At 46.0% G+C, this 51,116-nt stretch overlaps 5 protein-coding genes and 4 non-coding genes across 36 annotated transcripts in view; all 9 read right to left on the bottom strand.

Annotated features, from left to right (window-relative positions):
* Positions 1–3,174: 3,174 nt before the first annotated feature.
* Positions 3,175–21,941, bottom strand: baz2a (bromodomain adjacent to zinc finger domain, 2A). 3 transcript variants are annotated; one of them, XM_030359428.1, is made up of 31 exons: positions 21,757–21,941; positions 20,017–20,146; positions 18,568–19,449; positions 15,881–17,740; positions 15,317–15,571; positions 14,691–15,092; positions 14,516–14,576; positions 14,187–14,295; positions 13,985–14,086; positions 13,642–13,864; positions 13,457–13,518; positions 13,304–13,369; positions 12,806–13,204; positions 12,435–12,689; positions 11,635–11,849; positions 11,266–11,340; positions 11,011–11,179; positions 10,847–10,909; positions 10,591–10,735; positions 9,891–10,495; positions 9,441–9,783; positions 8,687–8,842; positions 8,438–8,598; positions 8,109–8,183; positions 7,635–7,918; positions 6,921–7,056; positions 6,677–6,823; positions 6,197–6,462; positions 5,634–5,777; positions 4,868–5,089; positions 3,175–4,728 (listed from the first exon to the last, which is right to left on the bottom strand). In XM_030359428.1, the coding sequence occupies exons 2-30, from the start codon at positions 20,144–20,146 to the stop codon at positions 4,930–4,932; spliced, it is 7,950 nt and encodes a 2,649-aa protein (XP_030215288.1). In that variant the 5' UTR covers positions 21,757–21,941; the 3' UTR covers positions 3,175–4,728; positions 4,868–4,929. The 3 variants fall into 3 exon arrangements, with proteins under 3 accessions (XP_030215288.1, XP_030215307.1, XP_030215298.1); XM_030359447.1 differs by having other exon boundaries at positions 21,864–21,928; XM_030359438.1 differs by lacking the exon at positions 21,757–21,941 and adding an exon at positions 21,571–21,706.
* A 1,153-nt stretch (positions 21,942–23,094) lies between these two features.
* LOC115546434 (prostaglandin E synthase 3) lies at positions 23,095–27,648 on the bottom strand. Of its 2 annotated transcripts, none has more exons than XM_030359918.1 (8): positions 27,409–27,648; positions 26,182–26,295; positions 26,021–26,090; positions 25,514–25,612; positions 25,338–25,427; positions 24,501–24,560; positions 24,318–24,345; positions 23,095–24,208 (listed from the first exon to the last, which is right to left on the bottom strand). In XM_030359918.1, coding segments are annotated over exons 1-8 (483 nt in total). In that variant the 5' UTR covers positions 27,411–27,648; the 3' UTR covers positions 23,095–24,188. The 2 variants fall into 2 exon arrangements, with proteins under 2 accessions (XP_030215778.1, XP_030215786.1); XM_030359926.1 differs by having other exon boundaries at positions 24,501–24,557.
* LOC115553788 (small nucleolar RNA SNORD59) lies at positions 24,732–24,803 on the bottom strand. The gene has a single exon (XR_003978511.1). It is a non-coding gene; the product is annotated as a small nucleolar RNA SNORD59 (small nucleolar RNA).
* On the bottom strand, positions 25,756–25,827 carry LOC115553784 (small nucleolar RNA SNORD59). Its single transcript, XR_003978510.1, has one exon. It is a non-coding gene; the product is annotated as a small nucleolar RNA SNORD59 (small nucleolar RNA).
* Positions 27,649–28,039: 391 nt separating the features above from the next.
* On the bottom strand, positions 28,040–35,216 carry naca (nascent polypeptide associated complex subunit alpha). Of its 25 annotated transcripts, none has more exons than XM_030359597.1 (10): positions 35,128–35,216; positions 34,505–34,579; positions 30,202–31,817; positions 29,967–30,159; positions 29,361–29,446; positions 29,080–29,157; positions 28,825–28,971; positions 28,550–28,678; positions 28,345–28,467; positions 28,040–28,163 (listed from the first exon to the last, which is right to left on the bottom strand). In XM_030359597.1, the coding sequence occupies exons 2-10, from the start codon at positions 34,572–34,574 to the stop codon at positions 28,149–28,151; spliced, it is 2,457 nt and encodes an 818-aa protein (XP_030215457.1). In that variant the 5' UTR covers positions 34,575–34,579; positions 35,128–35,216; the 3' UTR covers positions 28,040–28,148. The 25 variants fall into 25 exon arrangements, with proteins under 25 accessions (XP_030215457.1, XP_030215508.1, XP_030215519.1 ...); XM_030359648.1 differs by having other exon boundaries at positions 29,967–30,195; positions 30,280–31,817; XM_030359659.1 differs by having other exon boundaries at positions 29,967–30,201; positions 30,286–31,817.
* Positions 28,232–28,303, bottom strand: LOC115553799 (small nucleolar RNA SNORD59). Its single transcript, XR_003978513.1, has one exon. It is a non-coding gene; the product is annotated as a small nucleolar RNA SNORD59 (small nucleolar RNA).
* LOC115553794 (small nucleolar RNA SNORD59) lies at positions 29,234–29,305 on the bottom strand. The gene has a single exon (XR_003978512.1). It is a non-coding gene; the product is annotated as a small nucleolar RNA SNORD59 (small nucleolar RNA).
* Positions 35,217–36,564: 1,348 nt separating the features above from the next.
* prim1 (DNA primase subunit 1) lies at positions 36,565–40,326 on the bottom strand. The gene is made up of 13 exons (XM_030359909.1): positions 40,077–40,326; positions 39,810–39,967; positions 39,579–39,685; positions 39,237–39,310; positions 38,998–39,134; positions 38,552–38,610; positions 38,256–38,365; positions 37,939–38,030; positions 37,712–37,844; positions 37,546–37,615; positions 36,990–37,096; positions 36,803–36,901; positions 36,565–36,705 (listed from the first exon to the last, which is right to left on the bottom strand). Exons 1-13 carry the CDS (start codon positions 40,207–40,209, stop codon positions 36,686–36,688), a joined length of 1,299 nt encoding a protein of 432 aa, XP_030215769.1. The 5' UTR covers positions 40,210–40,326; the 3' UTR covers positions 36,565–36,685.
* A 6,277-nt stretch (positions 40,327–46,603) lies between these two features.
* The window catches only part of LOC115546370 (RNA-binding protein 38), a 14,083-nt gene continuing 9,570 nt past the window's right edge, over positions 46,604–51,116 (bottom strand). Inside the window, exon 5 of the mRNA XM_030359915.1 lies at positions 46,604–48,125. Coding sequence (XP_030215775.1) covers positions 47,759–48,125 — 367 coding nt within the window. The 3' untranslated portion in view covers positions 46,604–47,758. The remainder of the gene's footprint in view (positions 48,126–51,116) is intronic.

Genomic DNA, 51,116 nt, shown 5'->3' with positions numbered 1-51,116 from the left:
CCCCGCCGCCCCTCAGCCCGCCAAGCCCTCTCCCAGAGGGGGCATGTCCTGAGCATCTGGTCGCCATCACAGCGATCAACGGCTGATTTCCATATCAATGACCAGGAGCGGGGAGCCGTCGGCGAGGGGAGAGACACCGGAGTGGGCGACACATCGCCATCAAACACAAACGAAAACACACATTTTTACAGGCACATTCTTTGATTTAGGTGCCTCACAAAGTGCATATGATGACGGCTGTACGCAGGATGGCAGAAAAGGCGGTATATGGCGTTTAATTGGATTATCTACTGAGCAAATAGACATAATTGGTTTGCTTCAGAGACTGAGAGAATAATTAATGATGGAAAGGTGGAGAAGGAGTGGGGAAGGAGTACAAAGGAGGGGAGCGAGGTTCACCTAAAGCATGATCACGAGATCATCTCAAACCTGTTGACAAATCGGGTTAATGTTAACAATCACAACAGACAAACTCTTCTTTTGTTCCACTTCTTCGTGCTTGCCCAATGGATGAGCTCCTTGATGGGAGACTGCTCCTATCCCCATGGGGACAGCCACTCTCATTATTCTGTTGTCATGGCAGTCTATTGTGCTGCTGCATCTGTACATGCGTCTCTCGTTCCCCTTTGATATAAAACAACGGCACACCTTGTGGTGGCGCTCTGCACAGAGATGCCGATAAGAGTTTGAAATCACAACAGTGAGTCGTGGACCTCTGGAAATGAATGAGTGCTGGAAAGATGTTGCAGACTCACCCGTTATCAACAACAGTGTCTGTTAATTGGAAAGCTTCTGGCTGTGTGTATTTCGGTTGAATACTGTAATAGAGACTGGTTTCATAATGCCACTGGGGATTCTACTTGAGGGTCCACCTCTAACCCTGATAAAACCGAGGGCGTCTGGGACTGTCTTAATATGGGACTGATTGCATTGCTGTAGGGGCCCTTGCCTAACCCTATCCAACCATGCTGTCCAAAGAGCTCACTGTTACATTCCCTCTTAATGTTACCTCTACATCTAGCTCTTTAGCCTTCATTAGGGATGGATAACTCATTGGCCGCCACGTAGGAAAAACGTTATCCAGTTAGTAGAATCCCTGGCCCCCCATCTCTGAAGAACCATGTATGTCGATGAGACAACCTTTGTTGTGCAGTGTGGTTTGTGTACGTGTATAATTGTGCGTGTTCATGTTTTGTTTTGTGAGCACAAGGAGTGGTTTTCCACTAAATTGCGGTTTATCCCCTCACAATTACATCATTGTTGGTTAATTGTCTAAATAAAGTGTATTTGAACTTTACCTGGAACATGCCTTGCTCTGGGAGCCTTTATGGATCTCCTTCGGCTTTGACCCAAGATGGCTTGGTCCAACATATTAAATAATTGAAAGGTAGGGCCACACTCTGTCACACTCCCAATACTACAATTATATTGTGTGCTGTAACTCCATTAGCCAAAACTGCATCACATCACAAAGTGTGTTCAATTTCTGATGTCCTTCAGGAACATCATACGACTCCCTGTTGACCAGTGCAGCAGGCCAATGCTGTTTGTAGCCAACAAGATGGAGGATGTTCATTTCCATATGGGATAGAGGGGAGGTGCCTGAGTAACAGGTGGACACGTGTTTGTGTGTGTGTGTGTGTGTGTGTGTGTGTGTGTGTGTGTGTTGTGTGTGTGTGTGTGTGTGTGTTGTGTGGTGTGTGTGTTTTCGGAGTCTCATTCTGTCCCACCAGGTCCAGAACAGACTGGCTGCAGGAGGGGGGGGGGGGACTGTGCTCCATTATGCCCTGGATTACCAACCGCTATCGCCCCTTTTGTGGATGTAAGCACAACTGTTTGGGATGAGGGGTGTGTGTGTGTGTGTGTGTGTGTGTGTGTGTGTGTGTGTGTGTGTGTGTGTGTGTGTGTGTGTGTGTGTGTTGTCAGTCGCGGAGTAACCCGCTGGCGTGGGGAGTTTTCAGTCACCCCCTCCCCACATCCTACTCTCAGAGTGCTGACAACGACACTATATCTCCCACACACACACACACACACACACACACACAATGTGCCAACTATAGGCATGGAGAAGCAAAGAGAAAGAAAAATAGAGCGAAAGGCGAGGAGCGGGGTAAGGGTGCTCAGAAGGGGGTCATCCCCATGTTCCCCGGGTGCAAAGGGTTAGGGTCAGGTTTAGGGTTAGGGTTAACCCTAAACCTGACCCTAACCATAACCAATTGGAGGAGAGCCATTCTAACCAATCAGAGGCGAAAAAGGCGGTACTTGTCCCTACGAAAAAAAGATTTGCTCACAGGGTCCAATGTTCCCCGGTCACATACAAAGCAGGGAACGTAGGACCCGGGGAACATAGGTACGCTCCCCTCAGAAGGACACACACCTTCTGTCGGGTCGATGTGTCCACGGCTCAGAAGTGTGAGCCTCCCCCAGTGTGTCTACACCCTAGTGGGGGGGCTTTTAGCTTGTGATGCTAGGGCCTTACCCTGCAATATGCAGCTTGGACACGACCTCCAACCTGCTGCAACATCCCACCACACCTAACCCTACTTATATGGATACATAATGAATTAATAAATGTTTCCATTATATAATGTTGACTGTAATGTACGTTTGGGGCTTTTTAAATAGGTGCTGCAAATATAACTTGGTACGTTTTTCAGCTAAAATAAAAATGTGCTACTATATACAGGATAAGTCTGGATTTAATTTGTAACAGGGTTAGCTCCTTGTCATGGATATTTTTGTCCTTATATTTTGCTATTAATTCACATACTGAATAAAGTGCAGCACACAACTCTTCAATGACTGAAGTAGGTCAATATGGTTTCTCTAAACTAATGGCTAAAAATGTCTTTGCAGCATCCCACACCCTCAATGAAAATGCAGACATTTGTAATAATCAAATTACAGTCTTCTTGACTTGTGTTCTGTAATTTGAATATTAGATAATTATTTGTTATTATAAATTCTTCTCATATTTAGCTCGCACATGCAACCCCGAATCAGATTCTAATCCCAGAAGATAATTAAGAACGTTAAAATTGTGTTCACATGCTTATAATAAAATCGAACTCCTATTTAAAATAATCAAACAATTATAGAAATAAGCAATATTTAGCAGTGGCGGTTCTGATTCATGGCCTGATTTGTGTTTCATGAAGAAGTTTTTTTACTCTCTACTAGTCGTGGTTTTTATTCAACTCACAGTACATTCTACAGATGCACACTCGTTACATCACCTTGATACAACATAGTCTTATAATACCTCCTCTTAAAAATGATAAATTGGTCCTAAAAATATAGAAAGGAACAAATTTAAAGTCACCAAAACTGTACATTATTAAAAATTCACTTAACACCACGTTTGGTTTTTATTTAATTTTTTTTCTGCGTATTTTTATGAAAAACAGGCGTCCTTTAAGTGTAATAAGGAACAACAAGTGTACTTCCTATTAACCTATTTGAGTTCAGTGTAAGAAACTAGCTTAAATATAACCCGGGTTGAGGAGACGTGTCCTGTCGCCTTCAGAACAAACACCATGCCGTGCAACATGTACATTGGCCCTTCGGAAGCGTCAAAGAAGACAAAAAGGTACAAACAAAACTATAGTGGATTAAAAACCAGAACTCGGAATGTAAATTAAAACAGCACAGGCTTTGAACTTGTGGGACTTCAGTGTGCTCAGCCCACGTTGCTATGTTATGGAAGGTGCACTCAAACACACCGTGCTCCTACCCTTCGGCCATGGTGAATTCGGTCCGGAGGAACGAACCTTGGTGAATTGGGAAGGAGGGAGGGCTGGAAATTTGTTTTCAGTGTTGGTCCGGTATGATCTGAGCAAAGCCTGGTTCGCTCTCGTGTCTCGACTGAAGATGCTTACGGCAAACTTGCGTCGAGGCCTATGGGCCCCCTCATTTCTATGTACATTCTACACATCGCATATGGAGACAGGTTCAACTCTTTGCAGTCCCATTCAGGTTGGCCTGTGAGGGCGAATCTATCCTGCTAACACCAAACTCACAGCAATTATGTGCTCCTCAGGAGGGACACATCCAAACACAAGATTAGACGCCTAACCAATATCGACACACACTAAATACTCCAGTTGTTAGAAACCAGTGTCCTACACACAGCAGCAGGGTGTGGTGTGTGTGTGTGTGTGGTGTGTGTGTGTGTGTGTGTGTGTGTGTGTGTGTGTGTGTGTGTGTGTGTCTCTCGAGCTGGAGGTTATTTGCCTAACTACGATGTGACGCTTTAGAAACAACGTTCCTTGTTTCCCCGTTTGTTTAACTGGCCTTCTGTCAACCATCTAGACATCTCTATAATGTAGTCAGTACACATCCACTACACACTATTGCTATTAAATAATCCCAGCTATTGATATTTTTATATATATATAGAATATATAATAAAAAATATATTGAGCAAACAAAAAGGTACTTCTAGGCATGAGACCACATTACATTACCATTAAGAAACAGGTATGGGGGGGGGGGGGGGGGTAACACCAGGTCAGAAAGGTCATTTTTTTTGTTTTCTTGATTTTGTCCAAGCTGTGTTCAGGTCGAGGGGTGCAGCACAGCAGGTCCGCTGCGCAGCGCACGAGGCTGCAGCAGTGTGGTCCACCCCTGACCGAGTCCTGAGAGCCGGGCCGGGGCCCACTGGCGGGGCCAGACCCCTGGCCGTGAGAGGAAGGGACGCGGGGCCGAGGTACAGGCGGCCGTCGCCGTCTGTGTGACCGGGAATGGGTTTCATAGGAGGGGGGGGGGGGGGGGGGGGCCTCGGAGAGACCGACAGTAGGAATCAATGTGACGAGGAACAAAACCTATACATAAAAGTTATATATATATATTTATATATATAATATACCTATGGACACGGGGATACAGGTGTGCGCTGGGCGGGCCTCCAGACAGTCTCTCTCAGGGCTCTCATTTGTCCTTGTTGTCGTAGAACTCGGCCCAGCGGTTCTCGAAGAAGATGCGCATGGCGTGCCCGGCCACGCCCACCTCCGACGTGTCCTCGTTGAACAGCTGGCAGTTGTTGAACACCAGCTGGGCGTCCGCCGCAAACTCCTCGCAGTTACAGTACCTGAGGATCATAGCATTGGGGGGATAGGGTCAGTGACGGAACGGAGAGCACGCAGAGAATTCAACCTTCACGCGGCTATAGTATGGCGGCGATGGAGGTCCCAATGAAGTATCCCAACGTGTGTTCGTGACGCATTGAGAATGCTCTCAGTATTTTCTCCTTATCCGTATTCAAAACAAGTTGTAAAAGTCGTCATGTCAGAGGTCTCCTGATTATCCTAGCGCTGTCTATCCCTACACAACGGGGGTCGACCTGGCTCAGCCGGTACAAAGGGTGGACTTGTAACCGGAAGGTTGCTGGTTCCCCGGCTCTCCTGGTTTAGCGTCGAGGTGTCCCCGAGCAAGACACCAAAACACCCGAGTCTAACGGTGCCCGTTGAACCGGCTGGCCCCTTGTATGGACGACCCTGCCGTCGACGTGTGAATGTGTATGAATGTAAGTCGCTTTAGATAAAAGCGTCTGCTGAGTGTAACGAACTCTGCCCAACCCCCTCCACTGTGTGGGGCCAGAAGGACCGGAGCACCCCCCCCCCCGCTGAGCTCACCCTCCCTGCAGCAGCCTCTCCCGCATGGTGAGGAAGTCCATGGGGGTCTTGACGATGCGGCGGTAGCCCGGCACCAGGCGGGGGTTGACGGGCTCCAGGAAGGGCCAGGCGCTGGCGTGGGCCTCCATCTCCATCAGGATGATCCTTCACGACACACACAGCGGTCAGAATGGTACTACCAGCACAGGAGATGGAGCAGGTACGACTTGCTCCGGGTCTTTTTTTAAATATGCATTGTTTTACAGTAGGGCTGCGCGATTAATGGCAGATTAATCAGATGTGTAATTTTGGCCTTTGCAATAAGGTGAATTAAGACAGATTTTGAACGCCTGTTAAATTAAAATCAAATTACCATCCGCAATTCAGTTATTGTTATAGCATTTTAAAAAAGCAACTAAAGCAAAGCCCCACAGAATGTTGGAATCAACAAGCTGACAATCACAATGATCGGTCTAAATGATCACAACTATAATCTTTGTCCTCGTCGTTGGGCCCCAGTAGGGGCCGTCCTCTGATTGGCTGCGGGGGACGGGGACGGGGGGGTCGGGGTAGCGACCACTCACTCGCAGTAAGTCAGGTCCGGCTGATTACGGGTGGTCATTCGGCGACGCTTGGCTGGCGAGATCCCAGCTGTGGCGGCGGCGGTGTCGCCGCAGTAACGGGAGGAGGAGGAGGGCGCAGACGGCGGCGTGTCCTTGTGCCTGGTCGCCATGCCGACGAGGCGGCGTGGCGCCGTCTCCTCGTCCGAGCTGTCGTCCTCGTACCGCCTCTTCTTCAGCCGGGTGCGCTTCTTGGCCGAGCGCTGGCTCCCCGGTGACTCACCGTCCTCCTGACGGACAAATGACACGTTAGAGACGGCCAGGCGCACCCATTGGACCAATCAGAGGCAATCTCAGCGGCCCGCGGTACCTTCAAGAAATTACGGAAGAATGACTCTTGATTTCCCTCCCCCGCCGCCCCCCACTTAGTGCATAACCAACCACCCATCTGTGTTCTATTCTGCCCTGGCTCGTCGTTGCCACGGCGACAGAAGTGAGCCTGACCTTGGCAGTGCAGGTGGGACAGAACCAGTCTCCTTCGGGCACCTGCGTGACCTTGGGCCGGAGGCAGTACATGTGGCAGCCGCGGTCACAGCCGTCGCACAGAAGCAGGTACTCATCGTTGTCCCCCTTCCTGCACACCTGGCAGTTCTGGTGATGGGGACCCACACAATGAACGCTCGTTAGGGGGGGGGAGGGGGGCGTCGTGGTCCACCATCCACGACACCAGAGGAGGAGAACAACTCACCAGTTTGACCACCGATCTCTCCCAGGCGATGGCCTTCTCCAGCTGCAGTATGCAGAGGCACAGCTGGGGGGCGCTGCGGCAGCGGTCCAGAGCCTGCCTCCAGGTCCGCAGGCGGGGGGTGATCTCACTCTCCAGGCTGGAGGGAGGGAGGGAGGGAGGGGGAGGACCAGAGGAAGAGGATGACGGAGAGGGTTTGTGGAAGCGGGTAAACAAGAACCAGTCCAGGGTGGGCCGTGTTGCGGTGGTTCTCGTGAGGGCCGAGGCCCCCTGCAGGGCGGGAGCAGGAGGTACGACGGAGCCGGGAGATAATTAATAACGGAATTAAGAGAGGGAGGCGCATGGAACCGCTGCCTGGGGGGGTCCGATCAACAAAGAGATAATTGTACCTGGGGGGTGGGGGAATTATTGGTGCGCCCCTTGGGGGATACACAAATAAAAGTGTGCGTTGCTAAACAACCGACAGCACGATCATAAATTAATAAAATGTGTAAACGACATAAAAACAAACCTTTCGTACGTTGTCTTCATCTGATACACTTTATATCATCATCAATCACCTTAAATGTGATGATATGAATGCTATTTAAGACAGGGCTGCTACAGAATAACTACAATTAAACAACCGTTTGTACGTGCATCATGTGTGTAGCGCGCGTGCGTGCGTGCGTGCGTGTGTGTGTGTGTGTGTGCGTAGCGCGTATAGCTCGGCCTCACCTCATGACGTCCATGGGCGGGGCCTCCCCGGGCGTGGTGGTGACGGGGGCAAGCCGCATCACCTCGGCCGTGTTCCACAGCGGCTCCTTGAGGTAGCGCCGCTCGATGTTGCGCTCCAGGTTGGCCAGCCGCAGCACGGCCAGGTCCAGGGCGTGCGTGGCCACGCGCGGCAGGTCCGACCACTCCTTCTTGGTGCGCACCGTCCAGTCGTCGCGCGGGTCCACCTCGTGCTCGTAGTACTGCAGGTCGTCCCGCGTCGAGTCCGGCTCGGGCGCCGTGTAGGCCTGTGGGGGAGAGGGGGAAGACAGAGTCAGGACATGAGAGATTAGAGAATGGATGACATGGATAGGGTAGGATTTGAATGATATATCATTGCCAAATCCTTTGCGATGTTTCATCTCAAAGGTTTATTTACGTTTCATGCAGTGTGTACATAGGAGTGCATAAGATCGGCTTTGGTTTAAATCGCTCTACCTGGAATTCTGCCACTGGTGCGTCCGGGTCCACGACCTCTGAAGACTCTGTTTTCAGGACGCTCTGAGGAGCCACCTTGAGGAGAAACAAAAAGGTTTCTCAATGGGGTTCTCATGCAGCGCTTTGACCTTTGGCTTCTAAACCTACAGACCGTCAAAGAGCCTCTGGCACCCCCACCTGGACATTGGCTGTCACTGCAGAACTAGCATCGTTACCATTTCTCAGATGATGTTTCTGTCATTGGAATTCTGCCTACAAATGTCCTTGATTCAAACTAAATCTAACAAGCAGTTTGCGTTGCTGGAAACGAAACATAAAACAAAAGTCACCTTGAGATGTAGGTCTGCGGTGATCACTCTCTGCTCCAGCTCCTCCACCCACTGGAGGGCGTTGACGTCCACCTCCAGCATCCTCTCCTGCACCTGCCACGGCTTCTGTAGAGCCTCCATCAGGGACCCGCCTTCCTCCGTCTTCACCTGGAATATGGGGTCTGGGCAGAGAAAAACACACACCTTCAACCACGTGCTTTCTCACCAAAAGTTAACGGTCCTCGTCCTTCCCCACCCCTCCCCACTCACCAGCGACAGCCTTGGTGCACATCAGGCTCAGGTTCTCCATGTGCTTGGCCAGGTGCTTGTGGAGCACCTTCTCCCGGATGCCCCTGGGGTTGAGAGCACGCAGGGTGGCCTGCAGCTCCTCTGCGTCCCGGATCACCCACCAGCCACGCACCATCACTGTCATGGGGAACCAGAGTCAAAGCGTGAGGGTCCAACCCAAACCATTCCCAACGTTGGCCGACACATTCCTCAAGGGTTATTTATTACAATGTTCAGTAATGTTCAGTCAGTTTGTGCGGTGTGGGAGAATGATGTCGGTGTGGCGAGAGTCTTTAAAATTAATGTTAATTTTCTTTAATTATTGTGTAAGTGTATGTTGAGGGAGGATGGGGCGAGTGAGGCTTACTCGTAGGGATGGGGAGAAAGGAATTAAAATGGATACATTTTTAGACTTGGGATTCTCCGCCTCTGCCTAATTATCCTAAAGTCACCAACGTCAGCATTATCTTACTGGAGGCAGAATACTGGTGCCGTCCTACAGACGTGACTCTAGGGTATTCACCAATAGTCGACTTACATAAACTGTGTTCTGTTCCGTCAACTTCATTAAAAAAAAATGACCTCAACTGCAGAACTCAACGTCAATCCCCATAAAATAAAAAAAGATATCGCACCAAAAAAATTATAATAATATGAACAGGATCGCAACGCATAATAGTATAAAAGCCCTGGTTGTATGGTATGGTGAGATCCCGCCCATAGGGTGCCTCCTTACCCTTGGGGATGGGCTTGACCACCATCTGGGTGAAGTACTGCTGCTCCAGCTCCTGGAACACCGTGTTGGGCGGGCGGCCGCGGCGCTTGGCGGCCGCGTTGCGCGCCCCTCTCCGGGCGGGGCTGCTCCCTCGGCTGCCCCTCCGGCGCCGGCGGACGGGCCGGGAGGGCGTGGTGGGGGTCGCGGGGGTGGGGTCTAGAGCGGGAGAGGAGAGAAGGGGAGGAGCAGGGGCGGGAGGAGTGGTAGCGGGATCGGCGGCAGAAGGGACGAGGGGATCGGTGAGGCCGCCCTGTGGGGTGGTCACCGCCTCGGTGGGACTTTGACCCGGGAGGGCCGATTCCGACTGCAAGGAAAACACTGATTATCACGGAGTCCACAGCCCCGTCAAATCATGAAGAACTAACTAATAGACACACGGCTTCCAGGGCCAGCCCTCCTCGCTCCTCTCACCTGCAGCAGGGATGCGGCGAGCTCGGCCGGCAGCGTGCAGACGGGGACCCGGGGCGTGCTGGGCGAGGCGGGCCCCTGGGGCTCCGTCAGAGAGCTGGCGTCGCACGGCTCTTTGGGCAGCAGGTTGAACCACTGGCCCCGCCTCTCGGCCGTCTCCTTCACGCTGTCCTCGGGCAGCTGGCCGCCAGGCGCGTCCCCCGTCGCCGTGCCGTTGGCGTACGGCTCCTGCGTGAGCGAGCTCTTGAAGGCCGTGTGCGCGAGGTCCCTGCCGGCGCTGGCCGGCGAGCCGGGCCCGTCCTCGCCGCCCGAGCGGGCGCTGCTCCGCCGGCGCCGGCGGATCTTGGCGGTGCGCAGGTGCAGCTCCACCTCCGGCTTGATCTTGCGGGGCCGGCCGCGGCCCCGGGGCTGGCTCATGAGGGACGCCGTGCCCGGGAGCCCGTCGTCGTCCAGGGTCTCGTCCGGCGAGGAGGTGGGCGGCTTGACGCTGGGAGGGGCCGTAGGGGAGGCGGCGGCGGGGGGAGAGGTAGGCGTGGGGGTCTCCTCCACCTTGGGCTCCCTCTTCAGCAGAGTGACGGGCACCTCGGCCACGAGGACCTCCTCGGATGCTGTCGAGACGAGAGAGGGGGAAAGAAACGTTTACAGATCCAGAAACACAAAGCGCACGAGATGAGGATCACGGGTGGTCTCCCACGAGACTCACACAGGAGCTCCTCGGGCCCCTCCACCAGGATGGCCCCGAGGTGCGGCAGCGCCAGGTACCGGCGGCGGAAGCGGTCCTGTCCCAGAGAGACGGCCCGCATGGAATGGGACGACTGCAACAGCTTCTTCCGGAAGAGCTGCTGGCGCTGTGAGGACATTGTGAGATGTACATTCATAATTAGTAGTAATAAACCAATAATGAGCACAAGCTTATCTTATTGAGAGGGCACCGTGTTCCTTTCTCTCCCCGGCTTTACCTTGGTGAGCTTATCGATCTGCCTTTCGAGCTCTGGAATGCTGGCGTTTGTCGGGCTCTCGCTCTGCCGGGGAGGAACAAAAAAAAAAAAAAGCTGTTAATAATCACCACCACCTCCCCCCAAATCAACGACCCAGCCAAGGAGCAGGGGGGACAGACACGCACGTCGCTCAGCTTGGGCTCCTCCTTGCGTGCGCGGCGGCTGGCCCGGTCCTGCAGCAGGCCGCCGTCCTCCGTGGCCTCGTCCTCCGCCACCCGGGTGCTGCGCCGCCTCTCCTCCTGGCCCAGGTCCTCCTCCGAGCGGCCCGTGCGCCGGGCCAGGGCCGACTTCAGCCTGGGAGGACGGGTCAGAACAGGAACCGTTAAGGCGGGGAACGCTTAGAGATTTTTCTGGTTAGGAGGGATCGGCGCGGGTCTTACTTTCGCAACTTCCCCTCGATGATCCACTTGTTCTTCCTGTAGGTGGCCATGTTCTCCAGGGTGTTGTCGATGTCACTGAAACGGATCGAGACACCGCCGGTCATACAACAGGCCTCTGAGGGTGACCGACACGACGTCAATATACATACACACACTAAGGCTGCAGAATGACATTGCTGTTGTTTCCCAGATATTGTCATTGCGATTAATTATATCAATATCCTGTAGCGCAAACATCATATAAATATAAGCGGATTAATATGTTTTTAACCATTGAAAAAAATAAAGTAATTGGAATAAGTAAATAAATAAATCGCAACGCCCACAAAGAGTTAATAGCAAAGGCCCCGCCAAGTCCCCCGCCCTAACCTGATAACGATGTTGCTGCCGTTCAGCTCCTCCACCAGGAAGCCCAGGATGGAGGCCTTGGTGTCGGGCGCCAGGGCGTGGAACGTCTTGGTCCTCAGCGTGTCACACACCTCCAGGTCGTAGCCGTGGGACTCCAGGAAGAGCCGCAGGGGCTCCGACACGGTGCTGCGGGTCAGCTCCAGGTCCGCCAGCTTGTCCCCGAGGATCTTCACCGACTGGCGGCCGGGAGGAAGAGGAGAGGGTCAGGAAACAATCGTGTCAATGAGGACTTCAAGATGACACACATCGACTGATGTGTGCTTAGCGCCGCGTTCACAATGCACACGTCCGTCGACGGATGTTTGCATGTCTGATGTATAGGGGAGTAGTCTTTGAAGACGCAGACTGCAAATCAAAATCACTTCCCACTAACAAAGCCGATGTGTTGATATAAATATAAACGATTAGGTGACTAAAAAAACAATCCTAATCGATTCCACATTTCTTTCAAAAGAAAAAATATTTTATATTAAAAATAATAATAATAATTGTATCTAACAAAGAAGGCTTTTAACCTGCTTGTTATTGCATAGCATTTTTTAATTTCCCGCTGCCGGCCGTCTTTTTGACATATCCATGTGTTTTCCCGGGTTGAATCACAAAGGCGATTTCCTTGGGAGTCCAAGTACGGACGGACCCACAATGCATAACGAAAGCGCCCCATGGAAACTCAATGAGATACGTCGACGGACGAATGCAGTGTGAACGCGGCGTAACTGACCGACTGACTGACTCACTGACTTCCTTTCAGTCCCACATACCTGGTAATAGGAGGACAGGCCGGGGTCGTGCAAGGCCGCCTCCAGCAGCTTCAGCACCAGATCCTGTACCTCGGCTTGCCCCTCGCCCAGCCCCAGCAGGCCTTCCTGGAGGGTGGCCAGGCTGGGAATGTCCTTGGGAATGTTGAGGCCTATCACCTTGCCGTAGCCATGCAGGAACTCCACCACCGTCAGGCAGTGAGCGAAGGCGGCGCCCGAGAGCACCACCCCGGGGATGCGAGAGAGCTCAGGGAGAGGCTGGGGAGAGGAGAGAGTTTGAAGATCACGGTCAAACAGGCTTTTTCCTTGCGGGTCAAGGCCGGAGACGGTAAATGTGCTAAATCTGTGTTTTTGAACTAAAAGACGAAGGTCACCTTGTGGTCGGTGAGGCACATGTCCTCTGTGGGCTTCTTCAGCTCGTCAGAGATGGTCTGCTGCCTCTTCCTCTCCTCCAGTCGTCTCTGGGCCGCCGCCCGCCTCTCTGCGGCCCGCTTGGCCGTCAGGGCGGCCTGGGCTGCGGCCTCCGCCTCCGCCTGGGCCTTGGCCAGGGCCTTGGCCTTGCTGCGGGCCCCCAGCACCCTCTTGCCCTGGGCGATCCTCTCCTCGTCCGTCTGCTGCACGGGAGCCGGGGCCACGGCCTTGGTCCTCTTCTTTCTGGTCTTCTTGGGCTCCTGCTGAGACTCGTTGGCTTTCGTCGAGTCGGCTGGCGGGGCGACGCCGTTGGTTGGTTCAGAGGTGGCTGCTTGGTCACTCACCACCTGCTCCTTCTCCAGCTACGACGAACAGGAAAGGGGGTCGGTGGGATTGGTTTTGCTGACGTGAAGGTCGAAGACATCATCGCTCTCGGTGTTTTAACAAATTATGATTCATACCTTTGCTTTCTTCTTCTCGTCTCGGATCTTCTTATTCTTGTTATCCTCCTTTCTTTTCATTCTCGCCTTGAAGGGTCAACAAAAGTATGGGTTGAGTGGCAGCAGCATCATTTAAAAAGACATGTTTTGAGACAAGTTTTGAGTTCCACAGACCTTTCTCTTCATTTTCTTCTTGATTTTTGCGATTTTCTCTTTATCCTCCTCCGTAATTGCTTCTGAAAATGGATATATTAAAAAATACGAGTGACGAATCAAATAAAAGCCTCATCGGGCCAAGAAAGCTGGTGAATTATAATAAAAGATACTGCAATGAAAACAAACTCCCTCCGTCCTCTCACCTTTGGCCTCCAGGCGTTTCAACAGCTTGGCGTCCACTTTGCTGAGCAGGTCCACCATCTTGGGTTTGGGGGGTCTGCCAGGGCGCCGCACTTGCCCCCCCTTCGGGGCTCGGACCCTGCGGGGCTTCTCCTTGTCCGGGTTGGGCGGTCGGCCGCGGCGGCCGGTGATCGCCATGATGATGGAAGGAACTTCCTCGTTCGCCAGCAGCACCCACGTCTTGCCCTGTGAGAACACACTGTGGAGGTCAATGCATGTGTGGGTGTAGCAAACAGCGCTGGAGCCCACACTGTTTAAGTAGAAACTGACACTAGGGCGACAGGCAAAGGTTGTGGGGATGCAGACCTCGGGTGTTTCCCTCTCTTCGTAGAAGTCTCCTATGGGCATGCGGGGGCTGAAGCTGAAGTGTTCCCTGGAGACCACGCTATCCTGGTGCCTTTTCAAGTACTGGCGGAAGGAAGGAAAGAAGGAAGGGGGAGGATCAGTGTTAATTTATGCCATTGCCGTTGGGAGGTCGTTCCTTGGTAATGTCATGCAACAAGCATACTTTGATGATTTCCGGGAACTGCTTCATCCTTCGGCCACAGGGAGTGTAGTACCAGGTTTCCCCTTTCATCCGGCTCTCCGTCTTCTTCACACGGATCTCCCTCCTCCATCTACAGGTCAGGAGTAACAGGGAGCAGGTTTAAAACATATTGCTAGGACCGCATCAGCCATCCCTTCACCTTCTACAACAGATCAATGATGATGAAGTATCGGGACAGATCATTTGACAAATTAAGAGTTTTTGGGGTAGGCCACAGGTAGACAAAGCGACATCACACATTATCAATAATAGTAATAAAAAAAGTAACAAAAATCATCAAAGCATTTTACCCGTGCAACAGAGGGAACTGCACCTGCTCCTCAGTTGCGACCCTCCGTCTATTGGACTCTCCTGTGTGAGGAAGGACATGACAGTGAATCTTAAAGTCACTATATTGACAGCCATATTACAACCATTTTACCTTATTGCTGCACTTTCAACCATCTACAATCACACTTGAATCACCTGCAGTGGAGCTGTCATCTGCATCGTTTTCCACTTCCTCCTCTGCGGCGTCGGCCTGGAGTTTGGGCACCTTGGCCGCACTTCCTTCCTGACCTTGTTTCTTCGCCTTCTTCGGCTTCTTCAGGGTCTCGTCGGCAGAGCTGGCTTCTGAAGCCCTAGCGAGCACGGCCTCGATGATGGCCGAAATGGGGTCCAACTCTCCTGTGGGAGGCCCCGCCGTTTGGGAGACGTCCGACGCGTCCTTCGCCTCCTCCTTGAGGGGCTTCTTCCTCTTCCGGCCCGCGCCCTTCACCTTGGCTCCCTCGTCTGCTTTGGCCTCTGCCGCCTTGGGTTTCTTGATCTTCTCCACCTTCGGCGTTCTGGCCCGGGGCTTACGCGGGGCCTTCTCCGCTGGGGCGGCCGCTGGAAATAAAACCGTTTTATATCATAAGACATTCCGACACAAAAGTAAAAGATGGTATCAATCTATATGCAGACTTTTGTGTGTCATAGCCTATTTTTGTATTCCTTATTTTGTTAACAAATTTGCTATAACATATACAAAGGATGTCCTCGAAAGACGAATACACAAAAGAGCAGCCAAACACACAGGTCTGAATGCAGACCGTGTCTAGCTGGTGGGCTACCTGGAGTGGAGGCCTTGGGAGTCCGGGGTTTCCGGGGTTTCCCTGGTGTTTTAACCGGCCTCCCGGAGGCAGGGGATGTTTTGATGGTGAGGGGCGGGACCCGAGGTGGGTCAGGGGCCTCCATCAGGGCCGTGATCTCCTCTTCCATTATCTTTGAAGCAGGGCCAGGCGTGGCCTCAGCAACAGCGGCTTTATCACCAATAGGTCCAGCAGAGTCAGGTAGGTCACATGCATTGGCCGCCTCATCTTCAGATTCTGCTTAAACAACCCAAGAAGATATATATAAAAAGAAAGAAAGAAAGAAAGAAAGAAAGAGAGAGAGATATATATATATATATATATATACATATATACATATATACATATATACACACACATACATACACACACACATTTACCGGCACTATACATCATATAAACAAGGAATGTTGTCTTGATTCATAGAAAGCACAAAAGCAATTTCAAGGGAGAATAATATGCCTTTTAAAGAAACATTGGCCTTATCCAATATTCAAAAGCATTTTTGAAATGATAACCACTAAGTTAAAGTATTGGCTAGTGTACCTTGAGTTGATGTGTGAAGTGGTCCGGTTGAGTCTGCGACAGAGGTATTGATCTGCGACGAGTCCACGTTGGACAGCTCCATCTGCAGCGAGTCAACGTTGGATTCCTCGAGCTGAGAGGTGCTGTTCAGGGAGGAGTCCACCGTAGCATCCCTGGTGCTCACACCGCTGGCCTTGGTCTCGTCTGCTTGAGAGCTCTCTTCTGCCCGGCTATCCCCAAACTCCTCCTCCTCCGAGAAGGAGGAAGCGTGGCTATCCAGGGTCGAGTCGGCCACCCCAGAGGGCTCCTCCTCCGAGTGAGAGGTGCGGTCGAACTGAGACGCTTCTTCCGCCACGAATGAGCTGTCGTCCATGCGAGTGGACTCGTTCACGTGTGAGCCGTCGCCGTCCATCTGAGACGTGTCCTCCATCTCTGAGCTGGAGAGGTCCACTCTGGAGGTGCTGTGGAGCATCGACTCGTCCTCAGATTGAGAGGCGTCGTCACAAGACCCTTCGTCGGCCGCGCTGCGGTCGTTGGCCGCAGCGGTGTCGCGCTGCGGGGGCCTTGCTCCGATCCCATCCCTACCGTCACCATCCTCTTCCTCCGTTTTTGGAGGCGGCGGTTTGGGAGCTTGTGGAGAAGGGATGTTGTTGGATGAGGCTTTCGTCACAGCACTGGCTTGGGCCAAGGGAGAGGCAGCGGCTCCTGAAGTAGTCGAAGACACCAAGGGGGGGGGAGCAGACACAAAGGTTCTGGAGGCTTGAGTGGTTGAAGGAGGTAGGGAATACAAGGGCTGGGATGCAGGACCTTGGACTGAGGGTGCCAGCCGTTCTGCGTCCACTTGTGCTGGAGATAATGTGGTTGCTGGAGCAGTAGTATGAGCAGATTCGGTCGTAGGAGACAGTGACGTCTGAAGCTGGAGTGTGGGCACCGACTTGTCGTCAGCAGAGGGAAAAGCGGGCACTAATCTTGGAGGTGTAGATACCAAAGAGCGATGTTTAGGTGGTGCAGGAGATGAGGCATTTTTTGTCAAAGGTCCTGACACTTCCGGTGGCGCTTTTGATGGATCTGGGAAGCGCGATGTCACTGGATGGGACCTTGACCCATCGACCATCTGCTGGAGCGCAGAAATGGGCGCCGAACCCGAGTAGGAAGGGGCAAGTGCTGTTGTGGTTGCGTGACTTGTGGTGTACGGGGAAGAGGTCATGCGGGGAAACAACATCTTCCTCCCCTCAGAATTAGACACCAAGGCCGGAGCAGGGACTAACGGAGCTGAGGGAACTACTGGCAACCTGGGGGCAGTATCCAGCAATGGTGGCAGTGCAGGTAAATTGGAAGGTAGAGCAGGCACGCGGGAAGGAGATCCCAATGTCCTGTGGGGAGATCCAGCCGAATCAATCAGGGAACCACAACCAGAGGGAGGCCTTGGGCCCTGCACCATTAGAGGAGGGGAAGAAAGTTTCGGAGACCCGGCTACAGAGTGTAGAGATGCCAAACTCGGGGGCGTTGCGACTCGAGGCGGAGTCGACACCACAGCGTGGGATGGCTCGGTGGTTGGTCCCGGGGCTGACACGGAAGAGACCACAGGAACCATAGAGAGCCGAGGAGGTGTTGACGCTTTTCCCAAAGGAGACGTCGAAACGGCCGCCGGGGATCCAGAGGGATGAGACGACATGGAGCGAGGGGAGGCATTCACTGCTGGGTCCCTCTTTAAAATGTCCGGGCACTGGGCTGCAGACTGCTCAGCATGCCGATTGTACTCGTGAGGTAAGGGCGGTTTGGGTTGGAAACCATCACTTCTAGGCAACCTTTGGCCACCTCTGGCCTCGTCCATCAATTTGTACCCTTCATCCGCCTCCTGATAGGTTTCACTCATATTACCTGAAGAATAACAGACAAGAGAATCTGAATAATAAACCACTTAATATTTCACAATAGCATCAACAAGATAAGTAAATGTGATGAAAATTTTTAAAAAAAAATAAAAATTGATTGACAACGGCCAAAATCTCAACGAGTAAGTAAAAAGAAAGTCAGTTTAGGCAGAATTGTATGCAATTGATGTGCATTACATCAATACCTGAGCTGACCATGTTTCTTTAACTGCTGATTACTGTAGTAGAGTTAGCAGGATCCACTTTTAAAAAGAAATGTCTATGTCATATCCATTAGGGACATTTTGAAACATGAGAAGTATCCAGTTTAATTGCCTTTTAGTTAGGCTATGGTTGAGGTTATCATTAAGGGCAGGGTACTTTGTAATTCACCTGTTATTATCGCCTGAAATATTGACTGAATGATTGCTCTATAAAGAGGAATGCTGCTGACCAATTACTTGCTTGGAAGCCCCCCGTCTTCTAGAAACATACCTCGCTTGTCTAATATGGGGTCTGCTAGATACGATGACTTTACAGAGGAGCACCCTATGGGAACACCGTTGAAAAGAATGTGTCACAGGTTTCCTTTGCACCGATTGGTTATAGGTCTTTGTGTCCAAAGGCAAATTGGTCTTCACCGGTTCCCCTTGCAAATCGAAAAAGAACCAAGAGGTCCTGACTACATTTAGATTAACAAACAGACTAATACGCCTTTGAAAATTGGTCTTGCGATGTCAGTCAAATGACAACCTATTATCAGTCAGGCAGTTTGTTTCAACCAAGAATAAATAAATGCAAGGTTAACCAAAGTAAAATAAATACATGTATTACCTTGCATGACAGCAGGCCTTCCTGCATTGGCTGGATGAGGGCTTCTCTCCCTGCTTGGACCCTGGGGGGAACTACCATCCTGTGCGCTTGAGGGTGACAGCATAGACACAGAGGATACCGGCAGGGGGCTACTGGTCCCCCCTCTGCCTATATTATGGTGCTGCGGGCTGCCACGGGGTGGAGTGAAGTTCTGTGGCGCTGGAGGAATCATTGGAGACTGGCTTTGGGGCTGAGACGGTGTGGTCGGCTGTGGCTGGGGAGCGGGTAGGGCAGGGTGATGGGGCTGGTAATAGGGCATCCCGTTGGGCATCATGCCGTAATGCTGAGACTGCTGCTGCTGGTGGTGATGCTGTGGGTGATGCTGAGAGTGGAGATGTTGTTGAGATGGCTGATGCGCGGGTGACTGTAAAGACTGCTGCTGCTGCTGCTGCTGGTGATGCAGTGGCGAGGAAAGCCCAGGGTGCACATGGCTCTGGTAGCTCCCATACACACTGGGGGAGTTGAAGCCCATCTGCTGTGGGCCTGGGTTACCCCTATTCCAGTACTGACCGCCAGGTGAGGACATGTTCGGTGAGCCTGCCACTGGAGGCTGGTGGGAGCTTCCCATGCCCCCATTGAGCTGGTACTGTCCATGTCCCTGGTAGTGGTGCTGTGACTGAGGCTGCATTATGCCGGAGGGTGGCTGCTTCTGGTGCATCCCATGGCCAGGGGATGGACCCATGGCTGAGCTGTATTGAGCCTGGCCACCCCATAGGTAGTCGTAGCCCACGCTGCTCTGGTGGTTGCTCATGTGGGGGTACGGTGTTGTTGGTGGATGGGAGCCAGGCACACTGGACCCGAGTACAGTAGTCACGCCGTTCACATTCATTTCGCCATTCATATCTGTCAAATAGAAAACATATGTTGTGGACTATAATGATAGGAAACACGGATAACCTGGTAAATATCAGTAAATGAATATGACTGCTCTAGAGATGAGATGACTCTAGAGCAAGCACATCAGACTTTCAACACAAGTTGACTATTGTACTATGCATAAGTCCTGCTTGAGACACCAAGGCTTGTCCTTATCTTACTGTATGTGAGCAAGTTTTCCTCACTGGGCTGGTGGCATGTAATAGCGCAAGAATAACATGAGAATAACTCATTTTATACAAAAACGTGAGTTTTCGTATAAGATGAGTTTTTTTGAGTCAACGTTTTTGTGTCGTGCGTTTATTTCTTTACCTCGTTCGATGAGTGTTTCATTTTATGCGGTGGTCTTTTTGTATTAAAATTGACAAGTCTATAGTAATATCTCAAGTCTATAGTAATATCTCAAGTCTTTGTAATATCTCAAGTCTCTGAACCTATTTCACGGGAGCCCATAATCTTGGCGTTTCTCTGCAATATCAATTTGAATTGCATGGGGTTGACGCAAAATGTTATGTGAAATTGGAGAATACTCACTCTTTCCCTGCTGGGGGAAGCTCATGGAGGACCCGTTAGTATAGAGAGAGTCCCCTGAGGATCGTTTCAATCCTGAGTTGGTTGATGCTGCGGGTTGTGTTCCATAGTTGAAATGGTTATTTGCCTCCATCTAGATTCAAACAACAAAAGAGGAAACTAGTTAGTAGAGAAAACTTGTGAATTCAACATGCTTCCTACACCTATGTTTTCTCTGACAATAACTGTATGCAATATAGCAGGGCTAAAAGATAGTGGTGGTTAGTCGTAATTTCTGGGAGTCATATCTGAGTCACATGGCTATGCAACAAAATGCTGTGCACAGCATAAATCCCATGATTCAATACTTTAGCAGCAACAGCTTGTATAGCTACGACATTGTCCGTGAACAGAGTGAAACGAGCTGGAACATATGCCAGACAGACATTGCACAAAAGTTATCAATTGGTGAACACATTTTATTGTGACCTTTGGAATGAGCAGCCATATTTTGGCAAGTGCCATTTAAAAAACGGTTGCAAGACACCCACTTAAATATTGTAGCACTTCCAAAAGGAAATGATCAAAGAATACCACATGATAATTAAAGCCCATAATATTTGATTTCCTGTATGTAAAGAGCTAAAGTTCAAAAGGTTTTGCCCAGAACTAAATCTGATGTGGCGAGCTCTGTAATAAACCGTGTATTAATCCGGGGCTAATATGCCTTTTTGGGTAGACCAAGGGTAGACTTAACGACGGTAGACCTGATCTAATGTGCCTTTGGTTATATTGTGGCCGTTTTGTTCTCGGAACACATGGGACACCGCATTTCATGGGTCACACTTTTCGGAGAAAAACAAAACTCCGGCAAACATTAATCTCTAAGGCGGCTGGTGTGGTACAGGTTGGTCACCATTTCTGACGAGGCGCAGCAAACAAGAACAGTCGCTCGCTTCCATCTTTCATGATAAATGGACGGGCTATACAAATACCCAAAGCCTCCTAACTTGACATGGATGTTACTAAATCACTCATAGGAACTTGAACGGGCGATGGAGGAATACAAACGTGCTACGTAAAGTCTATTTATCCATTTGCTAGTCACAATGTGCCTCTACATTAAGAACGTGTCCCTTGGCGTGCACGTATAATCGTTTTTCATCATTCAATAAGGCCTCATAAGTGGCGCAGGCACATCGTAGCGCCGCGATAGTTAGCCCTGTAGCTTAACGTTAGCTCTCCCACGACCAATTCATTTCTAGCCGTGCTGGTAAGCCACGATAGGAGTCCAAATGTGTTCCTACATCTAGCTTGTTGAAAGGTCGATTGTAGTAGACATTTCTTCCTCAAACAACTGGGTCCACCAATTTTAGGTTTGGGCTCCAAGGTTATTAGGCGACAATTAACACAGTTACACTTAGTTAGCATACAGCTAGCAAACTGATTGGCATCGAGATCCCGGAGCACAGCGCTTCTGCTATCCGGGAAGTTAGCTAAGTAGCAGATACTATGAGCACCACGCTCATACCCATTGATAGATCGCGCAGTAGAGAACATGTATAGCCGAAAACAAACCCGTTGTTGGTGAGTGTTATGCACTCATCCCCACTGGTTTCCATCCGTATGATCCTTTTGTTCGCCAGCTAGCAGCCAGATGAAGTTGCATTGTTTACGCTGCAACGCATAGAGAAATTCAACCTCCACCTCCCACTAGTGCTACACTCAAAAGTTTCACTCGTATTTCAATAAAGCAGTCCTAACCTTTACTTCCTCGGATGTGTACAGGCTCTGATGCCTCGCGGCTTCACACAGCAGGATGAATGTGGGAAGATGGCACAACGATAAATAATAAACAACTATTATCTAACCTTTGGGTTTTAAATTAGCAAACATGGCTGGTGTGGTCGGCTGCAGCCATGATCACAGAACACAAGCCAGTGGGAAAGTCTCAGCAATAACGAAATATACATCCGGTCAGAGGCATTTGCCTCACAACACTGACTAAATAATTACATTAAAATCATATTAATAAATGCGATCGTATCATTTTAATTCATGTTTCAAGTTAATGTGACCCAGTAAATACGTTTAACCCAAAGTCATGAGATTTTAAGGATATAAAAGCAAGGTCTTACAGCAAGGATTTAACTAAATGTGTACATTTAGTTAAATGCACATTATTCCCCAACACTACAGGGACATTAACAAGAGGACATATCCCCAACTTCAGAAGTCTGATGCCTGACTGCTTGGCTGATACATTAATTCGCTTTTTACAAACTTCCTTGAGATGAGTAAGGATTTGAAAATATACCAATTTGATATCGTTTTTTGCGGATTAAACAAATAAGTAATAGCAATAAAAAAACGAATGTAGGGGTGGAAGAGAACATGTACTGTGCTTTAGTAAACGTTTGCGCTCTTAATATTTTACTGTAAAATATATATTAATAAATATAAAAATGCAATATAAGGAGATATGTTGCATTTATTCCATAACGTCCCAGGGCTTTTCATTTGCTATCCAGTATCACCTGGACGTATCGTTTCTTAGAAAATATATATATTTTAAAAAAAACGATCACCTGATGTTTAGCCTTTGTGAATAAATAACGAGTATCCATGGAAGATAAGGTTATTATCACCTGTATCATTTAACCTATGATCGCCCTTTATATATTATTTTGATAGCTACTATTCCCCAAAATGCAAAATATCAGGATTACTTAAAAGTAAAAATACAACCAACCAATTAAAACAATGTACAAATAAAACATTGACAGCCTTTTTCGCACAGTAGTGGTTAGATTCGAGCCAGGCTTTTACTTTGATACGCCCCTATAGATAAACAGGAACTTGAAGACACAAATGACAGCGGATGATCAGGCCTAAGTATGAAGTATGCTAATACGCACATCAAGCAGTTCGGAGGGATGATCCTCCAGTCATTTGGTTTACTAAATAAACGATAAAATACGATTATTTACTTTCCCAAAAGTATTTAATAGGTGATGACACCATCAGGGTATTATTATTTATTTTTTTAAAGTTGACTGGAAATTGAATATGCCACACTGAAAGAAAATATAAGAGCACACCTTTAACATAATGATTTAGACAGTTTATTAGAAAGATGTAGACAAATAAAAAAACGGTTCCACTGTAATTTAACAATAACCGAAGTTGGTGATTAACCAGCCTGTGATAACTAGGTTGAAATACCCAACCACCAGTTGAAATACACAACTACCGGCATGTCTCCCCCATCATTTTGACAGTGCAAATATAATTTGGTCATTACACAGAGCCATTTCATTTCAACACAAACATGACCACCAAGGGAGGATCTATTCTAGTTTAACTTGGAAAATAAACTTGAGGGTAGAAGAAAACTGGATGTCTTCCATGCCTGCCTCGGTCTGAAAACAGCATGTTACCTTTCTTATGAAGACTTAAGTGAGAATGTTAGGCGGAGGTGGAGTCTGCTGCTAAAGATAACAAAATGTACGGGATGGTTAAAAGTATATTCCAGTAACTGTTACGTTATGATTAAGAATATGCAGTTTTTCGTTTGTTTAAGTGGAGTTACAGACAGAATGTTCCAATTTTACAAAAGACCACAAGCAGATAAGACACGGGAGAAAATATGTAGGCTGGAGCACTAAGCTACAGACACTTGATAGGTCCCTTGATATTGAATACATGCCACATGAAGAACTTTAAATAACCGAATCAGAAATTACATTTATTCCAACTAAGGTCTGGGGTTGTGCCTTCCAAAGTAATTTGAGAAGATTTACTAGACTGAAACTCAAAACCTTGTATTGTTAGTAAGCCTTTTTCCACATCACAAACCAATTTGTAAATATCCTGACATGTATTGCTCAGTTGAGGACAACTATGGTCTTTTTTTTTTTTTACGAAAACATGTGCTTAGCTGTAATTAACGGCAAAACAGGATACCCCAAAAACGCAGTACTATAAATGGAAGTGGAGATATCTGCTCTGTACAATACAATGCATAACAACCTTCAGTGGACTGATGGTAATGTATTGGAGTTGAGGCTATGGATTTAAATATGGCTACCAACTCATGTGTACAGCTTTGTCACTGCCTTCATATTTCAAGATATACAGTTTAATGAATCCCCCTGCTTTCTCTCCTTGCCTCTCCATTCAGGGTTTCAAGTCTTCTATTCCAAGTCTGGCATTTCTAGAAGAAGAAATAAAGTAATTAGCACATTAGAACAGTTCGATATAAAAAATAACCATCCATGTGAATCCAAGGGATTCTGCACTGGTTTAATAGAAATGGAACTCACTTTCATCATCACTATCCGCAGAGTCCTCCTGTTATAGAACAAAAGTGAGGCGTTAAACAATGTTAAGGCAGCTTGTGTACCATACTATTTAAAACGATAGCTTATATCCACTGTCCACTATCCAATCTTTTACAGTCTATACTTTAACAGATAAGGTCCATATAAAAGAGGAAAACATCTTACATCTTCTGCTGCTCCATCTAGATCAGGTAGGTCATCCTCACCTCCCATGTTGTTCATCATCTGAAAGAAAGAAAATAAAGTAACAAATCGACGGTTCTGGATAATGTAGACGACTTGAGCAGTTGTGTAGTTAGTTTAACAGTTGTTTTTTGAAAAAAATGGTTTTATTTGAAAAGTAGCCAACCAACTAATTTCATGCTTTTTAAACAAAAAATGACATTCATTTGTTGCTCTTCTCAGAACAGAGGTTGGCTTCAGTAAACTCAGAAGAACGAAAGTCACTGTGTCAATCATCACAGAAGAGTCAACAATTTTATATATATATATATATTCAGAAATTTGAAGGACATGGCTAGGATTCGGCATGCGTTGAATATGAATAGAAAGTGTAATTGACTGGGTTTAATGTTTTTTTTTGGCAGAAAAAGAATTGTTTAAGAAAAGCTGGTGCACAAGATGTTAACAGCCGCAAATAAAACCAAAATATTAATGAATGACTGGCCAATGGGGAAACATTGCCGTGGCCCCCTCCAGCAACCAAGGTTTTAGAATCATTACTGAATCCATTAGGGCTCTGCTGCAGACTTATTTAATTACACGGCATCATACAATGGCATAACATAACGAATAGCATGCAAGCATACCCATTTTCTTTCCTGCAATAATGTTAAGGCAAAAAGTTTTGTCTGTAATTTGTAGCCATCTCCCTATCTGGGTTTCCTAGTTCTAAAAGACTGTCCCCTAGAACCTTAAGGAAGTACGCTTTCATTGGATATCATATTAGATATCATATACTTGTACTACATGATATCTTTGAAATTAGATTTCTTAGCTTACATCTGAGAATTGGTCAAAGTTGCCCATCTCCTCATCGGAGTCATCCTCCCAGTCTTTCCAGTTGTTGAAATCAACGCTGAGCCAAGTGAGCTGTTGAAAAAAACATTGAGGTTTATTTTAGCATGTTACCAGTAGAATTGGGAGGGGAAGTCAAGTACGAATGATGTAGTGCTGACCTTAGCTTTCTCTTTTGTTAGCCTGGGCCATGCCTTCCCTGGCTCCGCTTTCCGTAAACAGCACAACACTGAGCGGTCTGTGCGTTTCTGTTTGGATTCCTGTTACAGGCAGAAGAAATATATAATAATATTTGAAATGTACAATGATCTACTTTTACAAAATGACACCAAATGACGGCAACAGCCCGAGCCCACCAGCTCATTTCATGCAAAGAAAAAAAATAAAAAAAATTATATGTTGCTCTTCTCAGAACAGAGGTTGGCTTCAGTAAACTCAGAAGAACGAAAGTCACTGTGTCAATCATCACAGAAGAGTCAACCACAATTATGAATGGCAGATTTTTTTTATACATGTTCGGAAATTGGATAGGGATAGGTTTCTGTATGTGTTCAATATGAATAGAAAGTGTAATGGACTGGGTTAAATGGTTTGTTAAGCAGAAAAAAATATTATTGGACAGTATTCATTCTCCTAGTCTCAAGAGTGAACCGAACGTAATAACTTACACTTTGATCAATGGCTTCGAAGAGGTCAACTTCATTTTCATGTTTGACATTGTCAGTTCCTCCGATACAACTGAAAATAAGAAAAGAAAAAAGGCATACATTATGTCCGTTCAAACAAATAAAATGTAGAAAGCTCAATTTTTCATTGTATTAGAACTCACGTAAATCCAAACTTTGTTTTATCAAAGTTGACCTTGACATCCTTGCTGTCTGCCACGCAGAACTCTATGTAAACAGCATCCCGTCTGTCGTACCACTTTGCGGATGCTGGAATCCTTTAAAAAGAGAATCACTCAAATCAGCCTTCAAAAGAGGTAACTTGGATATACAATGCTGTATACATAATATCTATACATTTATACCAGTTACAAGCTTTGATGAGGGAATAATACTGGAATAATCAGCATATAGGAAAAGGTCAAATTTAGAAGTAACTAAAAGATGAATGATACAAACCCAACTGCAACAGGCATTAGGGCTAGTCTCCATATAACTGATTAGCATCAAAAGGCATATGTATCAGGTTGCCATTGAGCATCTAGTTACCTGAGTGATCGAATGTCATGACTCGATGTAAAAGAGTCAAAATATAACCAAATTAATTACCCTTACAAATTAGTTAATATTTTCTAATATTTCATGAGATAAATTGAATTGCAAGACCTCACATCATTGTGCCAATTGTTCAGCCTTGTGGCATGATCACAGACCGCACACAGGCCTAGTGCACATAGAATAGCTTAAGATCTAGTCACGAAACACACTTGTCAAATAATGACCACCAAAAAGAGCAATTACATGACGTTCAAATCTAAGGAAGGAACAGTAAAGCAGTACAGCGAAACGTAGACCAATACTGACCAACTAATCTAATTTATACTGAATCATTACATCGTGGACCGTGTAAGCCAATGAATCCACTTGATCGTATTATCTGCAAACGCAAATTATTTGAGCACACAAATAGCAGTGAGCATTTTAAAAAAAAAAGGAATCTTAAAATATTGCAATATCATTTCGAATGAAAGAAGCTTAACCCAAAGCTATCCAAGGCTAACGACGCTAGCAGCACTACGTTAGCGCCACTTAGCTAGCGTTAAGCCATGCGGTGCACATGACTCGTGCCATTTGGACAAGACGTCTCGAATAGCACATAAAGCCATACATTATTTCTATAAAAGTTAGCGATGAAGCCCTTGTGTGCACTGTAGCGACGGCTAAAGCCAAAACTCGAGTCTAGCGCTTGTTACAACTCGGAGTAAGGCCAAACATCCCGCCTTCGACAGAGCATGTTGTTGAATGGATGTTAGCTGCATCCTACTTCTACTACATGGCCGCCGCAAACGGCCAGTCTGTGGGCATATACTGGTTACATGTGCAAAACTTACATGTTGTCCTAGCGTCGATAGTCTTCACGGAGTAGCTGGTATTATTTTGACAGCAATGCTATAAAAGCAAAATTAACAATGTGTTCACACGGCAACGGCTCCAATGACTGGACTCCGAAATCTGTTGCCTATCGCCTGACGAGAATGACGATACTGACGCAGCTTCCGGGTACCAGAGGTTTCTAGAATAACCTATCCTCAAGTACGACTCTCGACTAGAGCCTTCACAGACAGCTGCTGGTCAAATGTAGGAAGCACATGGTTTTATTTCCAAGCTGCCTTTTAAGCGTAGTTACCACTTCAGGCGTGAAACCGGTATATTTATATCTAAGTAAATTGATTTGCCTGTATGTTTATCCTAGTGAACTACCAGACTCAATATCAGCTTTGAGATTTCTGTCTAATCTTAATACACATGGCTACATTTTATATCTGGTTTCAAATACTGTATTCATATTTGTTATTTAGAAATTGGATCTCATCCCAAATATCCCTCTGTATGCCATTAGTTAGTTATTCAATTCATTTATTGTGTAAATAATGTAATATCAGCAAAATTATTAAGATCCTTCTTAATCACAAGCATTTCAAATGTTCCCCGTTTTTTTTTTATCAAGACCAGAGACAGCAGTTTCATTTTATCAAGCCACAACTTTATTTCCATCTTGGGTATAAATTGTACAAACAAGTGTAGAGTAAATCAGCAACCTTTATTGACCACTTTGCCCCGAGCGTTCCGATTACATTGTCAACTCCTGCAAAGACAAAAAGATGTTAGGATAAGTGCAAAAATATTTAATAGCCAAGCAAAGAGAATTGTTCCATTTTTCAGAACAGAATATGGCTTCAGTAAACTCAGAAGAACGAAAGTCACTGTATCAATCATCATACAAAGGGAACTCTGAATACAACATTTGAAGTGTTTGGATATCATACCATAATAGCATTGACAATGTCGTTGTTGTTGTTTTTCAGGGCCCGTACAGCCTTAGCCCGAGAGACGTTGGCTTGCGACATGACAAGTTCAATGTCCTTGACCTCCACGCCAGTCTCGTCAACCTTAACAAAATACATAGTTTAGTAAACAGGTAATATGCCATACTCTAGCATCCAAATCATTGTCGTTTGACAATATTTTTACCTCTTCCTCTTCACTCTCCTCCTGTACTGTTGGCGTCTGTGTGTTCTCCTGGATGTTTGAAACAGCTTCTCCCTGTACCTTGAACTTTTCAGCAGCGGCCAGCTGAGCTTGTTGAGAGAGATCCTCAATCTATTGAAGAGGAACACGAATATCAATATCTCATCCTTCGGCAATAAAATATTGGCTTCACGTTTATCCACACTGATTCATAGGGCACTATAATATTGTTTACAAAAGGAATGGTTACACAAGAATAGAGAATGATGGTTAAATACCTTAGCTTCACCGAAGACGATGTAGGTGTCTGATGCAGGACTCTTGTAAACGTCTGGTTTGGTAATGACAAACAAGATGTTCTTGGACTTGCGAATGGTCACTCTGGTGACACCAGTTACCTGCCTCAGACCAAGCTTTGACATTGCCTGCAGAAACAACATTTGTTATAAATTCACTCAAACATACAGGATAGATAAGTGTCATAGAAACAGTCTTAAAATAATAACTGAGGAGCCACACAAAAGTTAGCCTACCTTTCGTGCTTTCTTTTCACTGCGGCTCTGTTTGGCTTTGCTGACTGGTTCTTCGTCAATTTCGGCAGCAGCTGCAAGCTGTTGGAAGACATTCAATCAGTCTATGAAGGACCTTTTTTCAATTGAATGAACAAATTACATTAATATACGCTTCTCTTCTAAGAACAGAGGTTGGCTTCAGTAAACTCAGAAGAACGAAAGTCACTGTGTCATTCATCACAGAAGAGTCAATCACAAACTCATTTATTCGGTAATTGTGATGAATTGAACACGGCTTTTACCTGGGCCTGCTGCGTCTGTGTCTGTGCAGAGTCCTGTTCCTCCAAGTCAGGTACCGACTCATCACTGTCGGACTCTGTGCCAGATCCTATAACACCACATATACATCAATTAATAAACTTGCTTTAATAAAGAAAAAGGATTCACATTATCCCAATTGCATGATTGTCCTAACAATTACAATCCTGGAAAAGTAATTAACATAGTTAAAATGGGATTAAGAGATGTGATATGTAATCACATTTTCCTATTTTTTGTTTAAATGTAGGCACTTTTACATGAGTGGTCATGTTATATCCCAACCACCCTGACATCACCTTTTTCTGGCACGAAATAGGACAAACAAGGACCCTTAAAACAGAACCATACCTGCCCATACAGGAGCGACCTTCACTGCGGAACAGTGAATGTTCCTTTTATATATAATTATAAAATTGCAAAAGGTGTTTAGTCCTAACAAGGTTATCTTTGAAACAGGCCAGTGGTAAATGCAAGAGCAAATATTTTAGTTTTTAAGATACATTTGTATATATCCACCACTAATCAAGATTGTACCATTACAAAAGGCAACCACAAATAAATTGGACGACAGGATGAAGCAGAAATACCCTTGTCGTTCTTCATCACAGGCACCGCCTTGGCTGAGGTTTTAGCAGTTGAAGGGGCAGATTTTGGGGTTGATTCAGATTCACAAGGGGGTTGACTGATAATCTCAACTTCAGGTTTAACAACAGGTTTTGCAACAGCCTCAGCAAACGTAAGTTTACGGGGCATGGGACTCTTCTCCTTGGGTGCCTCCACCTTGGGAGCCTCTACCTTGGGCGCTGGCTTGTTATCCTCCACCTTGGGAGCCTCTACCTTGGGCGCTGGCTTGGCATCCTCCACCTTGGGAGCCTCTACCTTGGGCGCTGGCTTGGCATCCTCCACCTTGGGAGCCTCTACCTTGGGCGCTGGCTTGGCATCCTCCACCTTGGCAGCCTCTACCTTGGGCGCTGGCTTGGCATCCTCCACCTTGGCAGCCTCTACCTTTGGAACTGGCTTGGCATCCTCCACCTTGGGTGCCTCTACCTTTGGAGCTGGCTTGACATCCGCCACCTTGGCAGCCACTACCTCAGGTACCTCCACCTTTCTAGCCTCTACCTTGGGGGACGGAATGGCAGCCTCTACCTTGGGGGCCGGAATGGCAGCCTCTACCTTGTGTGCCTCCACCTTGGCAGCCTCCACCTTGGCAGCCTCCACCTTGGCAGCCTCTACCTTGTGTGCCTCCACCTTGGCAGCCTCCACCTTGGCAGCCTCTACCTTGGCAGCCTCTACCTTGGCAGCCTCTACCTTGGCAGCCTCTACCTTGGCAGCCTCCACCTTGGCAGCCTCCACCTTGGCAGCCTCCACCTTGGCAGCCTCCACCTTGGCAGCCTCCACCTTGGCAGCCTCCACCTTGGCAGCCTCCACCTTGGCAGCCTCTACCTTGGCAGCCTCCACCTTGGCTGCCTCTACCTTGGCAGCCTCTACCTTGGCAGCCTCTACCTTGGCAGCCTCCGCCTTGGCAGCCTCCACCTTGGCAGCCTCTACCTTGAGTGCCGGAATGGCAGCCTCTACCTTGAGTGCCGGAATGGCAGCCTCTACCTTGAGTGCCGGAATGGCAGCCTCTACCTTGAGTGCCGGAATGGCAGCCTCTACCTTGGGGGCCTCCACCATGGTAGCCTCCACCTTGGCTGCCTCCAACTTGGGTGCTGGCTTGGCAGCTTCTGCCTTGGGTAAAGGAGTCACAGCCTCCGCCTTGGGTGTTGGTTTCACGGCTTCTAGAGGAGCAGCTGGCATACTGACTGGCTTTTCTGGTGGGATGAGGGGTGGGAGATCCTCATCAGTTACTGGAGTAACCGGGGCTGCTTGAGGTAGGGCGGTTTTATTTTCAACTAGTGCTTTGGAGGTGCCGGACTCAAGAGTATCTGAAAATGAAACTGGGGCTGATGCTGCAGGCTTTGAGGTCACCTTAAAGGCAACAGGGGCGGAAGCAGGCTTGGTGAGGCTTGGTGAGGCCGTTTGAGGATGAGCAAAAGTAGGTTTAGCCTTCACTTCAACCAAGTCTGGCTTAGGGTCTACTGGCTTAATCTCTGCAGGAGCTGCCTTAGATTCCACAGGTGCAGGGACTGAAGGCGACCCAAAGGCTTCCCCTTTTTTAGGTTTTCCTTGTTTACCAGCCTTAACAACCTTTGGGGTTTTAGATGAATCAATAGAAGAGGCTAGAGGAGATGCTACAGGGGAGCGTGGGGTTGAGGAAGGAGTATTCTTTGGGGAAGTAGGAGATGCAGAAGAGGCAGACATTGAGGATCGTTTTCTTCTGCCAGGGACAGCCTTTGGGGCAGTGGCACTCGACCCACTCTTGGCATCTTTGCCTTTGGCCTTAACATTGCCACCAGCAGCCTTGGGTTTCTGGGTGGCAGCTTGGGCAGGAGGTGTTGCTAGATAGAACAAATTGATTCTTGAAAAGTGATTTGGGTGGTAAATGCTATCATGCGGGTTATATAATCAAAGGGCAAGGCATAATCCCTTCACACGGTCACACTCAATCAAAATGCACACCCTGTTCACGCAATGCTCCAGTACACACTCAAGATGAAGATGCACTGATCAACCAACAAACCAAGCCCTACTGTGTGTATACACTTTAATGTCACTGCATAGCAAACTACAGGACATGGCTAAACGGACATGCAATTAGAGTTTCTTAAAATCATATTTCTTTTAGAACTTTAGTTCAGAGCAACTGCTGATGTCATTTATTTTAGTCTAAGTGGCTTCATTCAAGTTCAATTTTTTATTATTTTGTTGGACTGGCCTGCTTCAATTAATATTTCACCAAGAGGCTTTTATCTGCAACCAAATGACAACCAACCTTTTACAACCCTTTTAAAATCTCAACCAGATTTGAACCCAAGCATATTGCCTTTTCCATAGGATTTTAAGGGTTAAGGTGTGTGGATAAGAATATTATGCATGTTAACCCACCTGACAGTTGTCGGGTGGAATGGGATGCGCCTGCATTATTAGACTGCTTCGACTGGATGCCCTTATTGTTGACTGCAAAGGGTTCTCTCTCAACTGGGTTCTCCTTTTGAGAGGCTAGATCTACATTCTTAGCACCGAACACTACTCCGGGGTCCTGTGTAGCAGTTTTCCGGCTGTCAACTTCCACATCGGTAGATTTGATAGCAACACTAGACTTCCCAGCTTCACTGTCTACAACTGGGTCTTTGGAAGGTGACAGTTTAGCATCCACTGGAACCACTTCAGCTGCACACTTCACTTCAGCCAGAATTTCATCAGTAAACTCTAGAGCTTCACTCTCAGTTGTGACAGCTACAGCTGTCTCCTGACTTGCTACAGCTGTCTCCTCACTGTCTACCACTGTAGCGGTCGCCTCACTGCCTACCACTGTAGCGGTCTCCTCACTGCCTACCACTGTAGCGGTCTCCTCACTGCCTACCACTGTAGCGGTCTCCTCACTGCCTACCACTGTAGCGGTCTCCTGAGTGTCAACTATCTCATCAGTAATGGCTCCTTTTTCTTCTTCTCCTGAAGCAGAAGGGGAAGCTTCAGCCAGGGGGACAGGGTCATCAGTCGGTGGCAGTTCAGCAGCAGCCTCTGAAGGGTTGGCAGGCGTCTCTTGCTGTACAACAGGGGCTACCTCAACAGCAGGCACTACAACCTGATCTTTGGCCACTTCGACTGCAGCAGCACCGTTAAACTGATCAAAGGCCTCAGAAACATCCTCAGACATCTTTTTAGGAACAACAGAAGCTTCTAAAGGCACAGAACTCTGCAGCTGGGGTGCCTCGTTTCCTACAGGAACGGCCTTCTCAGGGAGAGCAGAGGTATTGAACTCCACTGCCGCTGATATAGAGGAGGGAGGAACAGGAGGATGCCCGGGACAGGGCGGTCACAGTAGTGTGAGGAGCCATTTTGCTTGCACATTCAAACATGTTATTTACAAACACATTGGGATTGTGCTCAACTTATCGTGGATGTGAGGATGCTGAAGAATGCATAACCAGTTTCTCACCGTGTATTAAAAGTGGGGTGTAGACGCAAGTGTGGTCCCAAAACCCATGCAGTGTACAAATGAAGTGGATTCAAGATGTCTTTGTGGCCCGGTTTCAAGTTGTTAACACACGCATTGGAACTAATCAAAAAGCAAAAAAGAATTCCCCTAGAAATGTCAAAACATTGACATCCGTTGAAAAAGGCAATGTATTGAATTAGGAGGTATAATTATAGCAATGAATTTAAACTTTAAACTGTTTTACTGACAATTTATCATTAGAAAAAAGTTTGAGAACTATTTTTAATGCTAGAACCATTTGATTATGACTTATAAAAATAACATAATTTCTGCCATTACCAGCTAAATATATCCCACCCATAATTAAAATTCTTCATTGACTGGACATGTAGCAACCTCCAATTACCATTCAGTGCCTCAATGACTTAAATTCTTTTTTTTATTTTAATTGAAAGTTATGTTGACAAGCTCACATAAAACACTGTTAATATAAGAGTATTAATATCGTGACAAATACAATAGTTAAACGCCCATAATATAGGTTATAAACCAGTTAAATACAAACCATGCCATATTAGTCCCTAAAATCCAAAAACGTGCATGCATTATGTAGCAAACCTAGCTGTCAGAACAAAACCACCACACATCACCAAGTGTGTAAACAAAGATGGGATCCTGGTTAACTCTTGTGTTTATGATTTCCAAGTGATATGCATGTAACCATAGGTAGTTAGATGTACAAAATTAACATCCAAAAACTTTAAATCTTAAACAAATAGTTGTAGAATGGTCTAGTCCAGACCTGACCTGGGTGGTCTTTGAGTTAAGAATATCCATCCAAGCAACATATGATGGTAGATACAGCCATGCGTTACTGAGGGAGGTCTAGTGACATTCTAAAGACTGATCACCTGTTAAACCAGCCCCCCCGCCTGCTTGGCCAAGTCACTTAAATCTTTACACTATTCCGATTGTGAACATGATTAAACAAATGTAGAGCGTAAGGCCAATTTAATCGAAGTATACCAGGATCCCAGTGAAAACTGTTGTAATTGAATCATGCGTATTGTAAAATTGTATACGAACCAGTCTCAACTTGAGGCTGCTGCATCTCCTGCTCGGTGACTGGGACCGTTTCTGTTGCTTCGCCTGGCATGGTAGCTGATAGGGCAGAGTTACACTCAATGAAATACACGATGTCACTTGCTTGAAAATAGGCAGAACAATTCACTAGTAGGATTGATATTTAGTTTTGCGTAAAAGGTTGGCCAGGCCAAAAATGTAAGTTAATGCACATGCTTCAGCTCATTGTAGTTCCCTACCGAACGCTAGCTTCTCCGGAGATGTTATCTAGAGGCGAGATTCGCTTGCATTGAGATCCTCCTTTACCCTCTGATTTTAAAGCGAGAATACATAATTATACATACTGACTTCTAAACACTACAGTCGTGTATTAAACGTAAGTAGTGGTCAAGCTTAACGCTTGTCATGAACAAGGCTCCATGCCTAGGAAACTCAAGTCATGTTCCCCCATTTTGGGCCAATGGTCGGCGATACAACAAGCCTATCTGACTATGGGTGACTTGGAAAACAGAAATAACTACATGGGAAGGTAGCCTTTATTTATTAGAGAGATGTTACGCATATCAGAAAACATAAACATGTATTAAACAACCAGATTAGATTAGATTGTTGTCAGAGACACTTACCGACTCAGATGGTATATCCAAGATGGCTGTGAGAGAGAACTGTTGACCCCTCGCTCGCCGTAATATCCGGTTTAGCAGTTCAATCTTTTTCCGGGTGAATTTCTTGTGCACATTGAAAGCTTGTATTTAAAGGTACGCCATTTGTTGTGATTATGTTTAGAAGATAACCTCGAATTAACTTTGATTTCAATTCAATTTCATTACATTTAGAAATATGTTTTTGTGATTACTTCCAGAGTTATTTTCAATTTATTCGGTATTCTACTTAAATCTATCATCGCCAAGCGATACCCTTCAAGGGCGGCAATGTCCTGTCTTTAATGTGACTTTTTTTGGTTAACCTATTTTTTTTTTAAATAATTTTAAGTTAATACGACTCAGCTACACATACTGAATCCAACAAATACACATGACAAGGACATTAGAGAAATGTATAATAAAGTTGTTTGATAACTAAAATACAAATAAACATAATCTTGAAACGAAATAAAATCCAACTACATCCATACAGGCCCCCAGCTTCCTGATGGAAAATATAAATGTTTTATTTTGAATGTTGCAAAGAGCGATAGCTTAATTATTTCAGAATGAGTTCATAATGCACCAGATGTTTGTTGGATGGTTGGATGATAGTAGTTAGAGTTGTGTACTTAAAATTTATTTTAGGACACTTGACAGCTAAATAATTGGATTTTACAGCATGATCAAGGGAAAATACAGGCAGCAATTGACCAAGCATTTATTCAATGAGACAATGGATGTGCATGATTCATTGTGGGCAGTAACAAATCATCGTGGGCAGTAACAAAACAAAGGTGAGGGGGAGAGAGTGACCATCGTGAAGAGTTTAGGATTGGTGATGGCTGAATTCAGCCGTGGCAGGCGAGATTAAAAGTTAATTTGTAATACACTATGGGGGAAGTGGACAGTCATGTCAGCAAGACAGTTAAAAGAATCTTAACAAAATAAGTCAGTAGATTGGCATGCCCCAGTATTAGACGTTGTGGCTACAGTGGCAATGCTAATGCAAACCACCTGAATACCTTTCAATTAGAGGAAGGGAGGTATCTCTAGGTTCAGGGAGAATGCATACAAATGCCTTATCAATTGACTAGTAATTATAAAAACAAGGTTTCTGTAATTTATATATCATTTGATATTATAGCTACGATTAATATTTCCAAGACAGACCATTAACATGCTTTGAGGATACTAGGTTGAGTTGTTGTAGTCGTCCAATACCGCACGATAAAGAGCTGTTTAAACAAGGTTTCAACTAAGAGATCTTGTCAATACAATGATATTTTTTTGGTTTACTGTATGTAGGATTTCATTTAAGTGTTCCAGTACCACATTTAAAAAAAATGCAATGTTAGAATGCTGTGTATAAACACATGTCCGTAAAACCATCCACAAGTAAAACAAGAACAACAATGATACAGGACGTGTATTCAGTATTTATGTGGTAGAAAAAAGCAACAAAACAATTTATAACAAATATGATCTATACAACAAGATGCATGGAATTGTATTGGTGACGCGAATGGGTGAGGGTCAATCAGAAATCCTTTTGAAGATCTGCAGAATAAAAAACAACAATGAAAAACAAGAAAATCGCCATCATGCAAAATAACTCTTGCTTCAGGTGCCGACACCATCTTGGTCTCAAACCCACCACTCTTCTTCAGCAGTTCTCCTCTGTTGGACAGGGCCACTCCGTCCAGGAACTGATCCAAAACCTTCACGTATTTTGCTAGGCTCGTCCGTTTGTAATCTGTTTAGAATTATTCAGTGATAATAGCAAATCAATTTGTGTGTTCATGAATCATTCCAAAGAAAATGTAGAACATGCTGTATTGTACCTCTAATCCTTCGTCTCTCCGCTGCATCTATATCACTGTCCTTCTCCTTAGGCACCTGCTCTTCCTCCTCCCCCACCCTGGGTCGATCCAGTTCCGCGCAAATAAGACTAGCGTGACGTTTAAAAATAAAGACGTAGTATCAATAGATCAGCTTTCAGCAATGTCAGAAATACATTTGAGGAATGTGAATCTGTGTTAATGAGTTAAAATTAAAACAATGAAAATGCCAATGTTTAAATGCATTTGTGCTGCAATGATAAGTGGATTCCGCAGTTAATGTAGTTGGTATTCAAGTAATTGTTTAATTAGTGTATTAAGTACCAATACCAAAAAATTGCTTCTTAATGGCTCAGAAATGTAATATTTGGTTCATACATGAATCGTAATAAAATGAAGACGGATTAAGTAAACAAAAAAAGACAAATTGCCTTGGTTTGGTTGAATAATCCGAAAGAAATGTCTACAGTCTGCAGATATTAATACTGTACATATGTAAACTCTACCAAGAAAAGTCGGAAGAATTGTCATTTTGAAGACAAAGGTGAAGAATGCCTACCTGATTGTGGGTACATCAAACGGATCAAACTTATCCAATTGCCTAAGGTCAATGGGAACGGAGATGCGCCCTAGTCACAGTAGAGAGACCACACGTTATTATTGGTCAAAGCAACTTCATTGCACAACTCTATCGTGTCGGGCCACTCTACAACATCTTTCCTTACCCGTTTTGGGATGAACACTGAAGGGGCTCTTCAACAAATGGTTAACCCCTTTGCTGACATTCACATCGAGCCGAGGGTAGCAGTACTGCAGCATGATCTCTTTCTCAAAGTGCTGGCCCTTCTTCAGGGTGCCCTGGGAAAGCAAATAGGACAATGGCATATTAAACTGCGACTGTTTGTGTACAGTTTTATAATGGAGATCTTTTGATGTGATCCTGACTACTGACCTGTTTGGTTGTTGCGCAGCCCCTCAGCAGGCCCCAGCGCTTCTCTGGGTTCTTCTCAGACTCAAAGTATGTGTGTAAATCCTTTCTAACATGTTAGCGCAGAGTTAAAGAAAGGTTTGGCTAGACTCTGATGCTTCAAGAGAACTTTCCTGGTATATGTGCAAACTAAAAAAAGAGGATGAGTGTTCATTCAACTCGTCAGCATTACCACCCAAAACAAAGCAAAAACCCAATACTGAAATAAACAATTGATAAAACTCCTGGTTTTACGCTATACAATAAGGGCTCCCTGCTATCTGTTCCACCATAAAGGATATCTTCAGGGACCAGGGCCAACACTTTGTCAACAGATTCCTTGAGTCCCAAGACCGCCTGGTCATGTAATGCATACTGTGGGAAGTAGCGCTCTACCACTTTCAGAGCATCTCTGTTGGCGAAAATAGAAAATACGAAAAAGAAAATAGAGCATACTTTATAATATATTGCCTACACATGAAAACAACGGCCTAAAATATCTATTAGAATGAATCTAGCAGAGGTGCATTACATTTAAATAAAATGGTAACTACATTATAGAATTTGTGAGGGCTTAGAAGAGAAAGTTATATCTCACCGGATGGAGGGGTGAATTGGATCTGACAAGACTACTTTCCGAACAGTTTCATCTCCTCCCTGTACAGACAAGACAAATGCCCCAAATGATCAATGCATGGTTAGTACCACTACCTACAGTATGTAAGGTATGTGCATCAGTATTTTTCACAAATACTTTAACAATTTGTTGAAACAATTAGCCCTAAGAAATTTAAAAAAATGGATAGGCTCATAGATTATCTGCTCCTGTAAGGTTAGTGACAGGTCATCCACATAATGTTATGCCTGAAATGAAGTGCTTTCCACTTGTTCTCCGGTATCTCCTGACGTACTAAAAACAGACTCAATGCTCATGAATGGAATTATCAACTTAAATCAATTTAAAAACATGGACCCAGTGGTCAGAATAAAAGATTTGGATTAGGATTTGTTCAAGATTAAAAGTTTGGTAAATTGTTATAGTACCTTCACCAGGCTGAGGTATTCGGCAATAGCCGAGCGGGCCGCTACAGACAGCTTCCTTGCTGCCTCGTCACACACCCAACAATGCACTCCTCTCCTTCCAGAGTACACCCACAGAAGGTGTCGGAATCCAAAGTCCTCTTAAAGGTTAATGAAGAGAAACACAAATTTCCCATCTTGCCCCATAAGTGCAAAGAATTGTTTTGATAAAGTGAATAAGTGAAGCTCCTTTAAAAACTCACCCCGAAGAGCTCGGTCCAAGATACGGATGGCAATTGTCATCAGGGTCCAGCACTTGGGGCAAATGTCAGCCGCACTAGAACCACAACATTGTCATTGTGTTTTGTTCAACTTAAATTCTACCTATTGTTCCAAGACCCTACGTTATTGTGCAAACTCAAAGTCCTGCTTTTGTTTTGAACCATATCAGCTCTAGATTTCACTGAACTGGTAGTAAGAGGCACTGGTGTGCTGCATCAATATTCACATTTAGATCAATTCGACCTCTATAAATTCATTTAGATTAATTCTATAAATTCTACCTGCCTCATAGCAGTTGAACTTGTCAATGCAGAATAGTTTACCTGCAGCAACTCCGCACGTCATCATAGTCAGTCATATCAATATCAAACACCAACTCCTTCTCCAGAGCTTGGAAGGTCCCAGACTTCACCGTGTTGTGTTGATTGGGCTTGATACGGGTGAGAAAGTAAACACAACACAGCATGGAGTGAATGTGGTGAAATAATGAATCTAGTGAAAGGACAGGTACACTGTGGTTGAGGAACATGTCACTCAATTATTAAGCATCCTACCCTGTGACTGTATACTGCGCCTATGTCAATCTTGTAGGGGTTCATCTTCTGCATCTCTTTCTCCAGCTCATTCTGCGTATTGAAGGATTGGTAGCGGACGTAGATGTCATCTTTCAAAGTGAACGAGAACTCTCGATGCTGAAAGTAGTTCTTCTGAACTAAAATATAAAATGGCTGGATTAGGTATAGACTGATAAATCACCATCATTGTAAAAAAAAAAGTGGTCGGAAGCCGAATACTTCAGAGTGGTGGTTACGGACACTTACCTCCGCCATAATTCAGCCAACGATAATACTGAGAGAAAGGAAACAGTCGTCGGTAGTAGAGTGGCAACAAATCGGGTAAAGAAGCCGGTTCATAGTCTGCAGATGTCATTTTAAGATGAGAGGTTCTGGTCATCCACCGAAGCGTTCAGCAATATCAAATATCAACAAAATATCGTTAGTCTGACAGACAAGCAGGTTTGGAGAACGCGCGCGAAACTCCCAAAGACCCAGTTCCACTTCTATGACGTATTTCCGGGAAGTATTTTAGCATGTTTTTTTTAATACTTTGTATATAAAACCGCCTCCTAAATATATTGAGTAATTAGTAAAATAAGGTTTTTAATTTTTCATTTTGATATAGGGATCGCTACTGTCGAAACAAATAACTAACTAACATTTTCGGTTTCGCTTCATCTCCTTTATTTTGAATCTGATCTGTAGACCTACCTGTTGACCATGGTGCGAGAGAGGTCGGCACATTGGCCCCACGTTGAATGTTGACACTGTTGTGTGCCATGTTGAGGATCTCCTGTGTGTTGAGTTGCCCATAAAGTTTACACTGCAACAAAGTCACTGTTATGCCTACTTATAGAGTCAGCCTAATGGCCTAGTCTCTGATTTTAGGCTTTAGAAATCCAATCACTGTAAGACCAATGCATTCTCAAATAATATTTATATTAGGGATGTATCTGATATTATTTTTGTTGCTGACATTTATTCAGAAAACGGACGTATATAATATATATATACGTCAGTTTTTTTGTTTCATATTTAATCCATCATGGTAATGCATGCAGTGCAAGGAGCGAATGTCCTGATACCCTGTAGTGTTTTTGTATTGTTTTATATATTTATTGTTCTCTGCCTTGGTTTCCGGTGAGCTGGTTTATGCCAGGGACATGCAAATTGGCAAGCATAAATGTATCAGTAAAGGCTGCTCAAGATGTTGCCATGAAAACATTAATTGCTATAGGCCTACTTTTATTACCGCTAATACTAATACAGTATTGCTAATTACTTTTATTGTACTATGACTTGTTCGGCTTAAACATATTTTTTACCAAACATGATTATGAAAGCATAACACGCAGACACACACACACACACACACACACACACACACACACACACACACACACACACACACACACACACACACACACACACACACACACACACACACACACACACACACACACACACACACACACGCACACACAAATTAAATACTGGACTGTCAACCAGTGGGTTCAGATCTTCACATGGTGTTAGTCAGTTTTCAACAATTAGGAGTTCTAATAGAATGAAAACAAAACTAAAGTCACTAAGAAAATAAAGCTGAGCTACACCTACTTTAGGTGATCTAAACCTAAAGTAGACCTTATTTTTAATGATTCACAATGATTTTATTTCTCACCCCTCTGCTAGGACCCCTGACCCAGTGACAGCAGAGACATTTCCAGAACCAAGGGGTCACAGACCAGCTGCCTGTGCCACAACACCTCTCCGACCATCAAAGAAGTACCAGGTGCCTGACGGACAGCTGGCTGAGCTCATTGAGGTAAGTCTGCTCCTACAACAGTGGAGCTTCCACAACACTTATAATAGGTTGGCCAAATAGGGCTGTAAAAAATCAACGTTTAGCACTCCAAAAGTATTGTTTAATTGTTTGCTTGTTATAATCTTCAATGGTACTGTCCTCCAATTAAGTTCAATTCAATGCTGTAACTTCAAATCTGTTTTTATACTTTCTCATCAAACGTTTCTCACTGTTGCATTATGGGTTTTGCCAGCAGTGACGCAGTGACTGAGAGATCCTTGTTTTGGGTTCAGGTAACTTTTTCCAGCTGCTCAACCATGGTTCTTTTAGCTGGGACCGGTTCCATCACAGGTAACTTGGGCGGTTCTCTAGAGAGAACCGCCTAAGTATTTGACAGAACAGAGGGGCGGGAACGTGAATGTCGCACTGTGCTCACTAAGGCATACTAGGGTAACTTGGTCTCATTAGTGAGCTTTGCTTTTGAGCACTAGTTGTGCTATTGATATTTTCTGAGTTAGGATTGGCTCTCTGCCTGTATTTTCCAGATGGTTGATTTTTTCTTGATTCTATTATTTCCTGTATCGCTTTCTGAAGAAGAGCTGAAGGAAGTGGAGATTGTGACGGTTACAACGGACATGGCTGGAGGAGAACGTTACAGCCTCAGTGCATCACTTCTTCACAGAGTCTTTATTTCACCAATTATCACAGTAGGTCCATCATTAAACAGATCGTATCCTAGAAGAAATCCACATACATTTAGTTTGAATGCACCAAAGGGGTAGCCTTTGGAGACCGTTCTGATCTTGCGAGGTCACATTTCAGTTTCTTGATGAAGATCAGTGTGGCCTATCCTTTCGCTGAAACAAACCCAGAAATGGAGACTAGGGGTTGGGAATTTTAGATCATAACAAGTCAGGGCAGTGATTGATTTCCCAATATGAGCGCGTCCTTACATTGTTAAAAAGAAACAGCCAATCAGATTAATTATCTAATTGACGCTCTTGCTCTCTTGGCTCTTGCCAAAAGAGAAGCATGAAAATAATGAACTTATAATTAATTTATAATTTATATTAATCCGGTATTACTGTCTACTGACTGTAAGTGTCAGGCGGGCTAAGGGGAGACAGGAGGCGGGCTGAGGGGAGACAGGAGGCGGGCTAAGGGGAGACAGGAGGCGAGCTGAGGGGGAGACAGGAGGCGGGCTGAGGGGGAGACAGGAGGCGGGCTGAGGGGGAGACAGGAGGCGGGCTAAGGGGAGACAGGAGGCGGGCTAAGGGGAGACAGGAGGCGGGTTGAGGGGAGACAGAAGGTGGGCTGAGGGGAGACAGGAGGCGGGCTGAGGGGGAGACAGGAGGCGGGCTAAGGGGAGACAGGAGGCGGGCTGAGGGGAGACAGGAGGCGGGCTAAGGGGAGACAGGAGGCGGGCTGAGGGGGAGACAGGAGGCGGGCTGAGGGGAGAGAGGAGGCGGGCTGAGGGGGAGACAGGAGGCGGGCTAAGGGGAGACAGGAGGCGGGCTGAGGGGAGAGAGGAGGCGGGCTAAGGGGAGAGAGGAGGCGGGCTAAGGGGAGAGAGGAGGCGGGCTGAGGGGGAGACAGGAGGCGGGCTGAGGGGAGAGAGGAGGCGGATTGAGGGGGAGACAGGAGGCGGGCTGAGGGGAGAGAGGAGGCGGGCTGAGGGGAGAGAGGAGGCGGGCTGAGGGGAGAGAGGAGGCGGGCTGAGGGGAGAGAGGAGGCGGGCTGAGGGGAGAGAGGAGGCGGGCTAAGGGGAGAGAGGAGGCGGGCTGAGGGGAGACAAGCCTCCTGACTAGTAAGGCATGCTAGTCGTAACAACACTACTGTGAGAGGTGGAAAATAGAGCACTCATGACTCATGACTCAGACTGCCATCGCAACGCTGACTGTTTGTTTGTTTTGTTTGTCTGCCCATGTGGTAGCTGTGCAGACCTCTGCCTGAGGTGCACTTTGCTATACCTCCCATTAAGTGCCCACAGCTCACATTGAACGACACTGGCCCGTTAAGTGATGCTGGCCCATCCATCTCTGCAAGCCTGCTAAACTGTTTCCATGACCCAGTGTTTAAGAAATGTTCAGGTTGGACCCAAAAGCAGAGAACCAGAATGCCGAGCAGGTGGTCGGGACTGGGTCCCCGTTCCTAGGAGCAGCTTCAGAGGGCGCAAGACGACTGGGGCTGCTTGGACACCTCGATGAAGTTATTCCAGCTTTCAAGCTGCCAGCCAGGTCATTTCTGGGCTTGAATAGGCCGGTGGCTTGCGGTGTAGCAGGCAGACTGTAAGCTTGCTTTCAGCAGGGAAGTGGGAGTTCAAGGTGCGCTTGCATCTGACACTCAAAGGGTGACTTGTCATTAAAGGAGGACTAGAGGCTGTTTTCCACATTGTCAGGCCATGTTAACTGAACAGACAAAACAGGGTGACAAAAGTCTTGCGGTAACCCATGGAGACGGTACACGTGTTGCACAATAAGACAGGCCTCCTCCTGAGAAGAGGCCGCCTTAGAGAACCAGAGACTAAAATACATGGTGTTACCCTCTGATGAGGGTAAACTGGTGGATTCACTGAGATCTGGGACCATGGTCATGTAAGCGTAGGAAGCGGACAGCGCAGGGGGGAACGAGTGGACATCTGAGGACGTTGCTGTCGACCAGAATCTCCTTCTGATGGACTTGAGGGTTTGTCTGATGCCTGGCTGGTTAATCAGGCCAGACGAGTTCCCCCCCTCTAGCACTCTTGGTTGAAGCGCTACTAGGACATAAAGCCTTGGAAACCTCCAGACATGCCTTAACGTGCTCTGGGAAGAACGGTTGATGATCACATTGAACAACTGACACTTTGGGTAACAGCGCCTTGTTTTTCTCGAATGAAACCCAGCTATAAACACTCTTTACTCTATATTTGCTCAAAATGTTTGAGTTCTATAGTAGCAATGTACGAGCGTGCCTGAGAGATTCCCAGAAAATGTTCAGGGAAATTTTTTAATTATTCTATTAAAACATTTTCTTTACCCTTGATGGCCCTTCTATTGATAAGAAGTAGCTGGTGGGATATGAATGTTGTAATCAGGTGTGTTGTGACATGTGAAACCGGTCCTAAAGGTAAGTGTTTACATGTGCTGAATATTTCAACTCATCTCTCTTGTGGGCTGGTTAATTTTCTAGAATTCATGAGACGTCCCACGCTCCAAGAGACCCATTTCCACCAGCACCATAATACAAATTAATATATGAAATACAGTATTTACAAAATTAGCATTTTACAAATATTTTTCTCTTACAGTGAAACCTTCAAACCGATTTAGTTGAGGAACTGTTTCTATTATAACATGATGTACAAGCTGCACCATTCAATTTGCCTTCTGTAAAATGTATATAATGTAACATTACCTAGCAAGAGAAGGACCCCACTAATAACGTCCATTCTAGTGACGAATGACGAAGTTCGAGGCGGGTATCATGGCATTCATGATGAGATCAAAGAGCTTCAACATTGTATCCAGAAATAACTCAAATACATTGACGGGCCCATTTTTAGCTCTCTGTAGGCGACGCCAAGAATGGCCATGACATATCCCTCTATAGATTAGGGAGGACTGAGCGACAGATTGACCCCTGGACATGCTGAAGACGCGGCTCCATTAGGAGTGTAAAGATGGCATGGAGAATTCTAGAGCACAGCTGGGAATGTCAGCCAGACAAGCAAAAGGGGTCCACAACCCCTTTTACCAAGTTATTTTGGAACTCTAGATTTTATAAAATCAAGTGGAAGTCAGTTGCATATGATTAGTTGATCCATTAGTTGATCCGCAAACCCAGAAATCTACTAACCGATTGGTTCGAGTGTGCTGGCCTTGGCAAATCCCTTTTTAATCCCTTCAAAATGGAACCTGGTATCAGAAAGAACGCAAAAAAAAGAACATTGGTTCGTATTTTGAAGACAATTGATTCTTATGGTTTGCTTATTAGATGCATAAACGGCCTTAAATTGCATCATTCAAATAAAACAAGGATTTGCCTCGTCAGGGGATTTTAAACAGAAATAAAATCTTGTATCCTGCATTAACATACTTTATTCCACATGGTGGCGGTAGAAGCCCGAGACTGAAGGCCACGACACAATGTGGGTCACCTGTAGAGAACGCTTTAAATCGCATCGAGCGGACACATATAACAGGGATGAAGAATATTAAGAAGAGACACATTAGAGGGCGAGGCACGTCAATACCATTATCTACTTAGCAATATGTATTTATATAACGAATGCTTTAAGTCTACTGTCGGGTAATGGTTACTGCTAATGTGTTTGCTATGTGTGCATAGCAGCCAGGAGGCAGTATTGGGCTTTCGAAGGTTCGTACCTTTTGGTGTGGATACATTTCCTTTGTTTTCGTGTCAGAAAAAGGCAAAACGAAAGATAAAGGCTCTGGGCAGAGGCTGAACCCTAATAGACACATATCTCTAGTGTTATAGTAACTATTTACAATTGAGCAACGATAGCTGAATGGTGTATTACCAAATATAGGCTATTATAAATATATTAGCCTACTTGTCATACATGTAGCCTATATATGTTTGTAGTATACGGTCATTATATAGCACTTACCTATTTTAAATCATATAAAAAAGGCTGATATTATAATACATGAATATGGTTTCCTTCACATTGAGAGTCAGCAGTGTCATCAATACATTTCAAGTCGCTTAGCAGAAAGGAACCCAAGTTGTATCTACTACGTCCAAACTACACCTAGTTTTGGTTTAGTCCACGATGCCCATAGCCTCTGCTGTTGGACAAGTTTTGTCTGGGTTCAGGCTGAGGCACGGCCCAGTGCAGAAACAGCTTTTGATACCAGTGTGTTCACACAGACTTGATCACCAAGTGAGATTAAATGCCCTAAATGTCAATTCAACTCCCGTTCAAGCAAGGTAATCATCCATCATTTTTTAAGGTAAGAAAGGAACCCACAAATGGATCAGATATTTTGCATATCTCTTGTATTTATTAGCTGTATGGCTTGTGGAGCGACTGTACGGACGGACCCGAGTGCCATCGCTGCCTCCTCTGTGTTCACTCTGCAGCTGGTTAAGAACAATGGGATGACAGACACAATGAGAGAGAGAGTGGACAACTGGGTCCTGACACTGCAACCCACGGCGAGTGTCCTTCCGTCCCTCCTGTTCTTTCTTACACCCAGACCATACAGAGTTGATTGTGCTAATCTTCGCGCACAGTCACAAATACTAGGACGTTTGCTGTTTTTTTTTTTGCTGTTTTTTTACAAATGTGCATTTTAAGTAGCATTACAACACATGACTGTGCTGTTATACAAAGATTTACAGGTTTAAAAACAGTCTGAAAATGTGATGCGAGGAATGGATTTGGGTTTTAATTGTTCATTTTGCTCTCTCTCCAGTTAAGCAGTATAAAAGAGTTTGTTACAGTCAGTGTAGACTACCGTTCCCCTGGTCATCTCTGTATCGCCCTAATTGCATATTTAGTCAAACTCTGATTATCATCGTATAAGAACTTACCAGCAGTAGATAAAAACACCAACTAGCAACAGGACATTCAACAAAATGGAGTCTAAATATTATTGTTTTTGCTTTCTGCAGTAGTAAAAACGCTAAACACGAACAAAGAGGAGAGCACAACATTTTTAAGATGAGAGGTTTCCTAAGGCCAACAAATTGTGTTCCTGCAGAGGGGGGCTCTGGAAGTGGAACTGTTCTCAGGACGGCCCCGGGCCAGTGGCTCTGGAGGAACTGCCCTCACAACATGTCCACTGGATGCCTTTCTCATCCAACACATGAAGCACTTCAGCGAGAAAGTGGTGAAAAGAATGTCTCAAATGTCTCTCTTATGCAGATTATACATTTTCTTTACCTTCTCCCACCCCCACTTCGAAACAGCTCTTCTTTTGTGCGGATAGCTCTCCTCACCAAATAACACCAAAGTACACCAAAAAAGACCAAATATGTGCTGTCCGTAAGCCCTTTAACATGTCAACAAACTCCTCCCCTCCCGACGCTCCACCCTGATGATGTCACGGGCTCATAGTGCACCAGTGGCTCCACCATAACCCCATAACCCCCCCCTAGGCCACCAATCAGCCACTGATCACGTGCTGGAAGGTCACTGCATGCGGTCGGGCTGGAGGAGAGGGTAGTGGAGGTAGGAGGCGGGCGGCCCACCGACCAGCGGGGCCAGCTGAGGAGGAGGAGGAAGAGGAGGGTGCGCGTGGATGGGCGGGCTGATGGCGTGTCCCGGGGCTGAGGCGGCGGCGGCCGGGGAGAAGCTGTAGCCGAGGTACCCGGCGGTGGGCGAGGGGGCGTAGGGGTACTGCTCCAGGCCCCCCCCGGCCAGGCCGGCGTAGTGGCTGTACATGGAGCTGTAGTCCAGGTAGTGGGAGGCCAGCGCGGCCGGGGGGCTGCTGAGCTGCGGCTGCAGGACCAGGCCCGGCTGGAGCATGGCCTGGGGATACACGTACTGCTGGGCCAGCCTGCGAGGGGGGGAAGAGCAGAAGGTTACAGAGGTCATCACATAATGGAGGTGTCAGGGATCATGATTTACTGGTCAGCATGCGCTTTGATCCACAGTGACTTTCACTGAGATGAATGTCATAAAGGAGCCAGGAGTGACACATTGATCAAGGAGGAGAATCCGCAGACTGAGTAACCCCAGGATATTTACAGCACCCTCGCCACGACGCTTCACCCCCGTTATTTGTTATTACGTCCACAACGTCCACAGTCTCAACCCCTTTTGCCTATATGACCATTTTGTTATCGTATAACTACCATATGGCTATCATTAGGTGGATACCATTAACAGTGCAAATTTTCAGATCTGTACTTTAAGAAAGCCCTTAATTCTCTTGCAAAATGTGTGCTTGGAGTTTTCTTGATGCTGTGTACTTATCAATCGACATTTTCACTATGTGAATGAGGCTTTGTGCAGTATAGGAATGTCAGTGGCTCAACGGGTTAATGCTGTGTACTGGTGATCCTTAGGTTGAGAGTTTGAATCCTGATTAGAGCATTATGAACAAGCTGAACATGACACTGTCATTGCCACTCATTTAAGAAACACAACATTGAAAAGCACCTGAAATTCATCAGGCAATCAACATTCCGGCTCATTAGTTTCCAAGAATCTGACTGCCAAGACACAGTATGGCATTAAGGGGAACTTCTTTGTTAACCATTTTTGCTTCATAATGAACTCTGTCATATTTATATTTCTTCAGTTAGTGTTCTTGACAACAAATTTTATTTCCCTAGAATCTCAAAGATTTTTCAGGTATTTGCTTTTAAGAAAGCCCTTAATTCATTTGAGAAATGTTTGCTTGGAGTTTTCTGGATGTTGAGTGCCTATCAATAGACATTTTCACCATGTGAATGAGGCCACATTTCAGGTTTATCAGTGGCTCAATGGGATAATGCCTTGTACTGATGATCCTTATTTTGAGAGTTTGAATCCCGATTAGACCATAATGAACATGCTCAACATGACATTCGGTCATTGCTCTGCAGCCAAGTCACCTGAAAGCCGAGGCACAGTATGGCATTAAGGGGAACATCAACATCTTTCCTTCATAATTATATGTCATATTTATATATCTTGTGTTCTTGACTTTTCATTTTGCTCGGACCCCATTAATCACCGCTTGCAGTTATATTTATCATTACTATTGCGGTGCCTTGTCGAAACGCGCCTGTACGAAATGGGTCGATGGCCTGGCCTTCAGTATCGCTGTTTGCAGCTTTTGGAGAACCACTCATCCAAACAACTTCACCCTTCACTTCCGCGGGTCCTCGTCAATACAACCGCCAAGCGTGAAGTCGGTCAGATGACTGCGAGATAATCAAAGGACGGCCATACAAACATACAAAGACTCAGTTTTAGATTCCATTCATGTTCAATGCCAAGTAGGTGGTTTGGTTTTATCAAAATAATACACGTTGAAGTATTCTGTATGGGATGTGTGGGGACGGCCCAATGTTGTTGTCGATGATATTATTGGTTGGTTATTCCAGCCCACTTGGACAATCACGAGATATGTTATTAGAGGTTGATGTTCGCAATCTAGCATACACATGCACACACACATTCATATACACAAACACACGCACACAAACACTCACATGCACACACACAAACAGACACATACACACACAGGCATACGCACAAACACACACATATAGACACATACACACTCACACATAGACACATACACACACACACACACACAAACCCACGCACATACCTGTCACAATGAATGAAGCATGGTTATGCATTTTGTGGGTCTGCCAGCCATAACCGATATGGGATACCACCGTCATCCCCTATTGGCTCATAGCTAACGGCTGTCTACTTAACCTGCACTGACTCGGTTACATCTGGCTGCTGCAGCACAGATCACAGTGTGAATCTGGGATCCAGCAGTCCTATCATGTTAAAGCAGAACCTCTGGAGTTATGCCCTGTTTCCTGTTTTAATACATTGATATTGAGATATTATACAGAGGAAAAGCAATTTGCGCGAGTGGATAAAGCTTCCAAAAGGGGAATTTAATGTTTATTATATAGTGGCCAGTCTACACAGAGTTGATTTGAAAGCTTGACAGACACATTTTTACAATTTAATTTTGCTGGCCAAGTTTGTGTTTGCCAATAACATGCATAAAAATCACAGCCCCAAGCCATGTTTTTGGTCAAAACGAATACGCAGTGAAAGAAAGTGAAGTGCCGGTTCAGTCAGATTTGAGCTTCTCTGCCATCAGACTTGAGGACATCACTTCCATACGAGGCTACAGTACAGCACGGACTCCATAGCATGAGAGTACATGTAAACAGTGAGATGGCCAGCATGAGCGCCTACCACTTGTGTTTTACATTAATCCGACAGCAGTAACCTTGCCAGTGACAACACTGTGTTTGAGATCAGTGGTTAAAGTGATGCGAGGATAGAGGGGGGGGGGGCCTGCTGCTTGTCTCCAAACAGACGGTAAGCTCAGATCACCTGTAGTTACACAACAAACACTGGGCCTGGGCCTGTATTCACCCTCCTCTGCTGTATACACAACACACCAATCACACACACACACACACACACACACACACACACACACACACACACACACACACACACACACACACACACAATCACACACAAAAACACACCTACACAACACACACACACACACATAAACACACACACACACACAGTGTGTCCTGGCCCGACCAGCTCCTTTCTCTCTTAACTCTCCCTTCTTTTCTTCTTCTTGTTCTCTTCCTCTCCCACCAAATCAATCATTGTCACATCCGCTCAGAGCAGAGCAGAAGTGCAATGTCATTTCAGTGGCTGAGCCGTTACTGTGCTGTATCCGGCACACACTAGATGGCTGCCGGGGGCTGACTGATGCAATGTGACAGTGGCATCGGAGGAGAGGGAGCTGTGGCTCGCTACCCAGTAACATAGACCCCCACCA

Source organism: Gadus morhua, chromosome 1 (genome assembly GCF_902167405.1).
Source record: "Gadus morhua chromosome 1, gadMor3.0, whole genome shotgun sequence".
NCBI lineage: Eukaryota > Metazoa > Chordata > Actinopteri > Gadiformes > Gadidae > Gadus > Gadus morhua.
Note: the sequence above shows the minus strand (reverse complement) of the source record. Positions and strands in the feature narration are given on the sequence as shown.

Coding starts and splice junctions, on each gene's coding strand:
- LOC115546434 (XM_030359918.1), bottom strand. Junction 24,346..24,500: donor TAGATGGAGCAGCAGAAGAT/GTAAGATGTTTT, acceptor GTTCTATAACAG/GAGGACTCTGCGGATAGTGA. Junction 24,209..24,317: donor TGCGGATAGTGATGATGAAA/GTGAGTTCCATT, acceptor TTCTTCTTCTAG/AAATGCCAGACTTGGAATAG.
- baz2a (XM_030359428.1), bottom strand. CDS start 20,146: ATGGAGGCAAATAACCATTTCAACTATGGAACACAACCCGCAGCATCA. Junction 8,843..9,440: donor GGTCAAGCCCATCCCCAAGG/GTAAGGAGGCAC, acceptor TCCCCATGACAG/TGATGGTGCGTGGCTGGTGG. Junction 5,778..6,196: donor CCGGACCTGACTTACTGCGA/GTGAGTGGTCGC, acceptor TGTGTCGTGAAG/GATCATCCTGATGGAGATGG.
- naca (XM_030359563.1), bottom strand. CDS start 34,574: ATGCCAGGCGAAGCAACAGAAACGGTCCCAGTCACCGAGCAGGAGATG. Junction 28,972..29,079: donor GTGAAAAGAAAGCACGAAAG/GTAGGCTAACTT, acceptor TTGTTTCTGCAG/GCAATGTCAAAGCTTGGTCT. Junction 28,468..28,549: donor AGGAGAGTGAAGAGGAAGAG/GTAAAAATATTG, acceptor TATTTTGTTAAG/GTTGACGAGACTGGCGTGGA.
- prim1 (XM_030359909.1), bottom strand. CDS start 40,209: ATGACCAGAACCTCTCATCTTAAAATGACATCTGCAGACTATGAACCG. Junction 39,968..40,076: donor TTGGCTGAATTATGGCGGAG/GTAAGTGTCCGT, acceptor TTTATATTTTAG/TTCAGAAGAACTACTTTCAG. Junction 36,902..36,989: donor GGAGAGACGAAGGATTAGAG/GTACAATACAGC, acceptor AATTCTAAACAG/ATTACAAACGGACGAGCCTA.